A 72,089-nucleotide genomic window follows, 5' to 3' on the forward strand; every position below is an offset into this window, starting at 1 on the left:
TGGAAAATAAGAGAGGAACACATGGCAGATGGAAAAAAACTGGTTTTTTGTTTTGACTGGTTTCCATTTTGAGCAGATTCATCATTTCTTCCTAGTACCACGATCAGCACATCTGGAAAGTTACAAAGTAGAATCAGCTCACATGAGATTGAGATTAATTCCTTGAGAAGAGACTGAGTTTTGGAGATTCCTGCAGCAGTGTGTTACCTGACTTTAAAGGTCTCTCTGTCATCTTACACCTATACTGATGCTTCCTTCTATTTCATACCGTAATAAAACGGGGAGATAAAATCACTCAGCAGGAGGATAATACTGTGGGTAAAGTCATACCCTCATTGAGTGTTTATACCAGCTAGAGAAGGCTTACCTTATTTCATCCTTACATTCCTCTTTTTTAATTGTTCAAAGGCTGCTTTGACCAATTATTGTCATGATCTCATAAGAGTTGTTCCATACAGTGGACAAAGATCTACAGCATAGCTACCTTTTATCTCTGAAGGTTTTCTTTCTTCTTTCTATGACTTTTCTGTAGTTTTCATTCCAAAGTTTAATCCCGTTGTGTATGGATCACAATAAGGAGCGGTGGAAAGAATCCGTAGAAGGTAATCTTATACATGCATCATGCATCCACTGCTGCTTCCAAACTTTCACTTTAGAACTCATTTGCAGTATCTCTTGCAATTCCTATAGAAGTGGTAAATGATGTATGAAATGAAATATTTTTGTTGACTGATTGTACTGAGAATTCAGAGAATAATGTTATAGTCACTGCTGAGGAATATTTATCTTATTTGCAATAATACTTGATATTAAGACAAGATGTCAAGAGTTTACTTGACTAAAAAGTGTTAGAAAATGAGGGCAAGGCAGTTTTAAGGCAAGTAGACTGTTCTCAGGAAAATCAAAAGAAAAGAAAAGCAGTATTGTCACTGAATAACCCAATTGTTAGATTTCATCTTGGAAGTAGGTCACTTTTTCTGAGGGAAGATGAGATTGCCCTAGAGATGGAGTAATGTAAGGTTAAGGCAATGATTCAGGTATTAAAATCCTTATTAGTGAGAAAGTTTGCACCTATTATGAGAGGCAGAGATCAGGGACTATAATGCCATGTAATAATAATTATGATTACAAGAGAAACAGAAATTAACCCAATTAAGAATTTAATGTTTATTTCTTATATGTAAATCTGCATTCTTTAATGTATCTGTTTCTCTTGAATTAGATTCTTAAAAGCTTTTATTTTGAAGTACTGAGACATGAAGACTCAAAGCAGCCTAATAGCAATAGGCTAGCTTGACTTCATCAGCTTGTGTGAACTGGTAGGGCAAGAGTGCATGAAGAGTAGGTTTAAAATTATTATTTTGCAGTAGTCTGTCTTACTCTTTTAAATAGTAACAAGAATGACAAAGTATTTTCTATTAAGGTGAGTGAATACACACACATGCAGAAATGCTGACATCTGCAATTTTGTGATAAAATCTGCTCACTTGATCTATTCAGGTTTGCTCTCATTTTCACAGCTGCTGTGACCAACATCACTGCTGCTGAAGTTCTTAACTTACTGGTCTAACTTCTGTTCTCAGGTGCTGCTCTTTTGACCTCTGCACTTGAAACTGGCAGTACTGAGAACTGACAGGACTTTGCAGAACTAAAGTCAAACTCTTATTTTGGCTCTTTAGAGAGAAATTAGATTTCAATTTTAGAAATTTTAGAACTTAATAGTGTTAGATGTAAAATTTATAATTTTAGAAATTAGATTTAAATTTTAGAGAGAAATCCATCTTTAGAGAGCATACCTTGTTTCACCTGTGTTTTTAATCTCAAGAGATGAAAAAAATAAATAATTACATCACAAGCACTGATCCTGGGGTTTTTTTCCCTTTCCTGAAGATTTTCAGTAGAACTTTGGTAACTTCAGTATTATTTCCTTAAAGCAGTCAATACATCTTACCATGTTTTAATGATGCCTTGAACACTTACTGTGGTAATTGCTTATCAAATTCCTTGAGTTCATGAAAAAGATCTTATTGTAAGATAACAAACATTGTAAAATGTAGAAATTTGGGAATGTTCCCACATTTCTTCCAAATGGTAATTTTTTTATTTGATTTGCTTTCTGGAGAATACTCATTGACCATCCTACATATTTTCTGGAGTCTCGGAGACTAAACTGAAATCTACCATCAAAGACATGTTATATTATTCAGAAGATTGTTTCCAATTTAATTCTATTTGGTCACTTTTCACAAGAAAGTGAAAATATATGTATAGACACCAACCCTTAATAGTTCTTAGCCATAATAGTCAGAATTGAAAGCAAAAATGCTTTATGCATTCCTAATTTCTCTTGTGTAAACAAGCAAGCTTTTTAAAATACAGAACAAGTACTCACCATTCTAAGTAACCAAACCATGACACATAAACGTATATCTTTTTTATCTGTGATGAAGACATAATTATTTAACACCAGTAAAGAAATTATAAATAAAATGTTTTTAGTTTAATTCTCGATGTCCCACAGTTTCATCTCTCTTTTTTTCCTTATTTTTATTTTAAGGCCTATTTTCTCTCTTCTTCACATGGCAGTAGCTGATGCTGTACTTTGATAAACTTGGTCTCATTAAGTGTTAGTGTCTGGTACAGCCCCAGTAGCCCTCAACAAGACTCATCGGAGGCACAGAGCAGATCGAAAAGCAATTAGCATTCTGGCTTGTGATAATTACCCACAGTATGGGAGGCTTATCCAAGATGTAGTTTCCACTGTGTCTAATAATAGGATTCTTTAAACACTGATATATTTTCATGGACACACCAGTGTTCTCATTTCAATTCTGTCACTTATCTCTGATAGGGGAAATAAACATCCCTCACACACTTTTTTCCATCATAAAGAAAAGTACACTGCTGCTCTGACAACTTGTAGTGTCACCTAAAAGTCACCTTGAATCATGTTTTAATCAACTGGAACAAGGCAACATCTCATTTATTTCTGCAGTTTCTTTGCTCTGCAATGCCTTGATTGCCGAGACACAGAAATCCAAATTGAGCTCTGATTAAAATGGAATGAGGATGCAGATGCTGCTGTTGGTTCAGAGGGGCACTCTGCTCTGTGTTAGGAAAGGTCAAGGTGATTTGAGTTCCAATTAAAAGAGAAAGATTTGCTGCAGTTTGTTAATATGTTGCATTGAAGCAACGTTGTGCCGTGACAGGTTGAGTAATTTCTGAATCATTTGTCTTTGAGCTATTATTTTTTATTATCACAAGAGCTTGCATAAAAACAAAGTTGGTATTTTTTAAATTCTTCAGTAAGATCCAATCCTGTTCTCATGAAAGTATTGTTTCACAAGCTTGAAATCATCCATCACTTCCCATTTGTAGTCCATACTCTAAAGTGGTTTGACATTTTTGTCAATTTTAATTCACTGTTGATTTTACCATCTGTATAAGTAAATAATTAGTTCAAATGCTTTTATTTTTAACTTAATCAAAAGATACAATATATAAATGAATTGGTAGTTGTCTAGATGGGCTAGAGATGAGACAACCATGTTGTCTTTAACTCTTTGCTAAATATAGCTAAAAATGAAGTGATTACAATAATAATCCACATCACACAGAGATTTTAAAAATATACATTGATGGTTGAGTTAAAGTATACTGAAATTATAACTCATTTTTACACCTGGGCTGTGTCAGTTACAAGACAATCCATTTATTTGGTAACATTTTACAATGGATGAAATTTCCTATTAATTCAAGTGCACTCTGGTAAACCCCTGGCATAAACATAAAAGAAAAAACATGATATTATTCTTAGCTTCAGAAAGCATGTTTTGAATTTTGGGAGACCAATTTTGCCATATTATTGAGCTAGAAAATGTAATAATACTTTAATAACTTTAATCTTCCAGGAAACAGTAACAAGAAAAGACTGAAGAGCGAGCTAATTTAAACACTGATTCTACGTAGACATTAATCTGAACACTGAAAAAAAATGATAGTTCCTTCATTTTTTTTTTCTTTTTTTTCTGGGAGTATTGACAATACTGACAATATTGTGACAGGACATTTTCCTGAATTAGTAACTGATGTGAACAACAGCACAGTCTCAGTGCAACTCCTTACCCCTACATCCAAGGAAACTACATCTGATAGAGCTTCATAAACCGAGCATAAGATTGTAAATTTGATGACACAAGTAAAACATGAGAGCTACTCCATTTTTGGACTGAATCTATGCCAAAGTATTAAGCAGGAAATTGTTGGGACCAAAGGAATGGTCTTGTTGGAGACACCCAGGGGATTTGATTTCTGGATAGTAACACTTACTGTCAATGCCACAGTGACCCAGTTACAGCCAGTGACTTCTGAAGGAAAGGGAGTTTTCATGCAGGGCCAGAAAGAGCAACAGCATGTTCCCACAGAACAGTTCTGTTCTCCAGGCAGATGGGGAATCATGGCTTTCTGACCACCTAGCAGCGTATCCACAGAGCTGTCATATGCACCCTGCCCTTGAGAGGTGCAGGGAGACTACTTAGTGGAAGAATGAATCCAGGCCCTATTAACCTCACTTACTCTAAGGATAGATCATAAAATATTTTTTTTTCTCCCACTCTTTATGATCTTTTCGTGTTTTGTTTCTGAGAACGTAGTAGATCAAAGGTTTAGCCTTTCTGCATGACTTTGCCTATTACATAGCTTAGCTTTTATAGACTAGATATGGTGAGATAGCAGACTTTGGCTCACCTGTAGTTTCAGTCCTTGACCTAGATTGTTTTCAAGGAAACCAGTATTTGTGCTGTGTTAGAAAATCAAGCTTATCCATCAAACATTTGTTGAGTGGTCTGTCATTGACACAAACTGCAGTGCCCAAATAAAAAAAAATAAGCTCTGATCTCGGTAGGCATGGGAAGATAAATTAATAAAAGTGGTGGAGGTACATGGAGGTAACAAGTGTTCTAATGCCCATTATATGTCTGAAAATCGTTCCCCTTATACTACAACTGTTTTTTCCTTTATAACCCATTTAAAATGTCCTGTTGAAATATTTGAGGATGTTAAATTATATCTCATTTTTCCAGAGGATGATAGAGATAAAAATGGACTGTTTGAGTATACTGACATTAGGAGGGGGAACTCCACTCATTTTTTAAATAGATGTTTTCTTATGATTTACTTAAAATTTAAAATATTTCTCAAACCCGTTTTATAGTGTTAGTGGAAAATATTCACCATACAGGCATTAGTATTAAATATTTCTATTCATATTTGAGTATCATTAATGAAAAATGATAAATCTGTTGAATATATTGAGAGTGATGGATTCATATAATCCAAAAATTGACTAGCATGATACCTGACATTTTAATAGCTTTTTAGGGCTTAAATTTTGAGGCTGACTTCATACTCTTAACAATTCATTAGATATAGCTGTTTAGCCAGCTATTTCAATGGTTTTCCACTTTATTGAGGCTACAATTCTGTTAGTAAATGATGTTGTCTAGTATTTATTTTCTGCTCATGACATCAAGTGACATGCTACCATTTTGGTGTGCACCCTTTCTGTGCTGCATTACTTTGGGACCATATGTGCAGCCTCGTATCTTATTGCATGCAAACACCTTTCCATGTTATAAAGGATGCTGGGGGATGTGTTTACTTCCCATAGCCCCAGTGGCATCACCTCTTCACCTGTCCTATTCAGTGTAAATTCAGCTACCCTTTGGATGCTTTGAATTAGAGGAAGCTGTAGCTTTTTGGGACAGTAAAATATTCCAGAGTCTTTGACTCGATCTTCTCGAGTGTGGCCCGGCTAGCTCAGTGATGAGGTTTCTCTTCACTCGAGTTTCGAGCCAGCATATGTTTGTGGGGTTCACTGATTTTCTTCAAGAATCCAAGTCTATAGAGCGAGTAAAGAAATCAGGGGGGGACTCTCTCTCTGGTTTGCATTCCACAGTTTATTTCTGTGAAGGGGAATCCAAAGGATGAGAGACCCAAGATTTGGGGTTTGGGGGGTCTCTTTTAACAGGGTTTCTCGGAGGGAGGGAACATCAGAGAGGGAACCAATTATTTTTCTCAGTTAGTACATCTTACAAACTTTCTACAAATCAAGGTTACACACGCCAAGATAAAAAATAACAGACACTAACTTCTTCAAATGCCCACAAAGGTGTGGGAGTATTCTATACAGAGGGGCAGAGGGGGAGAGAGGGGGGGCTTGGTTTCCTGGCAACACAGGGGGGAAAGAAAGGGAAGGCAAGGTAAGCATGCCCTCTCAGCTTCCATAGTTTAGAGGCATTCTGGGACAGGAAAAAGTTACAAACTTCCGTGTAGGAAAGAAGAGTTCTCTTCTCCCAACCCCGTGCTTTCCTGGGCTAAAGAAACTTCAAGCAGCTGGAAATGCCAGCGGGGTCCTCTCTTTACTCTATCCGGCCTCTCGCCGTGGGGCTGAGGAGAGAAACTTCAGTAACCATGGTAACCTGACGCCAGGTAAACAGGAGAAAGAGAAGCTGGGGGGGAATCACAACTAAAAGATGGGAAAAGATACATTTCAGGCTATCAACTACAACAAGTCTTAATTTGTACATTTGGTGTGCCTTTAAGGAATATATTGGTACTAACCAGGCATCTTAAATCACACTTGGACTAACCTAACTCAAAATGTTGTTGACAGCATATGAAATCAGGTAGAAGATAAAAATGTCTGATACAGGTAGAGAAAAAGAAAGAAGAAACTATGCTTGCTCAATTTGCAGAAAGAAATATTTCTCTCCACCTCCTTCAGATCAATTTCTGTTTCCCTGTCTTAACTGAGACTGACCTTGCTGCGAGTGAGCCACTCTGAGTAGTGGTGGCTTTGAGGAGTCTTTCCAAACAACTTCTTTTTTAGGGAAATCATATTGCAGGTTTCAGAGTTTAACTCACTTCCCTTAAAAAATCAGGTAATCTCTTCCAGGCAGGCTGCTTCAAAAGCCCCTGGCCCATGCCATTCCCCAGTCTTTGTACAAGTGTTGTCTGGGTAAGAGCTAATTTGGTATGTTCCATGACAAGGCACACGCAAAGAATTAGACAATATATATGATCATATTTCAGCATTCAAAGTTAGGACCTGGACAGGTATACTTTACTAGCAAAAGCAAAGGCTCAGGGTACATAAAATATATATATTTTTTTATCACTCTGGAAAAGTAATACACTTGGAAACTCAAAAAGCTTTTGGTTGTTGGTGTTTTCCTTAAATGCCTTTGAAATGTTTACTTTATTAAAAGGATTTATTATATTCTGCCTTATAGCCTGGAACAAAATCCATTGTCCTTCAAACACTGTCATTATCATTGGCTGTAATCAAGCAGGAATTATATAGACCAATGGCACACTGAGTTTCTTTAATATGCTTTTGAACAGTCTGTTTAAAGAAGACTATTTCATTCTGTATTAAACATTTTGTGCTTTATTAGCTAGTGAGAAAAGGAGGACATGAAAAGTCTGTCTTCAATTTTACTTGTATTTATTAAAAGTATGGATAATCAACTTTAATGTTGGTTGTACTGACAATTAGTGTCAAGCTTATACACAGATGGTGCTGTGTTCCTCTGCTACAGAAAGGATCTGTATCTAAAGAATTAACAGCATCACTGATTACTTATATGCTGAATATTCAAAGTTCCAGTTACTTAAGAAATACGATATCAAACTAATTTTACATTAAAAAAATTGCCTCATCTACCACTCATACATCATACTGCACTTGTTGCTATTCTATTTGTAAAAGCTGAATTGCATCTTCCAAATTAGGAAGCATAGTTTTACTTCCTACCAAAAAAAAGTTGTGAAATAAAAGCTAGGTTAAAGTGTGTGTTCAATTACGAATCTTGAATATTTCAGATTTGTGGTTAGGAAGCCTTCAATCCAGATCCTCAGGTGATTTTTTGTGAATCTCCACTGGTTCAAGTTAAATTTCTTATGCACTTTTTATTACAGGTTTTAGCCTCATCAGATATTTTTAAGATATTGCTTGAAATGTGTGTGTTGAAACTAATACTAGTATAGGAGATTAAACCCTGGGATCTGCAGGAGTTTAATTTTTCTTTCCACCCTGCTGGCTATTAGTCTTGTTGTATTTGAGTTCAGAGTGTCTTTACTGCAGAGAAGCCCAGATGAGCTTCTGATGTTTGTTTCTGCTGGAGTATATTTTATGTGCCCTTAGCCACCGTGCCAGTTCCATGAAAGATGCAGTCTAACACACTGAGGATGATCATGCTTTTCTACAATGAAAAGGTCTGGCTCATGGTTTTCCAGTGCATATCCTTGTATGTAAATGGATGCTGAGTACTTGTAGTCTCTTAAAATTTCTGTAGTTTTATTTTGCCAAAGATTCAGGCCCAGGTTCTGCATCTCCCAGCACACTTTCATTTTGCTGAAGCAGAAATACTTTTACCTCTTTACATTACACATTAGGGTCTATCCTATCTGATGGGAAAATCTTTCCTTTTGTGAAAATTTGTGCTGTATAAATGCAGCATTTTTTTTTTCCTATATAAAAGAAAATAGTTTCATACTGTCTTGGAAACTGTGAACTGATGACTTAATACATATGATTGCTGCTGTAATTTTTTCTTTCTTCTCTGACACCAGATACCTGGTTCTTTTGTATTTCTTTTAGGCTGTCAGGAGCTTTCAGATAAAGCTTCAGTAATTTAGAAAGACTAGACTGATGGAAAGCAAATCTTAGCTTTACTTCAGCCTTTGCACACTGTCCACAATAACTGCATATTTCTGTCTTCACTTTGAACTTTGGTAAAGCACAAAGAATATAGAACAAGTTTCTACTTTCAGAGATGGCTGTTGGCTAATTGTGTAAATTACATGATGACTGAAATATTTCAGTGGGAGGTTTTGAGTAACCGAACAAATTGCTGTCAATAAAGACAAATATCTGCTCCTGTAAGACACAGACTTTTAGTTTATTCTTTTAAAGATTCAGAGAGAAGGAAGAAGTACTATTAATATGGGTAAAAATACAAAATAAGGCTATAGATCACCAGCTGATATAAAGTAATTTAAACCCATGTACCTTGAAATTTTAAAATGCATTTAAACCCAGGTGAGACTCTGACCCTGTAACTTTTTCTGCTTTCCAGTATCAAACAATATGCAGGTAATCTAATTGCTTAAATTTGTTCTCATGAACCTTCCTTGACTGAATGAAAAAAAAATTTGATTATGTGTTGAAAAGATTGAAAGATTGTTTTGAAGTGAGAGAAGTATAGAATATACTTCTTTACAGAAAATCTATGCCTCTTAAAAGTATCTCCTTCCTTCCTTCCTTCCTTCCTTCCTTCCTTCCTTCCTTCCTTCCTTCCTTCCTTCCTTCCTTCCTTCCTTCCTTCCTTCCTTCCTTCCTTCCTTCCTTCCTTCCTTCCTTCCTTCCTTCCTTCCTTCCTTCCTTCCTTCCTTCCTTCCTGCCTTCCTTCCTGCCTTCCTTCCTTCCTTCCTGCCTTCCTTCCTGCCTTCCTTCCTGCCTTCCTGCCTTCCTGCCTTCCTTCCTGCCTTCCTTCCTGCCTTCCTGCCTGCCTTCCTGCCTTCCTGCCTTTTTCTTTCTTCCTCCTTTCCCTTCTCTTCCCACACTTTCCCACTTTCCCCTTTGTTTTTTTTTTCCTTTCTTCTTTTGTGGAGGATTCAGTTATGGCATAATCTTACTCCTTTCCTATGGTCAGTGGCTTGAGTTGGAAAAAAATAGTTTAATATTGCACACTTTGAAAATTTTTGTAATGTATCTGTTTATGCTTTTATTATTGCAAAAGCTTTTCTGAAGTCTCTAAATTTTAATACCACTTTTATGTCACAGACTTTTTGCCTGGGAATATATCTGCATTTCTTGTACTTCTACAGAGAAAACAGAATTACCTAGGGTCATTTAAAAAAAACAAAATACTTATTTCTGTGCATGTTTTTCTTTCTTCCAGACACAATTAGTTGTTCAGTAATGTACCTAATTAGTCCCTCACATATAAGAAGTATCAGTTTGAAAATGTAACATGACACATAGAAATGGAACTGATACTTTAACTAACGCTTTAGATAAAGTTTAGGGTCACTAGATAGCAGAAATTTAAAAAATCAAGAACAACAAACAGACTTACAGTATTACTAAGTTTATAGTGATTTGCTTTGGCAAATCTTTTATATTTCCATGCAACAGAAAAGAACAAATGTTGAAACAAATGAACAGCCGGGGGATGCAGAGGAGGAAATGGACCTCTTTATATGTATATCAGCCTGTGATGGATAGACTTGATGTCTAACATCACAAATTTAATAAAGAAAAGTTCACGCTTCATATCACAAAATAATCACTTTCTAGGGCAAGAAAGCTTTTCCTCTTATGCAGCCTTGTAAAAACTGACTAGCTGAATACCTGTGAAGAATTAAAACACTAATTAACCTTCAAGTATAAAAACATGGAATTTCTCCTTATTATGCTGTTCTTAAAGAATGAATACTCTGAATTGTTTAAAAGCTCTAGAAGATGTACAGTGAATCATGTTCATGGGTCTAGGAGGACAAGAATATAAGTGGTGGACATAATCTCTACCTCTGATCTAAAAATTATCTTAACAAGTCATCTGAGTCTCATGGGACAGCTCAAAGTGTGATCTAACATTTGTGATGCAGTACTATTTATTAAATAATGTCTTAGGTCAGAGCTGGGTTGGTTTCTCTTCTTCTTTGAGGTTTTAACGATGCTATGGACAAAAATTTCTGTCTAGAAATCTTTGTTTATAAATGGCAGATGTCAAGATCCATTTTTGGCTGCAATGCTGCAGTATTTTCAGGTAACATACAAATGTGATTTAAAATATCTTCAAGCAGTGATACAGGAATTCAGAATGACATGCCAAAAATAGCTTTTCTGGGAAGAAAATTGGTTTTTAAACCAAAGCATTACATAAAAATAATTCTGGTCTCCAAAGCATTTGATACATTGTTGCTGCATATTTGGTGAGTCAGTCAATAAATACCATTGTTCAGAACAGTCATATATTCTATGTCTTGTCACTTTGCAGCTTATTTTTCCTATTTGATAGCTTTGTTTCTTGAAACTCATTGTAAACCTCTAAAACAGTCACCTCTTTATCAGCTGGATATTGGGAAATTGCCATATATTTTTCATAGCCTTTGCTATCAGCAGATAGAACTCCCATTAGAAACACTTCCAGTTGTTTATTCATATGTATGAAAACGAGAAAATGAACAGCACAAAAAATCAGTATTAGTTTTCATGTTCCCAATAGGTGTTCAGCTGAAATGTAAATTATTATGTATATCTAAAGTTGTATATCTAAAGACATACATATATGTAAATGTGTGTTTATGTGTTTATTTTTTTTCCCTTAGGAGAAATTATTTCCAAAGCTCTTGATAACTTGCGTTTTTTTTTCTTCAAAAATCTGCAGCATTGACTAATGTCATCCTCAGTCACACAAAACTATTTCTTTCTATATATAAGGCCTTAATTAGGGAAAGAATGCAAGATATTTTTTCTGATGATAAAAACCATTACAATTTTTTTGATCTTATAATTTTCAACTGTCATCTTAATATACACCAGAATTAGGGTAAGCTTATTTGAGTAACTGGTTAATTCAATTCACTCACATGGCAGTGCTTCATGTCAAACCATGCCACTGAAAACACCTTTGTAATTTAGAGATGCTTAAAGAAAGCAATATTTAACACCAGTTTGTGATAGGATATTCAAATGATAGTCTTTTAATTTTAAACTGAAATTTAATTTCTTTCCTCAGTGTCAGCATTTTTAACTCTGAAGTCCAAATTTAGTACATACAAAAGCAAGATAAACAAATGCTCATTAAATTGAATGGAGATATTCTTACTGAACTTAGTAGAAAGCACTGAGCCTAAAACTGGTAGGAAAGGCAATTTATATGAGAAAAGTATAAAACCCCTTGTTTAATGGAATATATCTAGTGAACTAGTGATCACTCCTGCAACATGGAAAGGTTATTTCACCATAGCTTCCCTTATTACCACCACCTCAACAATACACAAGTAAAAGAAAAATGTTTAAGAAGAACATTCCATCACCATCTAGCCTATAAATCCCAAGCCATTTCTCTGAGCATTGTCTAGTCAAAGCACAAGCTTTCTTGACAAGGCTGCTATAAATTTTTATATTTGTTCCTATTATCTGCCTCTGCATAGGTTCCTCTGAGTAAACTGCAGGTGAAAAGAGTTTTCCTGGTTCCAGCTGGAAAAGAGACTTTGTAAGAGGGCGACTGATGTAAAGAGCTGCTGGTTACTGAGGCTATTTGTCTTCTAGGCTGAATGTAACTGAGACCAGAAATCAATACAGATAACAAAGCCAAGTGAAAAGACTTTATTGGGGTCTATATGGGTCCAGAGGGAGATTCTGGTCCTTCCCTTAGCGATATATCAAGAGGTTTGATGTAAATAGTTTAAAAGAAGCATTTATAAATGCATCCCCTGCCAAATAAAAGTTGATTTAAATGCCAGCATAGCAAGTTTGCCTTCCTGGCGACAACCTTCTGGTTGCTGTTTGTCTCTTATGAAAATCATGACTAGAAAACAAGACAGTTTAGGTCAGGGCAGAAGCTGAGCAGACAATGAGGATCACCTGGAACAGTATTTTTAAATGGAAGACACTATAATATTCTATAAAGAATAAGAAAATATTAAAGTGTCATTGGGATAAACAGAAAAAAATTACTCAACCAAGTGACTTTCTTTTCAATACATGGAAGATTATGTCTGAAACATAAATGTTGCTAACACATAGAAGAATCCTACGAGTGTTTGCTACTTACTGTAGTAATTACTCTCTGCTTTCTCTAAGGTTTCTTTTAAAGTAATTGGAATCAGGATCTTAACACTTCTATATGTTAGTAAATGGAAATTCTTCCTTTGCCTTTGTTTTCCAGATCTTCAAAAGAATTTTTCACTTTCCCCTCTACTGAATTTCAAAAGCAACAGCTTAATTTTTGGCTATGGAGTAAAGTAGTACTAAAAATGGCTTGTCTTGATATATATGTATATCAGCACATTTAGCACATTTCTTTTCCCTACCAGACTGTTTTTATTGTTACTTTCAACTAGCCTGAATGGAAAGAAAATATTTGAGCATAAACAGTGTTGGCTAGTGAGAACTGCTTTCAGTGACAACATAATGTTAACAAGCTGAATGTCTTAGTACATTTACATTACATGACAGAAACTGGAGTAAATATTTTTAATACAAACTATTTTTAGTGCAGTGAGTGCTATATACTGAAGTAACTGAAGTCTGTGGCTATCCCACTCTTGGCAATGAGGCACTGATTCTTCATAGCTGTGGGCGTGCATGCATAATTACTTCAATCAAGATAGGGACTAAGTCTTAAATAATGATGAATATTCTGTCATTTTTATCTAGTCATACTTGGAGACATACCTTACCCTCAGAGTTTACAGCCTTAAAGAGACAGAGAATCCCATAGATGACAGAGAAAAAAAAGAGAATTACATAATTACACAGATTATATAGATAAAAGAAACAGAGTTTATTTGAAGTTAATCATAGACATAAAGTTACCATGTATTTTAAACCCAGCTGGCAAGGAAGCCTGACAAAGACACTTGCTTGTTCCCCCTCAGTTGAATGCAGAAAAACATCAAGAGGGTAAAAGTGAGAGAACTTGTGGGTTGTGATAATGACAGTTTAATAAGTAAAGCAAAAGCTACACCCACAAACAACACAAAGCAGGAAAAACAAAGAATTCCTTGACAACTGCCCATGGCACAGAGATGTTCAGCCACCTCCAGGAAAGCTTTCAGGGCTCCATCACATGTAACAACGACTAGGGAAGACAAAAGACATCACTTCAAATGTCGTCCCCCCCCCCCCCCCCATATTTATATGCTGAGCATGATACCATATAGTTTGGAATATTCCTTGGGTCAGTGAGGTCCAGGTGTCCAAGATTTGTCCCTTCCAACTTCCTACGCACCACTGGCCTCCTCACTGCCAGGGCAGTAGAAGAAGCAGAAAAGTTTCTGCGCAAGCATTGCTCAACAATATTGAAAATATGTGCATTATCAACCTTGTACCCAGCACAAACCCAAAGCATACACCCGTACTAGCTATGAAGAAAATTAACTCTACCTCTTCCAAAACCCTATGAAGAAAATTAACTCTATCTCTTCCAAACCAACACAACTGGATTTATATTTCAATTGTGAGTGGCGCAAAAGCATCATACATCCCTGTGGCATCCCTGTTATATCTGACAGCTCTCATTAAGTCTTTCCAGAGAGAAATGGATTGGATTTCCTGTGGGTCTGCCTTAGTAGACCTTTGCTATAGATTTTAATGCATCATTTTTGAATGAATAGTTAGAAAGGTCAGAGCTCAACTGAGACCTTAGGCAATGTTCAATATCTTGACAGTAGTGGACCAAAAATGTTCCTGTGAATGAAGAATGTGTATCTGAACTATTCTGAAGAAAGTAGGTCAAACAGTAAACTGTTACCTAAAGACACCTGAATTTAGAAAATTCAACTGAATTCTAACTCACTCCAAGTGCCAACTGAAAGAAAGGCTAATAATTGCATTAGAAAGGGTAGGATGCTTCCTGTGTGTTATGACCAGATTAGTAAGAGATGCCTTTGCCTGAATTAAGGTGCAAATGAGACTGTATGCCTAAACCAATAACACAGATTTTATTTAACAGCAAATGTGAGGTGGGTGGAGACAGAGACGTGCTTAACTTCCCGCTGTGGTGGTTTATCTTATAGCACCTTCCTTCTGGACTGACAGGACACACTGCAGACTCACACTGAGCTGCTGCTGACCAGCATCTCCAGATTTCTTTCTGCAGGGCTGCTCTCCAGGCACTCCTCTCCCACTCTGTAATTGTGTACCATGTTGCTCCATCCTAGCTCCAAATCCAGCACTTGGACTTGCCAGGTTTTTATCCCTTATTGATATTATCTCTTTCATAATTGGTGACTCCTTGATTTTTTGTCTGTTTTCTGATTGTTGGGTTGCTGTGTAGAAGTGGCTTACAGGTGCAGGGCAGGTAGAGGGGCTTGAGCTGGCTGGTAGGAACACCCAGAGGCAATAGGCAGCAGCATCTGGAGGCTGCTCTAGGCTATGTGGTAGTATAGGTGGTGATCCTCCAGAGGGCATCCTGTCTGGGGATGATACCTGGGCATATCAGATACCTGTGACCCAAAGAAGGGTCATGAGAAGATGGCTCTGGATTTGGAGCATCTAAGACTGCCTGTGGAACACAGTGGCCTCACCTGTGGGAAATGAGTGGTGGTAAAAGCCCTGCATTTCTGGGTGGAAATTTGTCTCCCATTTAGGTCATAACAACCCCAAGCAATGCTACAGACTTGGGAAAGAGCGTCTGGAAAGGTGCCCAGCAATAAAAGGACCAGGAGATGCTGGTCAACAGCCAGCTGAACATGAGCCAGAGTGCCCAGGTGGCCAAGAAGGCCAATGACATCCTGTCCTCTAAGAGCAATAGTGTGGCCAGCAGGAGCAGGGCAGTGATTTTTCCCCTGTAGAGTCAGCACTGGTGAGGCTGCACCTCAAATTCTTTGTTCAGTTCTGGGCCACTCACAGCAAGAAAGACTGTGAGGTGCTGAAGCCTGTCCAGAGAAGGGTAATGGAGCTGGTGAAGGTCTAGGGGGTAACTCTCTTCAGGGGCAGCATACAGAGCTGGAGTTGTTTACTCTAGAGCAAATGAGTCTCAGGGGAATCCTTATTACCCTCTACTACTACCTGAAAGAATGAGGTTGGGATGATTTTAGAAGTCTTTTCTGACCTAAATGATTCTATGATTCTGTGAAATATTACAGGGGGAAAAATAGCAGGCTGTATAATATTAGAAAGGTAAAAACCAGGGTTGACTGGGGCTTTATAGAAACTTTACAGAGAGAAGGGCCTAAGTTCTTCCCTCATTGGGAAGAACTTCTTTTCATAGAGAATGAAAGACATATTTGGAGTGGCTATGTTTGAGTGACTTATGGATGGACACCTGCAAGATGAGGCAGGGTCGAAGTTTTTGATTTTCTGGAGTAAGAGAAGAGCTTCTCTGATGTCAGATCTGATCTTATAGACATGGATATTGTGCCATAATAGCCATACAGCCATACATACATCATAAGGAGGATCTGTGGGAGAGTTGGACCTTAATAGACGGTTGGCACCAAGATGGAGTTCTTCTTTTGATGGTAACAGAAGCATCCAGCTGCTCAGCAGACACCGTCACAGAAAGTTTACTGCTTGCCATAGATTTAAAGCCCATATTCTTGATGTTGCAGAGAGACTGCAGAGGGCCTGAGACTGTTATTAATGAGAAAGTCACAGAGACAATGTGTGTCACTATGAGGCTGTTTACTATCATCTACAGCTTGTCATGGAATCCAGGAGAGGCCCTTGATGACTGGAAATAGACAGACAGATGTTGCACTTGTTTTAAAGGGTGAGTGGGAATGTCAGTGGAACTCCAGGTAGGGGCTGATCAACCACACTTCATCCCTTGTAAAATTATTGTGTTAATAAAACCCATGCTGGCCACGTGAAGGTGGTAGGTAATAGTCAGCATGAGTTTACCAATGGTAAATGGTAAATGGTAAATTGACTAGACTGACTACCCTTTATTACAAGTTTAACATTTGCAACTGGGTTTATGGATGTAGGAGCATTAGTGGTTTTTTTATTCCAGGACTGCAAAGGCTTTTAACCCTGCTTACCAGAGCATCAAAGCACCTCTGTTTTCAGAGAGGGACATTAGACGGGCGGATTAAAAGCTTGGTGGAGTGCTGGGTGGGTGATTGAATCTGAAGGCAAGGGGTTAAAAGTCTGTACTCTACCTGGAGGCCAGCTGCAAGTGGAGTTCTGTGTTTTAACTTGAGGGCTATCCTGTTTCATGTTTTCATCAATAGTCTGGACAAGGCAAGGAAATGCACTTTTATCAAAGTGCATGACATCCAACCCTGTTTCACAGGTGGTGTACTCCAGGGCTGGGCTCTGAATGACATCTCTGTATGGGTGAAAGATTAATACTTAAGGTGTAAGCAGGTTGACTTGGAATGGGAACCAATGCTGTTCTCTGTTATACACTGAAACTTCTTGTTCCATGGCAGTTAGTTCAAGGAAACTTGCATAAATTCTGGACTGAGCTTAAGGTAATTTCTGATGACAAGCTGTTATGATCATGGCTCTGAGTGTTGTTCATGGAACATTTATACTTTGATCTGTAGTTTAGCTGTATGCACACTTACACATACAGATACATATTCTGACATAAAATGATGTGTCAGTCTAAATGATAATGGTTTAGTGACATCTACTCTAGTTTTTCACTGCATCAGTCAGTATTTCCAGTTAACCAAGCTGTGCTGATCTACACTGTTTTGATAACCTGGGCTTGTTACATGAAGAATTGAATATGGCATAAAGCTGTCCAAACTAGTGTTCAGTGTGTTGCTTCTTCCAGTATAGTTCAGGACAACAGTGTGGATATAACATTAAATTCCAGAAATTGTGTGACCATGTTCGCATGACTAAGGATTCCTGCTCGCTAGTCTGGACTTTCAGTGTTGTCACGAAGTAATTCCATTGCTTTCTCTTCTAACATAGGCATTAATTGCCACTGTGTTGACACTATCAATTTCCCATTATATAGACATGATGAGCTAAGTGTGAAAGAGTAAGGAGCTAATTCTGTTCAGAGCTTTAAGTGGTGTAACTTACATCAGGACACTGCAAAATGTGGTTGGAGATCTGAAGCTGGTTTTCAATCTTATTAGTATTTTTCAAAATAGCTCTGTATAATTATCCCTGTAGAAAAGAAGCTTTCTACACAATTAAAAACCTAAGTTGATGACTGCTATAAGGGATTATTTTAAATTGCTTTCATCAAGCTGGGCAAATTTCACATTACATTTTTAAAGTCACTGTTTACAAAAATCTCATAATTAAAAGCACTTGGCAAAAATGTTAATACTCTTTGAACCAAGGAGTAAAGTGCATGCAATTTTTCTAATAAACAGTTGAAGCTACACTTCCAGTCTGGAAAATGCTGTTGCATTTGTAGGATAGGACTCATGCTGTTTTTCCTAAGCACTTATGCTAGTCATGTATTCAGTGATTCTTAAGAATCAAACACGTGAGCTGGATAAAGTGCTGTGCTGTAAACTGTAATGATTAAGCACCTGTAAATTACTTATTGCCTAGTTACAGATACCTGGCCTCTTTGGCATACTTTGGCATATGAGGTGCCAAAAGTATCCAGACAGGGTTCTGGAGACAATTCAAAAAGAACCTAGATCTACTTCAAGTCCTGAAAAATATTATGTAAAGTAACTTGGATAGATACTTTGCTGGTTTATGGCTGTGATAAGAGTAAATGTTTTTCATAGCAGCTTATATGGTGCTGTGTCTTGGATCTGTGACCAAAGCAGTTTCGGTAACACAGGGAAGTTTTAGGCATTTCTTTCCTTCCTCTCCATGCAGCCCACCAGCAAGCAGGCTGTGGGTGCACAAGGACTGAGAAGGGGACACAGCTGGGACAGCTGACCCCAACTGACAGAAGGGATATTCCATGCTGAATGGCATCATGGTCAGCACATGTAGCTGAGGGGACATTCTGAGTGATTGTGTTAGACTTCCCAAGTAACTGCTAAGCTTGATGAAGCCTAATGTTCCTTGGGATAGCCAAATGTCTACCTGCCAGTGGTAGCGGTGAAGTGCCGCTGCGGCGGAAAGGCCAGAGCACCACGACTTCTCTAGAGAAGCAGCCCTGAAAAGGGCTGGGCCGAAGCGCGTGTGAGCGACTTCGGGCAGGCGAGTGATTCCAGCTCGGCTCAGCGGCGGCGGGCATACGACACGGGAAGAAGGGACGAGAAAGCTGGTCCAGCGTTCCGCCGAGCGCAATCCTTTATTCAGGCAGAGCTTCGCCAGCAACAGCTAATCTGCCGAACAGGGGAAAACCCGGGATATTTATAGGGGAGGAGAGGGGCGGGGGGAGCCCGAGATACCTGTATCGGGGTGGGACAGCAGGTGGGAACACCAATGGGGCACAACAGTTTAACATATCTAACTCAAAGACCCCTGGGAGCGATACATTTTCTCTCTCTTACAGAAGTATCTTGTCTCCAGAGGAGAGCCAGGATCTCGGGCTCGGCGGGCTCCTCCGCACCCACAGTGAAGTGGTGAAGAGGTAATGGGAAGTGATGAATGAATGCTTCATTTTGCTTTGTTTGTGCATGGCTTTTGCTTTCCCTACTAAAGTGTCTGTCTCAATCCAGAAAATTTCTCACTGCTATCCTTCCCCTTCTCTCCAATTCCACTGTGGGAGAATGGGTGGCTGTGTGGGGCTGAGCTGCATGCTGAGCTTAATTCACGAATAATTATTATGGTTTAACACCCAAATTAAGTATGCATGTCCATTTACTGTGAATCAGATAGATGTGGTTGGTGATCTGATCCACAATCACAAGCAAAATTTCCTATCGTCATGAAAACCCTGGAAAATATTCAAAGTTCACAGGCCAACTTACATCCTTCTTGATAGATGATTCTTAAAATTAACAAGAGTACAAATTTAAAATCCAAAACACTTACCTTTAATTACAGCTATAAGGCACCTAATCAAATTTGATAAATAAGTATTAATTTTCCTTGTTGACTGCATACAAATTGTAATTATAAGTAGTAATTTATATCACTTTACTAGGATGTATTTGATTCATTCTGCCATATTTTTGTTGGGTTCCAGTTCAGTTGAGAATTATAAGGATCACTTACACATATGACAATGCGATGAATGTCATTGTGTATAGAAATTGTGTATAGGAGTGTTAAAAACATCAGTATGATTTAAAGTTTGTTAGTGTGTATGGTTTACTGAAAACCTGAGGAAAATGTAGAAATAACTTCTGCTTTTGTCTTGCTGTCAGAATGCAAGTCCAGCTGGGCAAGCATTGGTACAGAGAGGAGTCAGCAAAGGTGCTGACAGTGTTAAGACAAAGCAGAGCAAGGGAGAGAAGTGGCAGCCCTGAAGGAAACTGAGAAGTGGGAACCATGTAGAAGACCCAGGGTTGCTGCCATAACGTTTCAGTCTCTGGTCATAGTCTGCAGAGTTCAGAGATCTCTGCTTCCAGTTCTCTTTTGTGACCTTTCTGAGTCCAGGTGTTTGGTCTCATTGGCAGGTTTTTCTGTGAAAAGGCAGAAAGCCAGAAACCAGCTGTAGGGGAGACAAGGAATTAAAAAAAAAAAAGCAAGGGAGGATGTCTGTTCTGCTGCTAAATGGGATTTCAGGGCCAAGCTGAGTAAAGGGATTATACATCGGGAACGAAAACCCTGAGGCTGGGCTTTTGGCACAGAGAGTCCTGCAGTATGACTGTCCAGAGCTTCCACTCTGGGTTATATAAAGCAAGGAAGAGAGGAGTGTAATGTAGTAGAAAGGCTTCATTGTTACTAACAAGGGAAGGGTCAGGGCAAAGGGTTCAAAGGATCACCAAGCACCCTTGATACATTAAATGCTGCTGACTTCAACGAAACAGAATTAACTTTGCAAGTTAGGAGACAGGAAAAATTGTCATTGATTATTGACATCAGCCTGTGTAGTGGTTTTGGTTCACCAATTTGATTTTCCTGGCCAATGCAACAAATCATGTAGTGGGTTTAGCACTGACTAAAATCACCAGTGCACCTACTTATTTGCTCATTTCCTTCTGTGAGATATGAATTAGGAGGAGGGCAAAGCAGGCTCAAAATTTAAAAGGTAGAAAAAAAAAGTATTTACAGAACTAAGAGAATAATAAGAATCAGAATAAAACCTTCAGGAACACTTTTCCTCCCATCTCCACAACTTCTTTTCTTTCCCAACTGAAAACATAGAGACAAAACCTGGGATTTTCAATCAGTTACCACCTCTATAATAGTCTTTCATCAGTTCTTGCAGGGAGAAAAGTCTCTCTCACCATGCCATGGAGACTTCTCCGCAAGAAACTGCTCTTTCCTGGCTTTTTAATTTCCATGAATGGCAGTTGCCTCGAAAATCTGCAATTGTGAAGCTCCTCCCATCTTTCACAGCCTTCCCACAGCTAATTTCATGGGCCATGTCAACTTATAGGGTATTATTTTAAGGATGAGCTGTTCAAAAGCAAAGGTTCTCTTCATCTATCCTTGAGATCATCTTCATCTCTGGGAAGAGAGGTCTTCTTCTCTCCCTGGGGGAAAGGGTCTTCATCACTCTCATCTGTCTCTTCAAGCTTCTCATGGGATCACAGCTATTTCAACATCTGCTTTGCTCCATTGTGGATGCCTCATGTCTACAGTTTGAATACTCCATCCCCCCATACTTTCTCATGAATTAAAAGGGGTATTCTAATGTATCAATCCATCTCCATGGCCTTAATGAAAGAAATTTCAGCCCTAATACTAGGCATCTCCTCATTCTCCTTCCATCTGTGACTTGAATCCTTCTTTACTCACCTTGGTGTCTTCATGTTGTCCTCTACATGTCTTCACGTCCTTTTCTTTCACTCAAGAGAGGATCAATGTTTTGCAGGTTTCATCTGTGCAGTGAAAGAGTTAATATCTCACCGGGGCCTGTGGATGGCCATGATGGTTTCTGCCAGGCAGTGGCTGAAGCAGTCACGGTGATGGATTTCAGGCCATGCTGGGCCTGTGCCAAGATCTCAGGGGGCCAGAATGGTGGAAGCCGCCCTGGCCACATGGCTGCTCTCCATCCCGTTTCTTTCAATATCATCTGCAGGCTGATGGCTTCCCCTCCCCTGCCTGGCAGCCTCTGGGGCCCTGTGGGCTGCAGCAGAGGGGGCCTGGCCCGGCCCAAAGCAGCTCCCGGGGCCTGGCAGACCCCAGCTCAGACCTGGCCAGGGGATGGGGAGGGCTCAGTGTCAGACAAGATGTGACAGCCATGGCCGGGGCCCCATGGCCTCCCATCCCCCTCCCGGCCACTGCTGGGGTCCGGCCTGGCCCCACCAGGCCGCACGAGCTGCAGCAGAGGGGGACAGACCGACCAGCACCCGGTTACCTCTTCACGGCCAGAAGCAAGAGAGAGATTTCCCAGGCTTGTCTGTCTTAAAAATGTGGAATTCACAAAGGTAGACCCAGATTCTAAAGGCTTTAATAGGTTGTCAGTTCTCAGAGCTAGCCAGGTATTGGTTTCTACCAGGCACAGAGGAAGCTCTCATCAGCTTCTCTCAGAAAAATAATTTCTGTGGGAGGCTTCTTGCCTCCTCACTAAATGTCAATTAATGCAAAACCAGCACAACCTGTATTAAGGACTGTGAACTCTTAGGCTGTGACTGAATCAACCATACTAGCAGTGGGTTTTTGGAATCAGAGGAATCAGAGGTACACTTAGTCTACACAAGGACTCTATTTTTGGAAGCTAGGGAAGAATGAAAAATAATATTATCAGTGTATTCAGGACAGGAAATAATGATTTCATTCTGTAGTTCTCTACCAGCAACACAAATAAATTGTGCTGTTGGCATCCTGTTCTTCCAAATTGACCTTACTCCAAACTCTAATTGTTCTTGTAGACATCAGGTTTATTAGAGAGTAAGTTTTGCCATGTTTCCCTTCCAAGAAGGATGCAGGAACTTTAGTGAGGTGTAACATAGATTTTCACATCTGAAATGCCTGTATTCTGTTTATAGGACCTACATATACAAATAATTTTAGAATAATTAATCTGTTGGGTATTACAGTTGGCTCACTGTGATCTGGGACCAGTCCGACCGGGTGGCATGGAAATAATAGAGGGTCAGATTCCATGGATAGCCCCAGGAGAGATTTTAATGTTCATAGAGAGACCCCATGGTCCAAGGGGCTCCTTCCAAAGACGCAGAGGTGTGAAGAGCTTCAGAATGTAAAGGGATATCTGAGGGTAAAGGTCCAATCACAGCCATAGGACAGGGTTTTGATCTTTTAAGTCTAAGGTAGCATGACTTTACTAGCATCCCACTCACAACCTGCCTCCCAAGGTCTTCAGGTTTATTTCCTGTGTTCAGGAACCCGGATCAGGTATGATCTTTCCCATCTAATTAGTTTCCCACAGTTGGGGAGGTGTGTGGGAAGGGAATGTTTACTTGGTTATGTGGCTGAATACATCCATCAAAAGTAGTTTGGGCAACAATATCAGCTACACTCCTGATGTCTTTGGATTTTTTTCTGAGACTGCTAAATCAAAAATTCTCTTGTATTTTTTTTTTATGTCCTGTGTAAATTGGAGTAAGTAGGTTTAAGTCAGATACCCATCCCTTCTCTTACTGACACCTCATCAATAATTTTATTAAAAAAGAAATCAGTGTGAAAAGAGCATGGTTGTTTGGTTATTTTACAAAGATACTTCTAGAAATACTAGCAGAAAATTTTGCAATCATACGTGATCTGTCTTCAAAATTATGATCTTAAGGTTTATTTGACATGTAATATATTAGCGAAGATCAGCTTGCACAGAAGTCTCAATTTAAGTCCAGCTTTATAGCCTTATTCCATAATGTGCACATTCCTGAAATTACAGTGATTGCAATATTATATGAATTTCTAGATTTGCTTCAGTACAAATTTGCTCTGAGGCAGAGGAAAAACCCCTCTTGGTGGAGTTCAGTTTGAAGATCTTTCACTTTGGAGGCCTCTGAATAAACAAATTTGAGTGTATATGAAAGGGAAGGCTGAAGCATCTTATGGGTGGAGGGTTGTGTGATGTAGGGACAAGTTATCAGATGCTGAGTATATCAGGTGTGATGGGGCAGGGGTAAAAACAGATGGATGTTGGATAGTTTGTACCCATGGTTTCACCAAAGCAAGGGAAATCTTACTTAGGACCCAACTAATGTCATGAATTAGCAACTCACAGTAAGTAGTTTGATGTCAAAAATATGTGAGAAATGCTATTTCTTACTAAGATACTTTCAGTAGGTCTCAGGTAGCTTGGAGTTCTGTTCTCATGGAGCAGAGCCCAACTGAGATCCATGAGACAGACTTCAGTGGCAGCAAATTTCTCATGTACTTACTGAAATAATCTGCTCCCATCCTGATGCAAAAGAGGAGATTTTCCTACTGACCATCTGCTCCACATTTGGAGACAATGTATCTCCATCTATGTATCTTGTAAAAAAATAATCCCGCCGTGTCTTTGAATATGACCATAAGGGAACCTGAGAAAAACCAGGAGAAACATACATACCAAACAAAATGGGTGTTTCTTTACAAAATGTTTAATGAAACTGTGCAGCTTCTTTCCTGCAGAATATTCTGGTTTGCAAAAAATGAGGTCAGGGAAATGAACAAAATCATGGAAGCACAAAGCATTTAAGTTATAGAATGTAGAAGTTTTCTACATCTGACTTATTTCAGAGTTCTTCATGAAAACAGACAGAATTATAAACCCTTTTATCCAGGACAGCCCGAATCCTGAAGAAATGGGGTGACTTATTTAAATCTGTGAGCACTTGGAACTTAAAAATTAAACTAGTCCCAACGGTCTTGTGTACTAAACCTTTATCTTGTCTAAGTTATATTTTATACCATCTAAATCAGACATAATCTGAGTGGTCATTCACATTGTCTCTATATATATATTGTTCATATGTGTCCTGGGTTGATTATGATGTTAAATTGTATCCCCATTCGTCCACCTAACCCAGACACAGGTTTTGTATTAAAATTCCATCTCAGAGTAAAAGTGAGTGGAAAAGAAGCACCGAGTCTGTTATCAGAGACTGTACTTGCTCCCCCCGCATCGGGAGTTTTGACTACAGCACAGACAGACAACAAGACACAGATCGCCTTGGCTTTCCAACTAGCCGGAGCAGAGAGGTCTTCCTGGACTGTTTTCTTTCCCTTTTTTGAAACGAATCGAACCTGCTCTGGACTGGGGACTCGGGGGAGCACCGGGAGCTTGCACCCGTGGACTACCGGGAGCCCAGCCTGGGCAGCGGCATTTTCCAGTGCCAGAGGGACTGATAACAGAGCGAACACCTACAGGAAAGAGACCCTCTGAAGTTTGTCATCTCTTCTGAAGGGCGAGAGGTTTTGTAATTTGATATCGTTCATTTTTGTGCTGGGTAGTGCTGTGCCTGTGAAATAAACAGGTTTTTTCCACTTCTCTCAGAGAAATCTCTTCCCGAACTGGTTGGGGGGTGGGAAAAAAAGGGCCACGTGGGTTTGCTTCCCGGGGGGAGCCCCACTGGAGGTTTTCTCCCAAATTTGCCCTAAACCAGGACAAATACATTCATTGGCGCCCAGCGCATGGCACGAGAGAGTGGAAAAACCCTGTACTGATTGTACTGAAGTGGCAATTACTTTGTATTGGGATAAGATAAAGCAGTCCCTAGCCATCCAGCCATGCTGCTTGAATTAATAATGTCTTTTGGGGTGCAGGCCTTCATGTGTTTCTGGTCACTAGGCTTTTTTGAGGTTTTAATACCTTTATGGTCCCTTGGTTTATTTTCTTATCCACAACTAGCCCCGGTATTGTCCCTAACACATAGCTTTTACAGTAGAGGGGCACAGATTAGAATAGCTATTGGGCTGGGCCTAGTGATTATGATTTCCAAGAAGTTTATTCAGGTGCTGCAGTCTGTTCCAAATATAAAGGATTCATGGGTATGGTTATGCACCCAGTTTGTTAGAGGAGGAGCAGGAAATGAGGCTTTTCAACCTTTCCTTTCCTTCTTCTCCTCTGAATCGGTTACATCATTATTGGCGAGTGTTCAGTTTCCCCTGAATGTTAAAGAGACCATCTTTCTGGCATTTAATCTGGTAAGTTTCCTTTATACAGTCTTCAGCCTCTCTAGAATGAGGGCTGAGATTTCTAGAGGGACTGATGAGACCCCTGAACCAAGCATGGAAAGTCCTGAGTGGGGTGGAGAATGGGAGGATATGGGCCAAATCCTGAAGGGATTTTCTGACCCTGTAGTTTGGGACTTTCCACATGAACAAATTCTGAATCCAGCTGAGGTGGGGAAATATCTGAAAGAGAAGTGTCAGGATAATTCCAAAGAAAAAAAGATCATTGCAGTAAGCTGGGCCCTGGCATATGCGTACCGTACATTGCTAGATACTGTAGGGCAGCAAACAGGAGGAAGGGGACAGGGAGGTAAATCAACAGCTACCCCAATTACTCAGGCTGCAGCCAACCTCCCAGTTACAAAGCTGGTAGCTAAACCGGACAGCAAGCCTCAACCAATGGCTGTTGCTATTAGCACAAAAAGTGGAAAGTGCACAGATAAAACTGATTGACCAGTGGATGATGATGATGATGATGCAGGAGAAGGACCCTCAACGCCTCCTGACACAAAACCGAGAGTCAAAGCAACTGGCACAAGATCAGAGGCTAATATTGAGTCTTTTTCTCTGAAAGATCTTCGTGGCCTGAGGAAGGACTACACTCGACGACCTGATGAATCTATAATTAGTTGGTTAGTCCGTCTGTGAGATGCCGCAGGTAAAGCTACAGTTCTAGATGGCACTGAAGCGAAGCATCTGAGATCCCTGTCACATGATCCGGTTATTGACCAGGGGATGATGAGGGGGGCTAACCCTCGCAGTCTCTGGGCACGGGTCCTTGAAAGTGTAGCCCAAAGACATCTGTGTGTAGATGATCTCTACATGCAGCAAACGCAGTGGAAAACCATCGAACAAGGGATCCAACGCCTGAGAGAAATGGCAGTGGCAGAGAGTGTTTTTTCAGATGACATACCAACTAAGAATCCAGACTTGGTGCCATGTACATCCGTGATGTGGCGAAAATTGGTACGACTTGGGCCACAAGAATATGCATCTGCTTTAGCAATGATGAAGCGGAATGAAAGGGAGGAGACCGTGCTGGATATGGCGAAGAAGCTTCGAGCATATGTAGATGCCGTGCATGGCCCCACACATGCAAGAATTGCAGCTGTGGAAACACATCTGCAGAAATTAGAGGATAAAATAGAGGAGAATCACAAGAAACTTAGAGATGAGATTAAAGAGGACCTTCTCCAAATTTCAGCAGTACAGATCAGAGGTCCTGGCACTCAACGCAGACGTTCCCCTGATCGGGAGAGAAGGTATACCCCACGAGCTGAGCTGTGGTTCTTCCTGCGTGATTGCGGAGAGAACATGAGGAGATGGGATGGGAAATCTACTGCAGCTCTGGCACAACGGGTGCGTGAATTGAAGGAGGAGAAGAGTCACAAAGGAAGTTCCACCAAAAGGGAAGCAGCTCCAGTTGCACGTAGCCGAACTGCCAGGTATGATGATGATGACATGTCCGATCCCCTTGAAGGAACATCCAAGACATATACCAAAGGAAAGAAGGATAACCAGGCTTAGAGGGGCCCTGCCTCTAGCCAGGTAGAGGCTAGGGAAAATCGTGTTTTTTGGACTGTGTGGATTCGTTGGCCTGGCACATCAGAACCATAAAGATATGAGGCCTTGGTTGACACTGGTGCACAGTGCACGCTAATCCCGTCAAGACATGTAGGGGCAGAATCTGTTTCTATTGCTGGCGTGACAGGGGGATCACAGGATTTTACCTTGGTGGAAGCAGACGTGAGCCTGACGGGAAATGAGTGGAAGAAACACCCCATTGTGACAGGCCCAGAGGCCCCATGCATTTTGGGCATAGATTACCTCGGAAGTGGGTATTTCAAAGACCCAAAAGGATTCAGGTGGGCTTTTGGGATAGCAGCTGAGGAGACAGAGGGTGTCCAGCAACTGAACACCTTGCCTGGACTGTCCGAGAATCCATCTACAGTAGGACTTCTGAAGGTGAAAGAACAACAAGTACCAATTGCCACCTCGACGGTGTACCGCCGACAATATAGAACAACTCGAGATGCTGTGATCCCCATCCACAAGATGATCAGAGAGCTGGAGAGCCAAGGGGTGGTCAGCAAAACCCACTCACCCTTCAACAGCCCCATCTGGCCTGTGCGTAAATCTGAAGGAGAATGGAGATTGACTGTGGACTATCGTGCATTGAATGAAGTGACTCCACCGCTGAGCGCTGCCGTGCCGGACATGCTGGAGCTCCAGTACGAGCTGGAGTCCAAGGCAGCGAAGTGGTATGCCTTTATTGACATTGCTAACGCATTTTTCTCCATTCCCCTGGCAGCAGAATGCAGGCCTCAGTTTGCCTTCACCTGGAGGGGAGTGCAGTACACCTGGAACCGACTGCCCCAGGGGTGGAAGCACAGCCCCACCATTTGCCATGGACTGATCCAGGCTGCCCTGGAAAAGGGTGAGGCTCCAGAACATCTACAGTACATAGATGACATCATTGTGTGGGGGAACACAGCAGCAGAAGTGTTTGAGAAAGGAAAGGAAATCATCCAGATCCTCCTGGAAGCTGGTTTTGCCATCAAGAAGAGCAAAGTTAAGGGACCAGCTCGTGAGAGCTGTGGGTAAAGTGGCAAGATGGACGGTGTCAGATTCCTACTGATGTCATCAACAAAATCTCAGCAATGTCTCCACCAACTAATAAGAAGGAAACGCAAGCTTTCTTAGGTGCCATAGGGTTTTGGAGAATGCATATTCCTGAATACAGTCAGATTGTGAGCCCTCTTTACCTGGTCACTCGGAAGAAGAATAATTTCCACTGGGGCCCTGAACAGCAACAAGCCTTTGCTCAGATCAAACAGGAGATCGCCCATGCAGTAGCCCTTGGCCCAGTCAGAACAGGACCAGATGTGAAGAACGTGCTCTACTCTTCAGCCGGGAACAATGGCTTGTCCTGGAGCCTCTGGCAGAAAGTGCCTGGGGAGACTCGAGGCCGACCATTAGGATTTTGGAGTAGAAGCTACAGAGGGTCCGAAGCCCACTACACCCCAACAGAAAAAGAAATTTTAGCAGCCTATGAAGGAATCCAAGCTGCCTCTGAAGTGATTGGCACTGAAGCACAACTCCTCCTAGCACCCCGACTGCCAGTGCTAGGATGGATGTTCAAGGGAAAGGTTCCTTCCACCCATCATGCAACCAGTGCCACATGGAGCAAGTGGATTGCCCTCATCACGCAGCACGCCCATATTGGTAAACTGAATCGCCCTGGGATTTTGGAGATAATTACAAACTGGCCTGAAGGTGAAAATTTTGGTCTCACAGATGAAGAACAAGAGGAAGTGACAAGGGCTGAAGAAGCTCCACCATATAACCAGCTGCCAGCAGAAGAAACACGCTACGCTCTTTTCACTGATGGTTCCTGTCGCATCGTAGGGATGAACCGGAAGTGGAAAGCAGCCGTATGGAGCCCCACACGACAGGTCGCAGAGGCCACTGAAGGAGAAGGTGGATCAAGTCAACTTGCTGAACTCAAAGCTGTTCAGCTGGCCCTGGACATTGCTGAAAGAGAGAGGTGGCCAAAGCTCTATCTCTACACGGATTCATGGATGGTGGCCAATGCTCTGTGGGGATGGTTGGAGAGGTGGAAAGAGGCTAATTGGCAACGTAGAGGAAAACCAATTTGGGCTGCTAAAGAGTGGAAAGATATTGCTACCAGGGTAGGGAGACTACCAGTGAAAGTCTGCCACGTAGATGCCCATGTCCCCAAGAGTAGAGCTAATGAGGAACACCAAATTAATAAGCAGGTAGATCAGGCTGCAAAGATACAAGTGTCAAAAATAGATTTGGATTGGGAACATAAGGGAGAGTTGTTCCTAGCCTGATGGGCTCATGATGCCTCAGGTCATCAGGGTAGAGACGCCACCTATAAGTGGGCACGAGACCGAGGGGTGGATTTAACCATGGACAGCATTTCTCAGGTTATCCATGACTGTGAGACATGTGCTGTGATCAAACAGGCCAAGCGGTTGAAGCCCCTCTGGTACGGTGGGCGGTGGTCCAGATACAAGTATGGGGAGGCCTGTCAGATCGACTACATCACACTGCCCCAAACCCGCCAAGGCAAGCGCTACGTGCTCACAATGGTAGAAGCCACCACAGGATGGTTGGAAACCTACCCTGTGCCTCATGCCACTGCCTGGAACACCATCCTGGGACTTGAAAAGCAGGTCCTTTGGAGGCATGGCACCCCTGAGAGGATTGAGTCAGACAATGGGACTCATTTCAAGAACAGTCTTATAAACAGCTGGGCTAGGGAACATGGCATTGAGTGGGTGTGCCATATCCCTTACCATGCACCAGCAGCCGGGAAAGTGGAGAGGTACAATGGACTGTTAAAAAATACCTTAAAGGCACTGGGTGGAGGATCTTTTAAAAACTGGGAGCAACATCTAGCAAAGGCCACCTGGTTAGTCAACACCAGAGGTTCCACCAACCGAACAGGTCCTGCCCAGTCTGAGTCTTTACATGTAGTAGACGGAGACAAAGTCCCAGTGATACATGTCAGAGGTCTGCTAGGGAAGACAGTTTGGGTCAATTCTACCTCGAGCACAGACAAACCCATTCATGGGGTTGTCTTTGCTCAAGGACCAGCTTGTACATGGTGGATAATGCAGAGAGATGGAACAACACGATGTGTACCTCAGGGAGACCTGATCATTGGGTGAAAGGTTACTGCCATTGTCTGTACATTAAACCACGCAGACATGAAATAGAAGGAAATGTGTAAGTGTTGAAGGTATGAGCAAGTGAAAGATGGTGTTTTGAGTGAGTAAAATGAGAGAGTGGGGAATCCTGCAGCTCTCCAGCGTGGCGGTCTGGATTCAGTAGCTTAGTGTGGGGCATGACAGAGGCATGATAGATATATTGCTTGTATTTTTTGGGTGGAACGGAGGGGAAGTTTCTATGTATGTAAATGTGTGCAGAGTTGGAATGTTAGTTTTGGCAGTAAGTCGACGATATGGGGATAAGGGGTGGAATGTCCTGGGTTGATTATGATGTTAAATTGTATCCCCATTCGTCCACCTAACCCAGACACAGGTTTTGTATTCTTAAAATTCCATCTCAGAGTAAAAGTGAGTGGAAAAGAAGCACCGAGTCTGTTATCAGAGATTGTACTTGCTCCCCCCGCATCGGGAGTTTTGACTACAGCACAGACAGACAACAAGACACAGATCGCCTTGGCTTTCCAACTAGCCGGAGCAGAGAGGTCTTCCTGGACTGTTTTCTTTCCCTTTTTTGAAACGAATCGAACCTGCTCTGGACTGGGGACTCGGGGGAGCACCGGGAGCTTGCACCCGTGGACTACCGGGAGCCCAGCCTGGGCAGCGGCATTTTCCAGCGCCAGAGGGACTGATAACAGAGCGAACACCTACAGGAAAGAGACCCTCTGAAGTTTGTCATCTCTTCTGAAGGGCAAGAGGTTTTGTAATTTGATATCATTCATTTTTGTGCTGGGTAGTGCTGTGCCTGTGAAATAAACAGGTTTTTTCCACTTCTCTCAGAGAAATCTCTTCCCGAACTGGTTGGGGGGTGGGAAAAAAAGGGCCACGTGGGTTTGCTTCCCGGGGGGAGCCCCACTGGAGGTTTTCTCCCAAATTTTGCCCTAAACCAGGACAATATGGCACCTCATAATTATTCCCCCTTCCAATATTAGAACTGCTAAGGGTGTTGTTTTCAACATGTGTTTAATTGCTATGTATAACTCATAAGCAAGTATTCAGTTTACAATTCAAGAACATACATGGTGTGCAACAAAAAAAAGGAGTTTGTCCTGTTAAAACTCAGTCTTATTTCAGCTGAATTTCAGGACCCTGTTTTTCTGTTGTCCAATCCAGATTCTTCAATCAGATGGTTGTGGTTAAATTGGAACGATGAGAGGGAGCCAACAGTTGTCTTCTGTGTCCAAGTCTTAACATGATTGGAAGCTCGCTGCCAATATTTCCTGTCTTCATCACCATGTCTCTTAGTAATGAGAAGTCAATAAATCCATAAAGTGCTGAGGTTCCCATTTCATAAACTGCAGCTTTTGTCATGCACATGTAAAACTGCACTAAAAATGGCACATTAGGTTTTCAGCTGATGAAGGATATCTTCTTTAATTCTTTTCATAATTGTTTCTGTCCTTTGGAGTATTTATTTAGACATACAAACATAAGACACATCAAGTCAAAATCTGAATGGACAATCTTATAAAGGTAAATGAAATCAGAAAATTCCTTTTATTTCAATTCCTGTCTTTCTTAAGGAAGAATCTGAGCTCATTACAACTAAATTGTGTATGCATACTGACAGTCAAAGAAACCCCAGTCTTCCATTCATAATTACCTTAAAATCAAAGATTAATTTTTGAAATGCCAATAATTTTGTGGGTTAATAATTTTGATAAAGCATCCCCAAATTTAGGTAAATATTCCAATTAGATAAAATGACTAACCAGAATCTTCAACTGACTCTATGGGGCCAAGCTAAACCCTCATGCAACTTTATAATTGTGGCCTTGAACCGATGCCAAGAGAGGAGGAAAAGAGTGTGATGATTATTTTAAAGTTCTCTTAACTCAGGCAATAGGAGCATGTCAACCTTTACCATTGTGAACATAGCAATATTTTGTGTTAGTCATTAATTTTTAGATTTAATATTCAGGATAGAGACAGATACCACTTGGTTTATGCCTTTTATTCTTTTGTATGTTCTCTGTATTCTTAACACATATATTTGTAACTCTGTCACCTATTGTAATAGTGACTAGTTTTCCCAGTACTTTCCCTAGACAGAAAGAGAAAACAAATTCCAGAAATCCAAGCCCTGGGAGGTACAAGGCCCCTGTGCTATCTTGGTTCTTCCTGGGAACCAAGGTTGAGAACAACTCTTCAAGATACATTCTCATGGACAAGGTACAGCTAGTGTCAAGGTGGGGACTCCAGAGAAGGGGCTTGACCTGGGGAGGAATTGCATCACCACTTGTCCTCCTAATTGGTGCTCTTTATCAATTATGCTAATTTCCTAAAACCTATGAAAATGTACTCACCCCTGGGGGAAGTGGGCTTTTGTGGACATCTTTCCATAACTGCTCCTGAAAACCTTCAAATCATTAAAGATCCCCTTTCACATTAACTCCTTAGTAGGATTATCTTGAGTTTCTTTTCCAGGCTGGAAAAAGGCAACAAGATGCTAAAAGGAAAATTGTATAAAATTTGGATTTACTAACTGAAAGTTACATTTTTAAAGTACTCACAGAAATATGAATAGGGAAATAATGCTTAATTTGTCTTAAACTGTTTAAGCTTTCAAATACAATTTCACGATTTTCATTTTTTCCTTTATAGTCTAAATGACTGGTTTTGTGTCAGATGGGGAATTGTGTGAGTAGTTATTATTAGTGTAAAAACATTCTGATGCTGCTGCTTATACTGTTTGTTCTTAAAGGAACCCACTGAGAATGTTTGCACTACTCTGTGATAGCAACAAAGATGGTTCCTGCTCTTCAAATATCTTCTAGTCCAACAAGAACTGTTATAAACTGACATTAAAATGACAGCATAGGGTACGTGTACTATGACACTTGAAATGCTAGAAATAATATGATATAAAGTGTGTGAACATCTTAGTCCCCAGGTATCTTTTACAGCCTTTGTCAAGTGGATTGACTAGTTCATGTTTAAAGAAAGATATTTTTTATAAGTAAGACTCTGACCACAATTTTAGTGAACCAGTCAATAGATTTCGACTTTTTCAGCATAGTTGTGACCTGTTTTCTTAGAAGGTTTCATAAAACTATTGAATTGACTATATTAGAACAGTTTATTTCGCTGGCCCTCCATCCTACCACTTGTGCTGTTCAGACTCATGGAAAGCCTGAGGATGACAGAATTTTAATGTGAAATCCTCTCATATTCACACTCCACTGTTACTGTGAGTCATGTAAACTGAGGTATCCTCCTGGGATTAATGCTACACTTTCACATCTGTTTTTATTGTTCTTCTGATCCGTTGAATTTTGGCAATGATCTCCACTTAACTGCAGCAGATTCCTGATGTTAGCTTGTTTTTGGAACACATTTCCATATTGGCGCAGATTCTTAATAGAACCATAGTCTAGTCTGTGTGCAAACCCTAAACCTGAGTTCCCATTTGTTGCAGACAGCCTACTTGGAAGTCTCTGTTTTTTTCCCGCAGACTGTTTCTACCAGATATCCTGAGTAATAATGCTTGCAATTTGCCCTCTGTTAACTTTTCTGATTTCTAGGATTGGCTTAGCTTACTCTTGTTTAATGAAACATGTTAGTTCATGCTACCAGTCCCGCTGTGAGTTCTTTCAGAACTTCAAGAGAACATTTCCTTCTGAAGTTTAATCTTTTCTGTCTTACTGTAAGAGACAGCCTGATTATATTAAATTGTTTCTGTTAAGTGTCCAGATTCATCTTTGTTACCAAAGGAGCCAGTTGCTCAATTTACTGGGCTAACACTGAGCTTCCATCCTGAAAAGCCTTTCTTCTTTCCCACTGGTATATTACCTCACAGTGGGAAATGTGTTTTAAACTTGCATGCAGCCTTTCATTCTATATCAGTCTGGTAAGTTTACTTAGTTTATAAATGGGATAAATATGTGTACCTACCACTGGCTCTTGACAGAAAACAGGCATGGTTATAATTAGTCACTCTGGGGTGGCACTGGATTAAGGAATATTGATCCCTAATGTCCTTAGAAGGATGTTATACATGCATAGCATTGCCTTGTTGACTGTAAGTTTTATAATTAAAGGATTATAAAATAAGATTACAGTTAGAGTTAATAAGAAAAGGTTTGAATGACAATGTACTTATCTCCTAAGGAATAATACAGAATCCTTCTTGCTTGAGACATTTAAAAACAAACAAGGCAACTGACCTTTTCATCCCTGACTCCTCATTTGATTTCAAACAGCCTCATTAAGCATTTGTCTTTGATATTTTTATTTTGAGAAATGAATTTTTACTGTTTGGTAGAACTTACTTTGCAGATAATATGCAAAGAAATTTTTTTTAACAATCTAAATTTAATCATGATCCCTTTTCGTTCAGGGCATAATACATTTAATACTCATATCTTGAATTAGAAGGGGCAGTTAATTGAAAAGACTGGTAACTTAGCATCAATGTTTTTGTTTTTGTATTGTTGCCTATTCTCCAACCTGGAAAAGAAACTCAAGATAATCCTACTAAGGAGTTAATGTGAAAGGGGATCTTTAATGATTTGAAGGCTTTCAGGAGCAGTTATGGAAAGATGTCCACAAAAGCCCACTTCCCCCAGGGGTGAGTACATTTTCATAGGTTTTAGGAAATTAGCATAATTGATAAAAAGCACCAATTAGGAGGACAAGTGGTGATGCAATTCCTCCCCAGGTCAAGCCCCTTCTCTGGAGTCCCCACCTTGACACTAGCTGTACCTTGTCCATGAGAATGTGTTTCAAAGAGTTCCCAGGAAGAACCAAGATAGCACAGGGGCCTTGTACCTCCCAGGGCTTGGATTTCTGGAATTTGTTTTCTCTTTCTGTCTAGGGAAAGTACTGGGAAAACTAGTCACTATTACAATAGGTGACAGAGTTACAAATATATGTGTTAAGAATACAGAGAACATACAAAAGAATAAAAGGCAAAACCTAAATGGCATCAATACTACTCCTGTTTTTATTTATGGCACCTTAAAATTCAGTATATGATAGGAAATAGGTCTATAGCCTTTAATTGCTTTCAGCTTCTGGCTGCAAGCTTTATCATGAGAGAACTACCTTGTGGGGAAGTACAAAGCAAAGTATATGTTCAAGAATGGATTCTAAAAGAGAGGTGCTTCTGAGTAACATCTTGCACATAATGTGTGTTTCTTCTTTACTTGGGTTCAAGTAAAGAGGGAGGACTTAAAAATCCCCACATTTGCAACATCATGGTATATACTCTAAAGATGTAATTTTTTTGCAAACTGATATTAGTGGTTTAAGAAAAGCCCTTTTGAGTATGCTAGTAACAGAGGAAATTGTCACTTTCTAGGAGGCAAGAATTTCTGTAAAATACAGTGAATTACACTGTTAAGTAATAACTGTAGAAACTGTAGACATCTTAGGAAACACACATAATAAATGGGATTCTTAGTTATCTGTTGAAGAACAGAGAACAAAAGTGTCACCAAGAAGTGCAACACTTAGTTTTGCAATTGTAATCCCTCCTGTCTCCTGTGCATTTGAGATCTGCCCAATTAACTCCATGTTTCAATAATAACCCCAAGCCTATGAAACATCTCAAAGTTCCTATTAAACATGTGTGCAGATTAAGAGGGCTCATGAACTTGATGAGTGAGGATGAGTGTCTGTCAGCAGAATCTGCTGAGAATTAAGTATGAATAGCTGAATAGAGAGACATCTTAAGGAGATTACAAGTGGGATCGATGACTGTACAGTGTAAGGACAGATTGTTTAGGGACCCTTTCTTCCCTGAATAAATTAATCAAAAAGCAGCAGTATTCCAGCTTGCCAAATGAACTTAAATGATAAAGTTGGTTTTAGCCACAAAGTCAGCAATAATGCAGAATGAAGTCCTGGAAAGTGTTGCCATGTGTTTTTTGAAATAGGAGATCCCTAGACTGACTTTGCAGCTTCAAGGATCCAGAACATAGAATGAAAGGTTGCCTCTGCAGCCTGGTCTTTTGCCTACACCCTGCCTTGCAAATTCAAGGTAGAGGATCATTTAAGTCTACTAAGGCTTGAATGCTCTAGAGTGTGGGCTGTCTAAACACTGTTACACAGTAACAACTGAATGAATATTCCAGTTATGCTATTACAGGATGAAAACCCTAGATGTCCCCTTGTTGTCACTCACTTAAGAGCAGAGTCTACCCATGAGAAGCTCCTTATTTGGGCAGTCATCTCCCAGGCCCCAAAGTAGAAACGATCCAAATCTGGCAACTCACAGAGCTATTGAAGGAAAAGATAGCATCTGCTCTTAGATGCACTCAAATGAGGGCCTGGGTGAAGTTTATCCTCTTGTAGCAAAACTGTGGACAAGAAAAGGGAATAGAAACTCTAAGTGCTCAAAGCCTGAATAGAAGTCTGCAGGCTAACATAAGCTTTTACAGAGACAGAATGACCAGCAGCAAAAAAGGGATAAAACTTGAAAGATGTTGAAAGAAAATCAGTTTCAATGTGCTGAAAATGTAATTGATCCATTTCCAGGGTCCTAGTACTCCAAAGGAAGAACCTGAGAAGTGTGACACTTGGTGAACATTTAGGATATCTCTGTCACTTTTATTGAGTTACTCTGAATTGTTCATATGTGTCATAATTAAGAAGTCAAGCAAATGACAACTACTGTGGGGTTGGAGAACATACAGTAAATTATGAGATTATTAAAAGATTGAAGATAGAGAGTCATCAAAAATATTTCAGCTTCAGTTTCAAAAGTATTGTTAAGCTTAAATTTTAAGAGACCACATATAACTATTTCCTTCCTTCCTTCCTTCCTTCCTTCCTTCCTTCCTGCCTGCCTTCCTGCCTTCCTGCCTGCCTTCCTGCCTTCCTGCCTCCTCCTTCCTCCCTCCCTCCCTCAAGTGGTGTGGTGCTTTTTTGCTGTTGAGAGCATGAGCAGTGAAGAATAAATCTGCATTTATCTTGCATAAAAATTGAGAGCTTATATGCTCGTTACATGCTTAAGACAATATGAATGAGGGAAATTATCAAAAGTATTTCTTTTATACCTTTTAACAACTTTCAAGCCTCAGCAGAAAACACTGGGTTTAGTTTAATTTTTGTGATTATGTTTGTTCACGACTACAGTTATATTTAAAAGTGTTGCATGCCAGCTCTGACTCATTCCTTCTGTTAAACACTCACAGAAGAAATTTGTTACTGTAACATTAATGGCTGGCAAAATAGGTATTTTCCACTTTCTTTCAACTGAAGGTAGCAGAAAACGTAGAGAAATAAGTGAAGAGAGAGATGAAGTCTCTGAGTAACGTGAACCAGAAAAGTTCTGCTGAATTTGATGTAATAGTTTGCAGGGTGGGATTTGGGACCTGTGAGATGCAGTCAAACTTCTGCTATGTCTGAGCAAGCAGCCTGTAAAGTAGCTTTACTGCACTGTATTTCCTGCTTAATAATTTTTCATTAGGAAAAAAAAGGTCCAATTTACCATAATTCTTGCCATCTAGGTTAAGTGTGAAATTATTGTACATCTTATATGAAAAAATCCTGACGTTATTTCCTAGGTAAATCGTAAAAAAGAATTAAAAATTAATTTACATTAGAGATATGAGTGATTGTCAAGGAGAGAGATGAATTTATTCTGCTGTAACATGAAGCCAAAAGAGTCATTTAAGAGATGAAATTCATCCACTATGTTTCCATTTTTTTCCCTATTGCAGGCTGTGGCTTGTCATGCAGCTAAAGAGCATCTTTTAATCACAGTCTTTGGATATTGTTATGCTTTTTTTTTTTTTTTGGGTGGGAGTGTACCCTTCATGTTTATTCTTCTGGCATTGTTAGTCTTAACCTATACACAACCTTGTTCTTTAAATGGATAAAATAATTTCTTGTCTTTACTTATGAAAATAAACCTTTCATTATGCCCAAGGGTATCAGTTCTACTTGGTTAGGTTTTTTGAGTCAAAATAAAAACATCTTCAAACACAAAAAAAGCCTATGTGAATTAGCTTGAATTTGTGGAGAGGGAGAGGAAAGAGGAAAAGGAATGGCCATGATTTCCTATTCCCAATGAGACATGGAAATAAACAAAAAAACCCCAACTTTTTAAGTGCAGCATCCCTGCAAGATGAAGGAGAGAAAAATAAAGGCAAAAAAAGCAAAGCAATCACCACTGTCCCACAGGAGACATATAATCTTGAGTGTCACTTTGGACTTGATCCTCAAAAGAAATGTGTCCCTGTGGCAATTCTGAAGCTTGCAAAGATTTGTTCTCAGCTGGAGTGACAGACTTGGCTTTATTATGGATGTTCAAATACTTCTTTGCAACTTGAGAGAATAATTCCTTAATGTTCATGGGGGTTTGCTCCTCCTGAGAGAGGGATAAAAAATGGCAGCCACACAAAAGTCTTAGTCAAGTTATTTTGTCATTTAAAATTTGAGAACTGTATAATTAAGAAACTCCCTGAGAAACAATAAATTTGCCTTAAGTCTGTGGCAGATTAAGTAAGCTGCTTATACTTTCCAGGTACAAAGATGAGTTAAACAAACCCAACAGCTCCCTTACTGCAGTATTTTCATTGTACGTTGTCATGGTTTTAAACCAATAACTAAAAAAATTACTTATTTCTTGCTGTGAGATATGGATTAGAACAAGAGCAAAACAAGCTTAAAACTTAAAAGGAATAGAGAAAGTTTATTAACAAACTACAAGAATAAGAACACTAGAATAAACTTCCAGAAAACCCTTTTATCTCCCACTACTTGACCATTTCTTTGTACACATGACAACATAGAGACAAACAAACTTTAGAACTTTGATGGTTAAAAACAGTCTCAATTCTTGCTAGAGTCTTTTCATCAGTCTTTGTAGAGAAACAGAAGTCTCTTTCTGCTAACTTATGGGTTTTTTACAAGGAAACTATTTCTGTTATAGTTTCTATTGCTCTGATGTCAGCTGCCCGGAAATCTGTCATCAGTTCTTCTCCTCCCATTTCACATCACTCTGAGGTGTGTATGGGCCATGAGTTTAGGGATGTCATTTTAAGGATGAGTTATTCAAAGGCAAAAGTCTTCTTCATCTGTCTCTGTGAGCTTTCCTGGAAAGCAGTTTTCTCTTTGCCTCCAAGGCTTCAAAATCTTCACTCTACCCAGTTCCAGCAACTCACTGTATCACAAGTACTCTCTCTTTTTCTCAAAAGTCCACACTTTGAACACTCTATTCCTCCCAATACTCTGTCATGAATTAAAGGAGTCTTTTTAAACTACTATTGTCCATCTCCATAGCTTTAACAGAAAGATATTTCAGCTGTAAAGCATCTCCTTATTCTCTCTCTCCTATTTAAAACTTAACTCTTTTCCTCACTGGTTTTGGTGGTTTTATGATGTCTTCTTCATGATGATTGTCTCTCTCTTTATCTTTCTGGGAAAAAGGAGTAATCTGTACGTTTATCCAGGTAGTAAAAGAATTAAAAGCTTTAGAAAAGCTGCAAGAGTTCATGGTGTCAGGTTTCAGTCCAGCAGCAGAAACTGAAAACCAAACCAGGCTGCCAGCTCTGCTTTCCTTTCCTCCCCCTCACCCTCCCTTTCTTCCTCTCCGGCCGAGGGAGGGGGGGGGGGATGGAGGAGGCTACCACAGAGCCTTGTTACCTTCTCAAAAGCCAGAAACAAAAGAGAACAAGAGACCTCTGACTGTACTTCTTAAGGGGGTGTTCACAGGTTGAATTCACTTTTTAATGGTCAAAACTGCTGTCAATTTTAGAAATGACTGATAATTGGTCAGGAGAAAAAACTCCCATCAGCCACCAGCAGTTTCAACTTCCTTAGCTCTCAAAACCACCTTAAAGGTAAAGCTACCCCATGACATACGTTTAATTTGAATTACAGTCTCAAAATAATGGATGCTGTATTTTGAAAATGTAAACAAAGCCTGTGTCTATATAATTGTTGAAATTCTTGAGATGTAATTGCAGAATTTCAAACATAAGCAAGTTGCAGTGTTTTTTTCATTTAAGATCTGAGAGGAAAACAATATATTTTACTATGCTTTTACAGTAAGACAAGTACTAGCTTTCTTAATCTCTCACAGTAACATATATTTGTTAAGCACCTAAAAATCATGCCACGTAAATAAGTGGCTGAACAACAGGAGAGTTGGGAGAAAGCCCAACATTGTTCACAGCTCTTTTGAGTTTTGAAAGAGTGAGTCCTTATGTTTCCTTACTCTTTTTCTATCTGGAAGGTTGCAAAGAACAAATATTTACTTTGATGAAGGATCATGATCCTTATCATGGTTCAAAGTTTAAACATCACATTCTAACAGTACTGTGTGCTTTAATTTCTACAGAACTCCCTGAAATTTTATCTGTTAATACGTTTAAAAGTAATAAAGCTTATTAGGTTTTAAATTTCTCTTAAATTTTGCAATCTCTCCCTTGAGAACTGGCTTGATTGGAAAAAATGTGTTTCTATGATCTGACCACTACATATGAATTACTTGTACCCAAGTATTTGAAAATAATCCATTGTACCAAAAGCAGTAGAAGTTGACATGTTGCCCAGAAAAGTGACCCATCCCTGAAATTTCAAGACTGGGTCAGATGGGGCTCAGAGTAACCTGGTCTTGTGAAAGGTCCTGTCCATGGAAGGGGAATTTGAATTAGATGATCTTTAAAGTCCTTTTGGAGCCAAACCATTCTCTGATTTTATGACTTCAAAAGATAAGCAGGCAATGCTAACATTACACATTACATTGTTGTGCTGGTTTTGGCTGGGATGGAGTTAGTTTTCTTCACAGTAGCAACTAAGGGGACATGTTTTGAATTTTTGCTGGAAACAGAAAAATAATTTTATTATATTATTATATTATTTATTGATAATAAAGATATAATAAAGATTTGATTTTGTTATTGCTGAGCAGGGATTACACTGAATCATGGCCTTTTCTGTTTCTTGTACTATCCTGCCAGAGAGGAAGTTTGGCATGAACTGGGAGGGGACATGGGCAGGACAGCTGGCCCCAAGTGACCCAAGGGTTATTGCAGACCCGTCATGTTCAGTATACAAAGCTGGGGGAGAGGAAGGAAGTGGGGGATGCATGGAGTGATGATATTTGCCTTCCCCTGTGTGTGAGTGGGCCCTGCTCTCCTGGAGATGGCTGAACACCCACCTGCCCATGGGAAGGGATGAATATATTCACCCAATCTCTTTGCTACGTTTGTGTGTGTGGCTTTTGCGTTACTTTTTAAATGGTCTTTATCTCAATTAATGAGTTTTCTCATCTTTATCCCTCTGATTCTTTCCCCCACACAGTTGGTGGGGAATGAGAAAACAGCTCCATGGGATTTGTTTTCTGGTTGAGGTTAAGCCATGAAAATTGTATAGATGACATTGTCTTGTTCCAGTAAAATGGGGTTCCATCTATATCTTTATTCTTCAGTCATAAATGACACTTAGCGAGACTAATAAAAAGTTCTTGTGGTTTTCTTAATAAATTTTCTAAAAGAAGGTTTCGTGTTAAGCAATTGTACATTTTATTCTGTGCTATTTTATGTAGTCTGTTTTCACACAGATTTTGGTCTTTTCTGTCATATCTTGTTCCTTTGTAACAGACTCAAGAAGCAGAGTGAAAGAGGAAAGAATTCTTTCCTTAGGCTGTTACCAGACTTGTGAATATACCTACTTTTATTTTTTTTAGTAAAAAAGCAAAATAATCTAAAGTCTCTAGTGTTAGAAGTTCATGGGGCATATTAATTTAGGGGAATAATTTCCGGGAATAATTTCAAGTAGAATTCTTAACTGATGCGTGTTCTTTTCTCTAATTCAACTTGTATGTTTCCTTTGCAAATTTAAATTATACTTTCATTCAACTTAAGATAATTATGATGAAAATTATACACATATAAAATGAGAGTAACACTTTCAGTTGTGTCCAAAGGGTTATTTTCAGCTATTTTAGGAGGTAAATAGCAACATGATAATTTTGAATTAGGGTAGCTTAGTATAGGCATAGGTATTTTTTTAGCTGTTCATGTTTATCTTAGAGAGTGCACTTGAGGCTCTCATTCATCTAATTGATAAAGATACTGAATAGGACTGGCCCCAGTACTTAGCCCTAGGTAACACCTCTTGTGACTGGCCACGTATGAGTTTAACTCCATTTCACGATCATTTCACTGGGCCTGTCCATCCAGCAAGTTTTTTACCCATTGAAGAACATGAACCTCCAATCTATGAGCAGGCAGATTCATCGGAAGAATGCTGTAGGAGTGATATGGGATCATTTAACTAAACGGCTTTCAAGTAACATTTTAAGGGTAGTTAAAAAAAAAAATAAAAAAATCTTATTTCACAATCATAGGAAATGGCATTTCCAGTATAGGAAATAGCAATAAAATTCTGGTACCATGAATGGCACCTTAATAAATTAGATGAAGTTTAAACCTTTCTTCTCTATGGCAGGTAAAACTCAACAAATGGAGCATACTTTTGAAAATTTGTTAGCCAGACTTCTATAGCACATCAGTTTTCTAAAGCAAGGAATAGTTCTGTCAGTATATCTGAGTGCTGTAGAGGATCTGAATACTGCTACAGGCCATTCAGCCTCAACATCTCTGCAGCTGTAGAAGTTGTCATTAAGATTCTGCTAGAATGAAGTAGAATTGATGTTGTAGCGTGCGTTTGCTAGCAGCAATGAATATTGGACAATCAGTGCTTTCTCAGCATAGGTTGGCACACTTTTTACTTAAGTCAGGATATTTAAATAGAGGTTCTTCAAACTAAATTTAAAGGAACAAAACCAAAATACATTTCAGATGTTTATCTTCAATTACAAAGAATGAAAGCTGAACTTTTCTAAATGGTTTGTAACTTTTCTCAAACTAGTACTTTAGAAATCAATATTATTGCTTCAAATATTTGTTATATATAAATAGTTTCTAAGAAGAATGAAGATACTCTCTCCACATTTCCATGTGTGCTTGTTCATAAAACATGGAGAGGCACACGGACATGAATTAATCAGTCTAAAAGTGTTCAAGTACATGATGAGCTACCAGAGTTTGTAGAATGGCAAAGTACTAACTCATCCAGGGTGACTACATATTTTGAATCTAAGGTTAGACACTGTTTTCACAATAATGATTTGTACTATACTGGGCTCGTGTGGCAAGGTTTTGGTAGTGCATGGCTACAGGGGTGGCTTCTACGAGAACACGCTGAAAGCTTCCTCAGTCCCATGAAGCCAAATGCCAGCTGGCTCCAAGACAGAGATGGCACAATGTTGCTGCTGGAGATGAATAGATCACACGGACACAGCTTGAGGTGTGTTGAAAGGAAGAGAGAGTTTATTTCTTCTCCCAGGATTTATAGGTTTCTGACCACGGCCAGGGATTGGATGGTCAGGATAACACTTCCTCACTGCACTGGCCATGAGAAATGTCCATCACAAGATGTGTAACAGAAAGAATGTACACATCTCTATGTTTATAGTTACTGTCCTGGGAAAGTTCTTTAGAAACTATATCAACAAGCTCCGAAGCTGAGTTTTTCAGGGCAACAGCACAACAATGATGCTAGTGGCCCTTCTGTGATTTAAGAAGAAAAAAATATTCTGCACAACAGCAACTGGAAGAGTGAGAATATGTGGGAGAACTAGCTCTGCAGACAGACAGATCAGTAGAGAAGGAAGGGAGAAGGTGCTCCAGCCACCAGAGATGAGACTCCCTTGCAGCCTGTGATGCAGACCCTGGTGAGGTAACTGTGCCCCTGCAGCCTGTGGAGGTCCATGCAGGAGCAGAGATCCACCTGAAACCAGTGGAGGACTCCACACAGAACCAGATGGATGTGCCAGAAGGACACTGTGACCCTGTGGAAAGCCTGTGCAGCATCAGGCTCATGTCAGCACCTGTGACCCAGTGGAGAAGAGCCCAGGCTGTTAACAGGCTTTCTGGCAGGGCCTGTGACCCTGTGGGGGACCCTCACTGGAGCATTCTGTTCCTGAAGGGCTGCACCCTGTGGAAGGGATCCACACTGAAGCAGTTTGTGGAAGACTGTCTCCCATCGGAGGGAAGTGGACAAAACAATATGTCCCCCATTCCCTCCCCCCCAGCACTACATGGGAAATGGAGGTAGAGAGAATGAAGCTGAGCCTGAGAAGAAAAGAGAGGTGGGGAGAATGTGTTTTAAGATCTATTTATATTTCTAGTATCCTGCTCTGATTTGATTGCTGATATATTCAATTAATTTCCCCAAGTAGAGTCAGTTTTGCCCATGGCAGTTATTGGTGAGTGTTCACTATCTCAATCCACAAGCCTTTAGTTATATCTTCCCTTTTCAGCTGAGAAGGAGTTTTTGAGTGTTTTGGTGTGCACCTGGCTTCCAGCCAAGGTTAGCCCACCTCACATACCCACACTTCTTTCCTGCATGGGAAACATCCTGTCTCATTCTCACAGAAACAAAAACTGGAACATAAATCCCAGGCTGAGTACACAGTTCAAAGATTTTCTCTTATAGAAAGTTAGTTATTCTCTTGCTTTTATGCATTAAAAAAACAACAAAAATATTGCACCAAATTGACAAAGACTTCAATTCAGCATTTTCTGTGGATAGAGAAGACCTGAAGAAGGTCTGAGGGAACCTCAATAGTTTTCTCTGTCCAATAAAGTATAAAAAACATCTGTGACTTATGCTATAGAGATTGGAGATAGCAGCATTTCAAAATGAAAAGGGGGCAATAATTTTTACAGACTTGTGAGTACTACAGCATTAAAGTCTCTCTTTCTTAATCATCTTAATCATCTTTCTGCAAGAAGAAGCAACTGGGATAATCCATGTCTGAAGAATGTGGCATGAGAATTTTCCTAAACAAACTGTACAGTAGCCAGTGATCTGGGCTTTGCTATATCTTCAAGATTGAAGGAACAAAGGACTTCTTTTTTTTCCTTTATCTCTTTTCACTTGCTCCTTGCATTTGCAAAAGCTTTTATCATCTTCTTGATTCTTTTTTCTTAAAACAATTTTACTATAGGTTTCTCCACTCTGATGAAGAAAAGAGTATGATCTGTTTTTAAGTACTCGAAAAAGCATGTTACAAAAGGTTCACATGGAATAAATAGTTTTCTGCTTTCCTGTAGTGTTATGTTTATTCTTCAACAACCCATGTCACCAAGGAAGAAATAGAATAAGTACAAAAAAAAATTATAATGTTTAGAGATAAAGATTATTTTATATTTATATAAAATTTTATTTTTTTCTTTTATAAAGAAGGCAAGCCTAGTGGGAGAAATTCAGCTTTACCTAGGTCCACCTGTCCACACTCATGTTTGCAGTGTCTCTATCTCTTTTGTTGTTCATTGATAGCCATGAGGTGGGAAAAATCTCATGATTAATGGCAACAGAATCATCTTTTCAAATGAGCATGAACAGTAATTCTTTTTTTTTTCCAGAAACTATATATTGATCTATTTATTTATTTCTCAAGATTGTTCATAACATTTAATTCTATTGGTAATGACTTAGCAGTATTTCTTTTGAAAACTGATGTTCATGTATAAATTGTACATTAGCCTTGGAGTACAGTAAGGACTATAGTAATAATGTCATCCTCTGAACTTACTATTATTCCTCACAAATATTAAAACATATTTGTGCATTCACTATAGAGCCTGGCTGAAGGCCTTCACTCATTTTAAGACAACTGTAATTCTCCTGCTCAGTATGACTCTAAAACTTTATTGTACTATTTCCTGACTTTTGTTTAACCACTTTGTTTTGAAACTTACCTTGCTGTACTGTGCCTACCTCCTTTCCCAAATTCATGGCGAGGGACTAGGCAGCAAAAACAGAGCTCACAGACAGTCAGCAGATTTGCTCCAACACCCCTACTATACAGCTACCCAGATGTGTGCAATGACATGCTGTATAGAAAGAAGTTCACAGCTGTCTACTCTCCACAGCCATGAAGAATGTACCACCTCTTAGGATATTCACAGGCCTGTCTGGAGCAATAGCTAAACATAAAAGCTCGTGATAATGCTGTTATGAGCAAGCATAATGGGAATATGTTTCACTATTAAGGCAGTACAGCTGAGCAACCTTTAAGTTTTTTCCTTTAAGAAATAAGTGCCTAACTGCTTTCAATTCATGGCCTTCTCATTGGACCTTACGGAGTTCCCATATATTATATCAGTTTCGGTGTGTTCTAGATCAGTCCTTTAATTTGAAATTCAAACCTTGTTTTCTCATGTAGATTTACCAGAAATAATAGTATAATTGAATATATTTTTCATATGAAATATACATGAGATATTTTACTATTCAGGTGTTGGAGGTACTTGTAATTATCCAGTTGACTTTTGCTATAATAAGGCCTTTTTTTTCAGCTGATAAATAGTTGAGTTCTGTGAAGAAAAGCATTGACAGTCCTTGCCTTTCCAGCACTGCACTGTAATTAGGGATACTGAAATAATTCTGCAGTTCCCTGATTTTGTGTATTGTCTTGCAAATCTCTTTCATGGCCTGCTTGTCAAAACCAGCAAAGCAGGAAAACTAGCTTTGAATATTGTTTGGTGGTGCAGAAAGAATAGTTGCTCTACCTGCTACAAATATTATAAAGGCTCTTAGTGTAGAGTCATTTGTGCAGTAGTTTGGAAGCCATTGAAATTATTTTTAGAACTATATTCACTGTAGGCAAGAACAAGGAGACTTTTACTTGTATTTACTCCTTTTTATAAGCATTCGTATTCAATGAAAGACTTTGTATTGGCTATTTCGCTTCAGGGATGATTCATTATGAAAGTATATTCAATGCAAAATTATCAATTAATGGATTATGCTCTTAACTTTTTATCTATTGAAGCATAAATGCACAAATTTATTAAAATATATAGTTTTTGCAGAACAATACAGATGCATTTGTGTTACATATATGTATGTATGTGCATGCTGCTTTCTGAACTGAAGTAGCTTTTGTTGATGTTTGTGTAAGGGATAAGCTGGAATGCATGGGGCTCTGCCTGAGAACTGGTGACGAGACAGACAGACAAAAACTTCTAGGTCAGGATTAAAAGGTAGACTAATGTGTAAGGCTGTAAAATCACCAGATTAGGAAGTAAAATATGGGATCTTCTTCAGAAAAATGGAAGCAACCTTGTGTTTGTAAGCCTTTGGGCCTTACGAGCATTTTCCTGGCACAGGCGATAAAGGAGTTCATGGGGCAGGTGCTCTGTTATATCTGACACCTTCTGAACAGAGAATGGATTGAGAGCAGCCCTGTGCAGAAGGACTTGGGCAATTTCATGGATGAAAAGCTGTACATGAGCAGGCAATATTTGCTTGCAGCCAGAGAGCCAACTGTATCCTAGGCTGCATTAAAAGAAGTTTAGCCAGCAGGTCAATGGAGGTGATTTTGTCCCTGTACTCTGCTCTCGTGAGATCTAGAGTTCTGCATCCAGCTCTGGGGGCCAAAATACACCACCATGGACCCAGATGAGGGTCACAAGGATGATCAAAGGGTTGAAGCGCCTCTCCTATGAGCACAGGCTAAGACATCTGGGGTTTACAGCCTGGAGAAAAGAAGGCTCTGGGGAGGCCTTATAGAACTTCCAGCACCTAAAAGGAGCCTTCAAGAAAGGTAGAGAAGGATATTTTTCAAGAGAATATAGTGATAGGTCGGGGGAATGATTTTTATCTGGAAGAGGGTGGGTTTATGTTTGGTATTAATTCTTTCTTGTGAGAGTGGTGACACTAGAATATGTTGCCCACAGAGATTGTGGATGCCCCATTCATGGAAATGTTCAAAGTCAGGCTGAGGGGGTCTTTGAGCTACCTGGTCTAGTGAAAGTGTCCCTGCCCTAGGCAAGAGTCATTAAGGTCCCTTCCAATTAAAATCTTTGTATGATTCTATGATTTTGGGTAGTCCCACACTTAGAGACTTTTGTGCATATAGTTTCTCAGAAGTTCTACACTGGTCTGGAACCTCAGTGTGTACAGGGTTTATCTCTTTATTTTTCATTCTTCTCTGGAAACTGTGTGTTCCATTTTATAGGTACTTTGAGGCCAAAAATTCCTTGTCTACAGACTTTTTCAAAGTTGGCTAGCACTGTGTACAGCATTTGACATTTCAAGAGTTTAAATTTTGTCCTTTAAACTACTCATTCTTTTAAAGTCGACACACAGAAAATTTTACCAAAAAAAAAAAACCAAAAACCAGTGGAGGAGTGTTAGTTTTCAGAAGACTGCAATTCAGGGGAGACACAGTCTGCTGGAGGCTTACAGGATGCCATGGCATAGAAACCAGGTTGTTTCAAGGAGGAAGGTTTGAAGAGACATTGCATTTAAGTGACAGTATTAAATAGTCCATTGCAGAAAATCAGGCATTGCACTGAATTGTATTTCAAGTATACTGAATGTAAATCATTATATCTGTAACTTTTAAAAGAAGGTCTGTTTTTAAGACTTCACAGACTTTTACTTTGGGATTTTTTTGATGTTCTATTCTTTCAGAAAAGATATGTAAACACTGGTGTGGAGGAGTGAGCAGTCTGACTTTTATTGTTATTACTGTTCTTATTTTGACAACCTATTAGTAGATTCTAAGTAGTCAGTGAAATGTGGCTTTCAGTGATTTGGAGGTTGCAGAAGATAATGAAATGTGAAGGAAGTTGTCCATGACATGCAGGTAAGTTATGTGTCCCTGTGATGTAAACTAATACAAAGAAAGGCTTCTGGTCATCCGGGACACACTAGTTAGGTTTGGCACATATAGCAGCATACTCCATTGCATGGATCAAAAAACAGACGCAGACACAGATTACAGAGCACAGACTGTATATTCCTTACACAAGTTGGTATAACTCTTGAAACTTCTCTAGTACTTTGTATTGTTGCCATGTTAATCTACTGGTTCAAAGGAGTTCTTCTGGGAAAAGATACAAGACAATATCTGTCAAATGAGGAAGCTGTCAAAATAATGACTCCATGGACTCTCTGATAAGGGCTAAGTCTAAATTTCAAAGCAGGTGCCCCCTGTGATGTGCTCTGCATATCTTGTGTGAGTAGGATGTAGACATGCTCTTTTGCATTTCTCAATTCACTGATTATTTAAAACTTCTGTTGTTACATTTCCAAGCCTTAAACTGTATTTTATGTGAACAAGTTAAATCTGTCTTTATTTAGTATGGGGCCACATGTCAACCCATACCCATTGAAGTTCTTCTTCATCAATGCCAATATGTAATACCATTGACACATTTTTTTTTTATAAAAAAGAGTAAATGTTTATTGTCACACTTACTGGAAGGAACACACCAGTATGCTCTTCTGCCTCATTTTGAATGCCTGAAAAGTACTTTTCTTTTTCTGTCTTACTATTTTATTTTCTTTTCCAGTTTGGATCACTATTTTGCTGCCCACTGTGTGAGAATGATCTGGCTTCTTTCTGCAATCTTGCAACCAGATTTCTTCCCAGAAAAGGGAAGCATCAGCTATAAAAACGTAAGTATATCAAGCAGCTAGGTAGCCTTACCATTTTGGTGTGCTACTAAAGGATTTATAGGTTGCATTTTTTAAATGCATCAGGTCCTTGAAGAGTTTGCATAAGCCTCAGAAGAGAAGTAGGTCTTGCTGCAGTTTACCTCAAGATGTCTTGTAGCAGAGACCTATTTGCATTCACAAATCTGCCGTATTCTCTGTAAGCAAACCAATATCATGCTAAAAGTTGTTATGTAACAGAGAAATCTAGAAAAGTAATAAACTGGCAAAAATAGCACTTGTTAATAACCATCACATAGTGGCCTGATCACATTGAAATAAAGGGGAAAGTAAATGTGCTGTATAGCATGTGACTGATATATCAAATAAGATTCTATGTACTGGATTTGTAGTATTCCTTTTATGTCTGACAATATTAATATCAGAAGGGACAGTTGTGATAAAAAAAAATATAAATAAGCCCTGCTGCTTTGCCATGTGTATTTCCCATTTAAACCGATTTAATTTCAACTCAAATTCTGATATCATGGGAACATCTATTTGCCCGAGGACAATAGTGTGTGCAAGTGAGTTAGAGATGGATGAATAGGACTTCAAATGGGGAATTTCTAAGACTAGCTGAATACAGAGAATAAGTGGAAGACCTAATGGAAACAGGAAAGGTAATGCTTGAATTATGAAATCAAATATAGTATTAGTGATTCTTTGCAATGTTGGAAAAAAGTAAGGAATTAGAGGAATCAGAAAATAAATGGAAGGCTTAACCAAAGTAAAAATGAGTAAAAAAGAGGTGTGTAGGTAAGGTAAAAATGTTGAGTGAAGAGAAGGTGTGGAAATGCACGAACTAAATTACACCAAATTATACTTTGAAAAGGTTAAGTCACAGTGAAATATTTTCTCAGCAATAGTTTGTTTGGTGTGGCCTATCTTAGGTTTCAAAAAAGGGGAACTGAATCACTGTCTTACTGTCCTACTGTAAGAATCCAGTCCCTTTTCTGGGTAATGTTAGTTTATTGATTTGTTTTATTCTTAAAAACTGTTTAAAAGAATAAAATTTTGAGGTTTTGATAGAGTACGTCAGAAAAGCAGCAGAGTTGTTTTTTTTTTCCTTCACATATAATATGCCAAAGTGCTCACAGATATTTGAAGCTCTTTTCTGTAGCTACTCCTTTTTCAAGATATTACTGAGGTCATAAAAACTTTAGAAATTCTTTGGAAAAGAACCAAGACCACCTGAATGGGAATGAAGTTTTCTTAATAAGGTTTTATATTTATTCATTCATTCCATTAAAATGACACCTCACAGTATATTAATTTTCAGTGTGTGTGTTTCATTATACCTCAAAGGCTTAATTTGATATGTAGCAATGGGACATGACTAACACTATTGGTTCCTGTTACCGTGAAAATGAGACTACTTCAGATGAGAGAGCTTTGTTTAAACAGCTTAGAGATAGTTCCAGCTTATGTTGCCTTTTTATTTGCCTTTGGCAGATAGCAGATTTCAGATATTAATCTTTGCAAATGAATGCAAAACAAAAGTAATATATTTTAAATGTAGCATAAGTCATGATTAGCAACTTTAAAATTTATAAATGAGAACGTTGACAAATTGCAAGTGTTTCTGAGGCCAGTAGATTTAGGTCAAATGCAACTATCATAAGAATTATCTTATTAATTACCCGTGCCTACCTTCATATCTACTAAGGCTGATGTTTGAGTAACAAAGAAGAGTTAAAACTATGTACTTCAAATGAAATAACAATTTTACATAATCAATCTTCTTTAATTATCAGGTGTTTTACTCTAGTAAAATTAATTATCAGGTGTTAGTGTCTTTAACAGTGTTTTACAAAAGGTGATGTAGTGATTTTGTTTGCAAAAAATAATAATTTGCCTATATCTGGTAATGCTAAATGGTACTTGAAAGTTATCTAATCTGAAAATAAACTGAACTTCTGAATTTTCTATTGTTATATATTCAAAATTTATTTTTCTGCTTATTCTGTGATGATGGTGTATTTGCTTAGAAAAACTAGAAACATTTACAGAATATTTTTCATCAACAGTCAAATAAACCAGTGACTTAGTGAGCATTGTAAAGTGACTTATTCAACTACTGGAAAGCAGACTTCATGCAATAACACTAACAACCTACATATTTCTTGGGTATAGTTTGGCATCATTGAAAATTACAAGGGACTGAAACAAAAAAAACCCCAAGGTCTATTAAAAATTTTTAAGATTGCAGATATCATATACCTCTGTATGAGTGTTTAAGTAATTTTGATTGAAATTCCTTCTTTTGATAAGTATGGTGGGGATTTTCATTCCTACTCTCAGTGCATTTTTCTGATCAGAGAGAAAAAGTTGACTTCCCAGAGGTCAGCTTCACCTAATACACCACTTTGGCTTTGAAAGGAATTAAAGGGGCAAATAGCTCCTGGTAATCTTTCCCAGTTTGTATTTCGGTGCTTATATATTCAAACAGTGCTCCTTTAGATTTTTATGTTCACTAGACCTCTGGGTATCCTGGGGAAGGATGCATCTTCACATTGCAATGCAGTCTTGATCTTTAGGGCAATCTATAGACTGAACATTGAATTAAAAAGTGAGTATCTAGAGGTTCTATTTTCTGTATTGCTTTCATTTATGGAATATCACATACATCGTGACACATAGCTAAATTCAGTTATCTCAGCAGAGATGGATGACTTCCTCAGTGTTATAAGAAATGTGAAAAGCTGAAAAACACATTTTCTCCCTTTGTCATTTAAGTGGTTTTATGACCAAACCTCTCTCTGTTAGAATTAGAGAACATTTAGTGCAATTTTGTGGTGAAACAAAGCTGTAGGGGAACTTTTCATCTCTCTTAGCACCTTACTGTGACTAAATTACAGTCTGTTACCTCAGATGGAACAGAACAAATCCATTGAATGGAGGGCAGTATTCCTCCTGTGGAAATATACAACCTAAATAAATGTGATATAATCTTTTTCAGGGTTTTCTGTATGAGAATGATGGAACACTGAAATAACTGAAGGCCTATTCTGAAATATTTGAAGTAGGTCAATGTTTGTAATATACATGCCTTTTAAATTTTTGTCTAACAGAAAGTTTATGCTATAGTTATGGTCATGTTTCTATCATTCAAAAGTAGCCCTTTAGGAGCTCAATATTTCATTTTTGGTTATTAAAAATTTACATGATAATATTTTTTCCTATTAAACATGTTAAAAATTACTTCCAGTAAACAGAAAAAACAACCTTTTTCAGTTTGAAAATGTTAGCATTTTTAAAATGTGTGAGATTTTAAATAAGCTTTTAGCTATGGTTTTGAAAGTTTGTTTTTTCTTGTTTTTTAAGAGATTATACAATTTTCTATTGTGAAAATGTGTCATGGTTTCAACCCAGCCATTAACTATGTATTACACAGCCTCTTATTCTCCTTACCCTCACCCTGGTAGGGAGGAAAATAGCAAGAAAAAAGTAAATCCAATGGACTGAGATAAAACCAGTCTAATAATTGAAACTTCATAAAATATAATAGCAGCAATGAGAAAAATATTCATAACAATAACAACAACAATAACAATAAAAGTAACAAAAATTTTAATGAAATGGGGGAGGGGGAGAGAGAGAGAGAGAGAGAGAGAGAGAAATTAACTGCAAAGAAATAAGAAATTCACTGTACAGTTGCTCACTGCTCCACTGATGAACTCCCAGCCCATCCCTAAGCAGAAATCAGCAGGCTCTGGCCAGCTCTTCCAGTTTATGTACTGGGCATGATGTTCTATGGTATGGAATATCTGTTTTACCAGTTCAGGTCAACTGTCCTGGCCACACTCCCTCCTGGCTTCTTGTGCACCTGCTCATTGGCAGAGCCTGAGACACTGAGAAGTCCTTGACTTAACGTAAGGAATGCTCAGCAACAATTGAAACATCAGTGTGTTATTAACACTGCTTTCATACTAAATCCAAAACACAGCACTGCATTAGCTACTAAGAAGAAAATTAACTCTATCTCAGTGGAAACCAAGATTTTTTTTAAAAAATCTTTTCAAAACAATTGCAGACGTTTATTGAAGCTTGCTGGCTTGTTCATGTCTCTTCTACATGTTTTGAGTTCATTAAAACAAGAATATTGTTGGTCGCAGAACCTCAATCATCACATTTGTAGCTCAAGTCTATGTCAACCAGGTTTTTCCCCCAAAACAAGCTTAATGTACGTGATTTAGGCTTTCTAGATGACTCCATAACTTCTGTTGTGCAACTTTTTCTCCTGATTCAAAAGAAAAAAAAAAAATTCCAAAAAAAAATAAAGGAAGGAAATTGTCTTGGGAGGGAGAACCTACAAATCTGTTCATGAAGTTTAAACTAGGAGTACAATGCAAAGAGTTTGAAAATATGCTCTTTTATAATCACTCCATTTTGTTTTGTCCAAAGAGAACCTCTGTGAACTGGCTGGTGAAATATATAATCTTCATATAATTTGCAATTTATGCAGTACTAAGGAGAAGCTAATGCTTCTTGCTGTGAGACAAACTATAGTAGTTAGAAATGTAGAGCTTGGAAGGGCTTGTTTATACACCTAGGCAGAAATATTTGTTGAAACTATTTCAGAATTTAGCATTTTTCTGTCTGCAATTTTGTGAAATACTCAGGAAAGGTCATGAACTGAGCTATATTACATTTCTTGAATCCCTTGTTTGGGATTTTGTTGATCTTAACCATGCTTTGAATTAAATTACGAAAGAATGAAAATGGTAAAGGAAATAACCAATATACTTAGTTACAAGTGGAGGTTATCAACAGTAATATAGTCAAAAGTTAACAAGAGTGTAATGGATGTTTTAAAATTATTTTAAAATAAATTGCTTAGAATGCACCTCTAGCAGGCAGTGTTAATGGATTGCATTTACACAGTGGTCTATTCAGAGCAATTTGTATACCATAATATATGTGTTTCTGTAGTTCATACAGAATACAGAATGAGTCCTAGACAAGCTACATTCCGACAATACTGTATTCAATAGCTCTGTTCATTATTCCACTTTGACATTTGCTCTAATGCACTACCTACCTGAGCTGTAGTTGCTTTAACATTCATCCTGCAATCTTTAGGGAGGAATCAAGTATCTTGAAATGTGTGCAGTAACATGTATTACAGAAAGAGATTTACAACTTTCTGTTTCATTAGAAGCCATTCAAGCAGCAGAACCCTTTAGAGTACTGGAGATGAGTGCTCATGCCACTAACAAAAGCAAAGGTTAGTCTAATCATTTAATACTTCAAAATGCTTCCCTTTTGAATTCACTAAAATAATTATTTAAAAGAAAAATTCTCAGCAACCTTGTCCTGCTGGTTTATAGAGCTAATTCCATAATGCATGAGGACACTAAAGACTGCATTTGTTCCAAGTATAAGGATTGGCTCTGAACAGAATTATAGGACTTGTCATTTTGAGTCACTTGCACTTGCGGGCTCCTTTTGTGGTCATATAATCACAGTATGTCTGCACAGATCTCTCTGACAACTTCAAAAAACTTAAAGCAAATACACGTTTGTTTTCACTTGTTTCTTAAAAGATAGGCTACATCACTTCTTACGTTCATGTCAGTAATGCTATCGGCTCATGGCAGTAAAATTCATGTGATTATTTCTGTTGGGATGTTATTTTTCCCCTCAGTTTTATGAGTTCAAAATTATATATGTAGCAGAATGCATCCAAGAAGGTTTTAGAAACTATTTGCACCATGGTTAGCTTCAGTACACTCCTTGTTTCATAATGTACACTTAGATTTTTTGGGCATAGGTGCAGTCACTTATTCTCATAAATTCTGTGTAGTGGCATAACCATCAAATACTCTTTTGAGCTCAAATGATCACAGAGTTTGTTTAATTTATATGTCAGTCTATATAATCTGACTGGCACTCTTTCGATCATGTATTTTTATCGTTCCATTATGAACTACATGACAGTCTACATTATTTAATCCTTTAATGACAGTGCTTAGGACTATGCCTATCAGAAGCATGAGTTTTTTATAGTTGTGGCTATTCTAAATAGACCATAAAATAAAATAATATTTAGAAATTATTAGTGATTCTGAAATAACAGGTCAGGCCATCAGCTGTACAGAGCACAAAATTCTGGGAACATCTTATGTTCTTAAGTGAGATTGAGCAACTGTCAGAATAATGTGGATTTCATGCATGGTATTTGGGACCCTTTTAAGCACACCATAATTCTAAATAAAATATCAGGCATCAATGTTATAAGTAGAGATTTGTAACAGAAGAGAAAGAGAAATTTGTTAAATTGATATGAATGGAGAAAGGAGGAGTATGTCTAGTTGTGCAATCATCAGATGGACAAAATTTTAAGTATGTTTGGATTTTGATGGTACCTGGATAAGCAGAACTGGATAACTCTTGTCACTTGCTATTACAGTAATTTTTAATCTTTACTAGACCACAGGATATATGTCTTGATGCTGTAGGCCAGACTACTTGGACTCAATTTTTTTGGTGGTTGATGGTGATGTGAGAGCATAAGTGAATAAAAGTGTTTCATGTTAAAACAAACTCACCTTTGTCTCTTGTAGGATCTTACATAGAGTTTTACTACATCTGTTAGTTTCACAGTATTTATATAAAATCACTTGTATAAAATTATCTATGCCTCTTAGATTTTTTGCATGTACATTTTTTTTTTCAAATGAGAAGTTCTCCATATCTTCAGAAGGCTCTTACGAACAATTCAAAAAAGTGTGTGAATGTATTGAATTGCTCTCTTCCTTAGGAACTGTTAAAAACCTATAGTTCTAAATTATTAGAATTGTTGGGAATTAAACTAACTTTAGTCTGTAATAATTCTAAACATGTTGAGGTTGTAATTTATCACAAGGCTGCATTTGATGTAGCTGGATACAGACTCCACACGAAATACTTCACCTTGACATGGCTGCTGAGTTTTTGGCTTGTTTTTGTACACATCCATCTGCTAGACTGTCTGTGTGCTTGGTCGACAGGTGATAAAGAAATTAAAGTATTGCTATGTGTTCATGAGGATCCCCTTGGTGGCAAGCAGTCCTAAATGAGGAGCACATTTGTGACTAATGTAGGAATTCTGCTGCCAAAATCTTGTTCCTCCCGGCTCATACTCTCTCACTGATGTATCATTCCTGAGAAAAGACCACAGAGGAGAAATATATTTTAAATATTCCCTTTGAGAGAACTATTTGATTTCTAAACTCTTCTGAGGCTTTGCACTTTCCTACAACTTCCCTAACAGATTTTTAGGATTCAGTTTTGCTTACGTCACAGAGACTTGACACATTGATCTGATTTAGAGTTTAAAATGTTCATTTCTGTTAACTGTGTATTTATGTTGCAAAGTTAATGTGTAGGTGAAGAGATGACAGTTCATGTTATTAAGTGTAGCAGTGTGGGAAATGGAAAACAGAAACTTCCACAGATGATGAAGGGTTTTAAGCTGTAGTAGTGTGATTTCATAGAGTAAGTTAAGAATCTTGAAGTTATAATAGAGATATATGTGTGTACATGACCTAACAGTTTATTGGATAAAGATCAGAAAACTTAGCAAAAGTGATAGGTAGTTAATTAGAAACAAACTCCCTATCAACTGTCTATTGGACCAAAATGTTATATATTTCTGTGTAAAAAAGAAACTCGTGGCTACCTTTGAGCAATGACTGACTTGTTGCTTCTCTCCAAATCTCACACCTTTGAGACTGATGCTTTATCTGATTACAGAAATTTATTGCTAATAATAAAGATAAAATAATGAATAAAAACATTCTAAAAATAAAATAATAAAATAAGAATATTATTGCTATTAATAAAGGCTAAAAATTAGCCTTTACTGCTAATGGTGGTACCATTGTTATTTACAGTCCGACATAGCAGAAAATTAATTTTATCTTTATTTTGACCAAGCTTGTGCTCGTAACAGTCATTGAGGAGTGTATTATTTTACAAACTCTTTTCATGAAATGAATGTCAGTTTCCTATGAAGATAACATAGGAAGACAACATGAAAAGAAGGAGAAATGGGACTATTTTATGGAATTTTTGTATTAGAAATAATTGCCTCTGGATGAGATGCAACTGAATCATACAGTAGTACATCATTAATGACTAAATAATAGACTTTTTAATTTAATTTATTTGTCCTTGTCCCTTTGTTTCTGTTTTGATAGAGATGTTATATGGCAGTTCTTCACTGATAGGAGACTTCATATTTGTGACATTTGACTGGAAAGAAAGAAACTTATTCATTTAAATGAATGAGTCAAGGTTTTATTGGACCAATATTATTCAAGGTTGAGAGCAGGTATAAGATAGCAAGAGAAAGACTCCCAGCTGATCACAGAACTCTGGTAATGGTGTAAGTTTGCCAGATGTATGCTCTCATTTCCCCCTTTCTTTCTTAAATACATTCTTAAGGTACTACACTTAAAAATTCCCTTCCCACATGAAGTGTACCTTCATGTACTTGAGTATAGAAGGCTCCGTGTTTTCCCCAGTGTTTGGACAGAATTACAAAGCTGAGGGAGGTAACTAGCTAATAGTCCAAGAAAAGTTGGCCTTCATTTAGGCAAGTAAGAATGCAGAGACTACATGCTTAATATCAAACCATCTCTTTAAAATAAGTACTATCCAGATGCCTCACTTTTACACATACCTAGAAATGATGACACAGGATGGCTTGGAAGCTGTGTAGAGACAAAGATACACAGCTACTTGATCTTTACCTCTTGATATATATAGTAATTTGAAGAGCTGGTAATCAAAATAATTTCTACACTCTTTCCATTGTAATTTTTTTATTCGGATAAATATCAGAAAAAGAATATAAATGAGAAGCTCTAAAAATAAAACAACAGTCACAACAATTAAATAAATACCACTTGTAGATATTTTCAAAATATTAAGTTTTAAAACTATGTCAAATTATTTTTGCTATACAAAAGTATTGCTTGTGTTTTTTTCTAGCGGAAAGGAGGGTAGAGAGACTGGGAGGGGGGGAAACAACAAAACATAACAAAACAAACAAGAAAACCCAAATGCAAAACTCTTATAATGGCTTTCTAGACTACATGCAAAGTCCCAATTGAAACAAAACTTTTAAGATGAATGTATTTAAACAAATGAAAAGCTAAGACTACAAAAAAGCAGTCAGATTGGTTGTTGAGTAACTTGAATAAAATTTTGGATATTTCTTTGAGGAGTCTAAAGAAATTAAATAAAAGAGAAACTGTAATCACAAGATGAAACAGGAGATTTCTAGTGGAGGAAAGAAAATGTTCAAGTTGCAAAGACAGTTGAAATGATATTACAAATGCTCAGCTTGATAATGGCATAAATTAATGTCATTATATTCTATTTGTTGGCTAAGAACTTCAATAGCAGAGAATGTTTTAGAAGACTACATGAAAATTTCCAGTTCAGAAAACTTCAGTGAATGAGACCAAGAGAAACTTTTGTATTTTCATGTCTATATTTTATTACTTTTTGCATTTATATTTTCAAAATCTGGTTCTTACATCCAAGATTTATTATGTTTAAACTTTTCTTTAATGCAAATCTTAACTGAACAGAGAATAGGAGAATATTTAGGTCACAATACCAAAATAGATACAGAAATTTGAAAAAGTCTCTTAGTTAAATGTCAGGACCCGGAGTGCACCATATCACATTAACTGTCCTGAGCAGCTTCCCTTGGATTCTGAGTGTGGGTCCACATTTCAAGGCAGGCCAGGTGCCCCCTCCTTGTCAGAACTATGCTGGAAGTGTGCTTTCTCAAATTCTCTGGATGAGTAGTTTCCAATCATATTTCCAATCATGTTTCCGGCCCCATCACCTGACTAGATTCACTAGGCAGGCTCTGAAGCCGGTCAAGTGTTCCAATTTGTCTGGGACAGACAGTGCAGCCTGTCACCTTGCTCTGCATACGGCTTTCAGGTGTTGTGCTGTTGTCTCCTGGCTGATGTGCTGGGATCACCCATGGCTTCCACCTCATCCTCTCTTGCACGTGAATGGGTCTCACTCACTGACATTGAAATTCTAATTATTTTTGTCAGCATTTTAGCATTGAAACATGTGCAATATTTTGAGTATGTAGTTTAGTTATGGAAGATTTTAATATAATGAACAATACAGAAGTTTTTGGGGGGGTTTAATATTTAACCTACTAGAAGTTCTATTTGAAAAATAAAATAGCTGAAATGCAAAAATTTTTCTTTTTAATTATGGGCTGAGGACTTCAATATCAGAGAAGGCCTATAATCCACAGTGATATTAAGACCAGATATTTGAAAAAGAATTAGGAATGAGATCATCAGATGCAAACATGGGTTTAAAAAGAGAAAATCTTGTCAAAGTCTCTGGAAGTGTTTTTGGAAAAGTTTTCAAAAGTAAATCTTAGGGAGAGAGAAGAATGTAGTCTATATTTTAAAGAAGAGTCTTTAAAGTATCACTTGGCCTAATCTAAACCTTCAAAAGAATGAGTATTAATTTTAGCATAGAGTCCTTGGTCAAAGGCTTATTAGAAGAAAGAATCTAGATTGTTATAATTAGCCATATCAAGCTGTCTTCTGCAAGTGTGAGCACTGGCAGTAGCTTTACTGAACACATTTGTTCAAATAATGATTTTTGAACCTGGTGTAAGCTGTCATAAACACTCAAAGAAAGTATTAAAAAAATGAACAGACTGCAAAGTAACGTATGTCAAAGTTCTGTAAAGGAGAAAATATGCAATAAAACTGTTTCAAAATCTAAAGCCATTCATGTTGGCAGCATCCAAGAGCAAGTGAAAAGAGTGGAATAAAAGGAAGTAAAAAGATTTTCTGAGAAATTATATACATATTGAACATAATGTGTTATGAGGATAGTTTGTGTCAAGTGTGGAATATACTGCTAGAGGAATTAAACTTAGTCTACAGCAATCTTCAAGATAGTTATTTATAGATTTTATTGCTTATCTAGGTGAATCGCCTATGGGAGAGCAGAATAAGTAAATATGTACAAGAAGTATTCTGTTAAGCAGAATATGTGAAAAATGTGTAGGTTTAGAGAAGATAGAGTTATAGGAACTTAATTTGGAGGGGAAAAAATTGAGAGAAATTTCTGTAACATTAAGTGGCTGTACATTGTCAGGTCTATAAAATTATTTTCACGGTGAGGTCTATAAAATTATATTCAGAGAATTATTTAGCTTGTACTGAGTATTAGGGATAGCAGACTGAAAGCTAACCTGCACCCTAACTCTGTCCAGATTGCAAAGGAGAGTAGATAGATGCCAAAAGACAATTCTTCTTCCTTATGTTCTGTTTCAGGACTAATTTGAAGCTGCAAGTGATGTGGATTTTTTCCCAGAGAAAAATGATGGAAGTGTTTTGAGCATGCTAAGTCTGTTTAAACTCTCAGTAAGTAAAATGTGCAGTTTATTGGAGATTAGCATTTTGTCTACTTGGAGATTTCAGTTTACATACAGCTCAAGCTTACCCACATACAACTTCATCATTTTTCTTGCATTTGTTTGGGACTGTAAAACTGCTCTTGAAGGAAAGAGTAAACTCTAATGGTAAGAATCAAGAATTTTTTTCAGAGAGTTAATACATAAAAACTAGGTAAAAATAGCACTGGCAATGATTAAGTGCATCAATATCAGTTTTGTTTGTTGATGCATTAAACTGAAATGCATTACATAAAAGGTTAAATTCTGAATATTCAATATCTCTTCACTGCCTCCTGAAGTGAAAATAAGAAAATGAATCTTATGCATTTTGCTGGCATAGATTAATTCTGGCAATAATGATAACATGGAAAGTAATTGAACTGCGTTACCTGCAGAAATTTTTTCAGTCAGTGAAGTGACTCACTTTTATGCTTCCATTGGTCAATTACACAACACTAAGAAGATACTAAAAGGGACAAAGCACTAAAGGATAAAGAAACTCATACAGAAGACTATTTTAAAAGCTTGGATCAACTAAAATGGGAAATATTTATTTCTTTATCCATTAGACAGGGGGATTAATGCTTTAAGGTGTTTTTTAATCTTGTGTTTAGTGTAAGATAAAGGATGCATTTATATTGAAGTAAGCTAGGGCATTATGGATTTTATACCAAAATTCTGTACTGTTAGGGTGTTACTGGAGTGGCCGAAGCATACAAATTCAACCTCAAATCTTAAAGGATTTGGAAGGAAATAGTACAATTTGAATATACCAGAGACATCATGTCAGATTCCTCTGTTCTACTGTTTCTTTTGGTTTTGACCAAGCTACATTAAACAGATGCAATCCCATAATTTATAAAACATCTGGTATAGTGTCAAATGAAATGTACTGGATTAAAGTGAGGAATTAATACTCGATTGCTGTGTGAGACCCAGTTTGAAGAACTGGCTATATGAGAAAAACAGAGTTTGCATCTAAATGGAAAATAGTGGGGAAAGGCCTTACTAAATGTGTTTTTAAAACTTACTCTTTGGGAAATGTATTTTCTGTTTAAAAATGTCACAGTAGGAAAAGTAGAAGAGGGCTAAAGATACCTGCAGGCACAAAGGTAAGAAGTTTTAAGGAAGCAGGGAGACAATACTATTCGCTAGGAAGAACTAAGGAGCCTGAGTGTTTATGACAGCACAAGCGGCATAACCCTGAGCATTTAAACGCTTAGAGAGGAACAGCAATAGTATTTACTGGAGACTGGGACTCGGAGTTTATTAAGGAAGAAAATATCTGGGTTTATGTGTACCACATCATTGATCTATGTCATTAATATGATTATATTATGGAGAGTGTAAGATTCATCAAATCATATCCTGATTTGGAAGGACCCACAATGATAATTGAGTCCTACTCATGGCCTTGAATCTCCCCAAGAATCACACCATATGTGTGAGAGCATTGTCCAAACACTGGAACTCTGTCAGGTTTGGTGCTGTGAACACTTCCCTAGGGAACCTGTTTCACTCAAAATGACCACCTTTTGAGTGAGGAACTTTTTCCTAGTATTCCACCTAGACCTTCCCTGATACCTTCATGCCATTCCTATCATAGGTCATCAGAGAGTACAGCACTCCCCTCTGCTTCCCCACACAAGGAAGGTGGGACAACAATGAGATCTCCCCTTAGTGTCCTCTGCAAGAATGAAGCCTTGCTGTGTAAAACATTTACATAGAACACAAGGAGGTATTGATACAAGGAGGCACTAGAATATCTTGGTGTGAAATAGCATGAAGGATTTTTGTGACATGAACTCTTAAAATAAGAGGTTCATGGAATGTAAGCACGTGTGTGTATATATATATATACATACATGTATGTATGAATGAAAATTCTACTGGGTAATACCAGTGATCTTGTTGCCCCATGTTCTGACTTGTATCAGGAGAATGAGATTAAAAATGCATGTTTAGTTAACACACCAGACTGTGACACATCATACCAGTAATGCATCAGACTATGAGAACACCTCCATCATTAAATTGTAATGGTGAAGGGTAAGGGAGTGGAATGTCAGAGACAAAAACTGTTTTACCAGAGGAAAAGAGTAGCATGCAAATATGTAGGATTAGCACAGACACTCCAGAGAAAGTTAGAATGTATTTGACTAACAGTTTGCTTTCCTTTTAATGGAATTTTCTGCTAGGAACTTGCAGGTACATGGTGCATGCATCAGGACTAAGCAATGGATGAATTTGGTAGATCGATTCAGTGTGTCTTCTTTTGCCATGGTGTCAATGCATATATACAAATGTCTAGGAAAAAGCAGACAGAATTTAAATAAAGGCTTGGATCTAAAATTCTCGTTCATACAGCCATCTAGCCCCCCCCCTAGACAAAATGCATGAGCAGGGAGAGTCTGTTGAAAGGGGGTTTTTTTTGCCTTGTGTCTGGACAAATTTAAATATGGCAATGTAATAAAACCTAAACAAAAGAAAATCCAAAGACAGATTGTCTGAGATGGAATATGAATGTTTTGAAAACAGTAGTACAATTGATATGCAAGTGAAGAAAAGAGGACATATACAAGCATAGATTGTGCTAGAAGAAAGAATCAGACAACATAAATACCTGTACTGTACATTTCTATGTGAGCAACTTGTAGCTTCAACTGTGCTTTTAATCTAAGAATGTAAAACAAAACAGTGTCTTTATTCAGCATGTGAACCTCACTTAAAGCATTTTGTATAAATAATGTGTATAAATTTGTATAAAAAGAACATGATGGTTACACCATAAGAGAAAAGAGTGTTGATTTTTTTGAAGGAAAAGTTTTAAACCTACTTCTGCATGAAAGTCTTGTGTTTTACATTTATAATCACTCCATCCGTCTGAGAACTAAAATTCTGCCTCCTTTCCTTATTATATTCTAAAACTCAAAATTACACAGAAGTGCAATTTGTATGCAAAGAAATTGAGATAGTTGCTTCAGGCCTTTGTTTTTCATTAGCTGAAAGATCATAAATTATCAGTGTGACAACTGCCTCTGCCTGCCTTGCCATGCTTAACTCCTTGTCCCTCCCAGAAGCAGCCTGCCCTTGTTGTTGCCTGATATTTTATGCCTGATGATATATGGCTCCTTATATTTCTAGCTGAGGGAAAGTACATATGAGCTTATTCTGAATGATTCCTTTATGATCCAGAGAAGGAAATGAGCCTTCCTTAACAGCTGGGTAGTCTTAATAGGACTAAGAAAGTTACTGGTAAATACAAAACCTCTTAATTTTGTTGAAGACTGGAATTCTTCAGGCTCAAGAAGCTCTGAGCTTACATAATACAACAGTGTAAGGAGATTCAGTTTCAGGAAACAAGATCTTATCAGAGTTGAGTTACCACCATAAAATCATTCATGCAATTTATAATTCAAGGTAGTAAGGTCTACATGTCGAACTGCTGGGATCACAGAGCCAGCCCTAGGCAGGACTTGGCTTTCTGGTACATCAACAGAGAGGATTTCAAAGTGATGTGTAGGATACTCTGATATTTCTTCTTTAAAAGAAACAAACAAAAACTCCTTAGGTTTTTACTTCTTAAGTAGTTGTTTTGCAGCTTTATATGAAATGTAGGAAAAGATCAGGCAAATTAATGTAGTTCTCCAATGCGGCATGTACAGATGTTGGAATAGAAACAAAAGAGCAGAGTGACATCTAAAAGGCTTAAGGGAGTTAGTAAGATACAGTGGCCTGACTGATAAAAGTGGCATCAAACTGGTGATATTTAAGAAGAAAAAAAAAGGAAAAAAAGACTGTCTTCTGTTAACAATATTTCAATTTCTGTTGACAGTTGACATCATTGATTTTAATGACAGAACCATTTGATGAAACCTGGAAAATTATTTTTAGAACCTTGCAGGAATAAAATAAATCCCACATAACTATATGAATACAGAAGACTTTATGAAGATGGAAAAAAATTTAGTATACCCATATAATCTAAAATAAAGATATCAAGAAAAAAATTGAAGTATTTAGGTTATGCATATGGAGAACTTCTATGACCAGGGAAGTATATACAGTTTCTTAATACTTTACTTCCTTGTTCTTAATATCCAATTTCTTGAAGTAACCTAAATTGTGCAAAATGAAGTTGAAATAGATGCATAATTGAAATAAATTAATCATTCAGTTTCTGCAATCATTCTTCCATAAAGGAATTGTAAACATATTTGTTTTCAATTAAAAAAGTTTGTTATTTTCATTCAAATATATTCTTTATATATAGCAGGAACAGGAAATATTTTCCACAGCCACCTTTTTTGACAAAATACTGGGAGAGCTATTCAGTTTGGGACTACCAAATACTTAATTTAATATTTTGGAGATTCAGTAGTAATAACAAACATTATGTTAATGGAATTCAGAGAAATTTAATTTTTTCAAACTAAATTTATGATGCTGCATAATTACAGTAAATAGTATTAAAAATGAAAAAAAAAAAAATCTAAACCATAGTTTTTAAAAGGCTGTGGTAATATGGACATAAGACTGAACATGAGATGCAATGAAATAAAGCCAATACTGTGACCAGTATCATTGACTCTGCTTTACTACTCAGCTGAAGCAATATTTATGGTCCCATTTAGCATAGGAATTGTAGCATGTGATTAGTATTTATTGAATAGTCCATTAGATACTATGTAAAATAACATAATTCCATTAAGGTATTTGATATGCTAAGTTGTTGTAATCATTAATAAACACTATAAAAATGAAATATTATTACCTACTCCAAATTTCTTGAAAACTATGCTTGCCCTTTCAGTTTTTGCATATGCTGCAGTTGTCTGAGTTACAATCAGAACCCGCATGAGCTAGATTAGATTACAAATGTCAAGAAATGTAGTTTATAATACTCCAGGGGTTAAACACTGCAATAATCATAGGAATAGTTTTGATTGGAAAGTTTAAAAGTTGCAGCAATGCCATTTAATAAAATTTAATAAAATGGTTGCATCTCACCTACAGAAACATCCACAATGATGTTCTGGAAACTTTTATTTATTTATTTTATTTTTTTTTTTTAATAGAGGTTTCTGTATCTGATATCAACAGTGTTACCTTCTTTTACAGAAATCATACTTCCGGTAGAAATATTGTTTATTCTGAATGATTGGTGGTACAGTGTTAGATGGCTAACTGATTCTATCAGAAGGAACACTTCTCAGCAAATGTAATGACTCTCTTTACACAGAACTTTCCATAATTAAATTAACACAGGCTTTCTTCTAGTTTAAGCAACACCCAGAAATGTGCTTGTGTGTCAAGAATTTGAATAAGGGCATATATCCCAGAATAACTCTTCATACTATGCGAGATCCAGAACATTTTAGAGATCTTGAAATCAAGATTACATGGAATCCATGTAATCCTCACTTCTAAGCTCTTTTGTAGGTTTTCCAGATAACCACTTTCATATTGTAAGAAACATCATTTCAGTAACTTTTCTCCCATTTTTAGAATCCTTCTGTTTGCACTTCAGGAAACAGTTAGAGGTTAAGTGAGAGAGTATCTTTTTGTCAGCCAGGGAAGAAAATTGCATTGGATCTGACTGAGATAATCTTCACCACAGCAGCTCTCACAGTGCTGTGCTCTGCCTTGGTGTCTGGAAAAGTGTTGATAACACACCAGAGTTTTGGGTACAGCTGGCAGAGTATCAGTTCTGTCTCTCCAACATTCCCCCCACCATTAGTAGGCTGGAGGTGGGCAAGATCCTGGCAGTGGATAGAACCAGGCCAGCTGACCCAAATTAATGAAATGGACATTCCATACCATATGACATCAAGTCAGATATAAAAAGCTAAGGAAAAGAGGGCATTTGCTATTTACAGTGTTTACCTTCCAGTGCAAACACTATGTGTGCAGAGCCCTGTTTCCCAGGAAGTGTCTGAGCATCACTTCCTGGTGGGAGGTGGAAAACAAAATCTTTGGATTTTTTCTTTGCTTGTGTTTTGGTAAACTGCCTTATAAGAAACTAGGATATTTTTTCATTGCATTTTCTCTCCCCTGTCCCAGTGAGAAGGGGGAGTGATTGAGCTGCTTTGTTGTCACCTGGCCTCCAGCTAAGGTCAACCTACCACAAGTGTGCAGTTAGTTACTCAGGATAAGAATTGCAGTCATAAAGTTAGATTTTATGCTCTTCCATTACTAAGTACATGTTTCTAAAATTAATCTGTCCATGTAGATTAGCTAAAAGCATTGGAGGTCAAAGTAATTTCACAGAGATTACATCTTCCAAGGTTTTTTTTTCACCCAGTTCAATATGAATGTGTTGTTAGCTCCTTGTATTAATAGTGTCATATGATAGTTCACTTTATAAATCAGCATTAATTTTCCACATATTTTTCCAGATGCACGCTTACTGTAAAAGCTTTACTGTCTTTTTTTGGTTTTGGTTTTGGGTTTTTTTGGTTTTTTTTTTGTTTTGTTTTGTTTTTTTAGTTTTATGAAAGAGCATTTCCATTTTTGGGGAACAGTATTTAAACAAATATTTTTTTTTTCATAAATTTTAATTATAACATTTGAAATATCCCATTCCATATAATTTGACATAATAATTATATAAAAATTATTTTCCTACTGGAATTGTCTTCTATTGTACAGTAAATTGTTTAAATTGAAGTTTTCCATTCCTAAGGTAAAGTTTTCATATGGCAGCTCTTAGGTTATTTCTCACAGTATTTTGAATTTTGAAATAATACTGTACTTCATGTCTATTGACCCCTAAAGGACTATTATTTATATTGTTTTGTAATTTTCTAGATATTGTGTTACTGTAACTAAAATCATAATATCTATAATATAGTTAAAACATTGTCTAATACAATAATTATTAACTAAAGCCTCTTCATCTTCATGATATATGCAAATAATGTGAGTGACAACTTTTTTTTTATTCTCTGTTCTGTGTAAATTACTGACACATTCCTGTTGAGGTTCTGGGTCCCCATCTTATATTCTTCTAGTTTATCAGGTTTCACAAATTGGAAGGGTAAATTTCATCTAGTTACTGTATATTGGTCTTTTGTAGTATTTTGATATGCAATCAGCTGAACTGGAACTTTCTTATCTCAGAAAATCTAAATGTCTTGCCTGTAATTTATCATGAGTCCGGCAATACTAGAATCCACACAGAAGTCACAAAGCAGTTATCTGCTCTTCATTTCTTCTGCAAAACAACTTCAGAGTTTCTTATCTAAATTGTCATCCCCTTTGCTGTTCATGAGAGGATCATATACATTTTCTTTAAAGTGTTCTACCTCAGTTGGGAGTGCACTTCTTGGAAGTGCAGGATATCAAAAGAAGAATCAGCAAACACTAATTGCAGTAAGGGAAATGCCTATTATATGTCTAGAGAATATTCTTCCAATGAAAGTAACCAAATGTATCAAATAGGTTGTTAGGAAAGACTGGACTGTCTGTCCATGGAGATGGGCCTGACTGAGCAAGGCCATGAACAACCAAGCCAGGAATCATATTAGATGGCTTCCAGTGGTCCCTTCCAATTTAAATTATTCTGTACTTCCACTGAATGTTAAAAGTTGCTTAAATCCAGATTTAATATAGGGACAAAATATTGACCTCCCTTGTCTTGGTCTCAACCCTGTATCATTTAAGCAGACTCCTTGACCAAGAAGACACTGAAAACCTTCCTTCACATAAATACCTGGGATTAATTAGCATAGATAATGGAGTAGTCACAGCTTCCACCTGTGAATGATCAGTACTTCTAAAAAATCTATACTTTTTCAATTGGAATTCAATCTTTATGACATTTAGATAAAGTATTTTCAACTAAATGCAACAAGAACCCATATATGAAGTGTGACTATTGATCCTTTCTTGCTTAATGGCTGCATTGTGAATATTAAGGTCCTTTAAATTATTGTCTAGATAGAACAATATGCAGTAATATAGAAAAGACCAACAGGAAATTTTAAATTCTATTCTTGATCTTGCACTAGTATGCAAAACTGTAAGATCTGGTGGTGCACATTGAATGATATAAATACAAAGTAAAATTGAACACCTGCTGGTTCCCTAAGCAGTTTTTGTCCTGTAGATGGAATCAAGGAGAAGGCAGGAGAGGAAAAAATGTTACTTGAAATACTGTGTAACTTGTTACCTAGTATGCAAAATCTAAATCTGAATTCCTCCCTAGATTTTCTTAAACATAATGCGAGCACAGAAATTTTCAAGAGCAAAAGGTATTTCTAAAAGATAAAATTAAGATGCTATTACATAATAGTATGTGGGTTTTTTGGGCTGGCCAGATTGCCATTATTTTTTATAATAAAAGTGAGCATAAAACATTTGTTTTACACACTTTTCCAGATGTTTAAATAATTTACTAGATTTAAACAGAAGGGAATGAAATTGGGGCTCCAAGAAGCAGAAAATTGTTCTGGTTTTAACTGAGTTCATGGGCAGTATAGGCAGTCGTAGGCACAGACAAAGTCACTTTTATCTTCTATTAATCTGCTATTGAGAATAAATGTGCTGGAGTGAAAATAAATTCTTCAGAAATGGAAACACAAACAAGATGGAAAACTTTACACCTTTTGAGAAAAAAAAAAACATTTTTCTAATAGCAGTATTAGAACGGGGTCTATTTTGAAACCTGTCTTCATAAATTCGGTTAATATGCTTTGGTGGATAAAGCCACTAAAAATACATAATATTTGTTGCAGTTTCAAGGTGTGTATATGTACAGTTTCATGGGCAAAGACAAATTAATAATGTACACAGATGTTAATAATTTATTTTTCAAACGATAATCCTTAAAACACCTACCTGTCCAGTTTTACTATTACCTAATGTGAAGTGTTTGGATTATTTTAACAGATGACACAGATTAATGAGACGGCTCTTTGTAACAGTTTTGGTTTCAGTTTATATTTGGTTTTAAGCTTGCATGTAAATTTTTGACACAACAGATAAAGGCTTTTTTTGTGATTTCAAATTCAGATCAAAACTTCTATATCTGTGGTTATCAATATTTAGCTGAATATGCAGTTCTGCATCTTCCTTCTGCCCTTTGCATGTTCTTATCTAATCTTGCATGAATTGATTCAAAGTATTTTGAACTTTACAACAAATATTCTAGATTACTTGATATATGTAGATTTGTCTTAACTGTTAATGTGACCACTCAGAAGGTCAAAATTATATATTCCTATCTTCAAAGGTACTAATGCAATTAAACAGATGTGCTTGACATTTTAAAATGTTAACTGATGTATATTATTGTCCAGTGTAATGGATTATCTTGCCAAGAAATATAAGTAGATTTTATTTTTGCTTGTTTAACTGTGAATAGGACTGCATTACTTTAGAATCATAGAATACCAGGCTTGAAGGGGACTTCAGGGATCATGTGGTCCAACCTTTCTTGGCAAGAACATGATCCAGACAAGAAGGTCCAGCACCCTGTCCAGATGAATCTTGGAAATGTTCTACATTGGGGAATCCACCACTTCTCTGGGAAGATTATTCCAATGGATCATTGGCTCATTGTGAAAATTTCTCCTTTTTTTTGTCTAATAGGAATCACCCCAGGAGTAACTTGTACCTGTGACCCCTTGTCAATAGAGTCTCCATCTCTTTTGTAGCCACCCTTAAACACTGGAACACGGCAATGAAGGCTCTTCTAAACCTTTTTCCATATTGTACAAATCAGGTTCTTGCAGCATTTCATCACATGGCATACTTCCCAAACCTTAGATCACCTCTATTGCCCTACTCTGGACCCTCTCCAGACTGCATACATCTCTTTTGAATGTTAGGCACCAAAACTGAATGCAATATTCCAGGTGTGGTCTTCTGACAGGGGAACTAATAGAGTTATAGGCAAATTTATTCGCACATACTCCCTTGTTCTAAGGTCATTACTAGTTCAGTGTAAGTATCACTACTTATGATGATGTTATGTTCTCAAAATTTGCATATTTTACATAAGTGTATAAGGCTGTATCATTCCCAGAATTCTCCCACTGATTATATATCACATTTTAATATTTTTCCTTTTCTCCACTGCAGAACCAGCTCTTGCATTATTCTCTCTAAGATGAATTTCAGTATTTGCCCCATTCTCAACTTTCCATCATTTCTAATTTTTCTAATGTTAAAATAATTTATTGGAACCTGTTTTGTAATACCTTGGTATTTTAGTTTTCCATTTAAAAAGATGGTTCCAAAGCCTACCACTACTGCATCTCAGTTATGCCTGTATTTTCTTCTGTTTCCTCAGTGCTTGTTCTTTTTTATATATGGATGAGAACACAGCTTTTTTTTCTCAATGTTTATTAATTTTACCAGTGATTACTTTTTCCCTCGCCTCTTTAATTATTTACATCTATCTTCATGCCCCTTTATTATTTTCCTGGTTTTGTTTTTCCTAAGTTTTAGATTACCTTTTAAATTTTCATATCATGTAAGTATCACTTGCTCCAAATTCCTCCAAAGCTGAGATTTTTTGTGGCTGTGTTTTTAATTTTGTTTTTTC

At 37.8% G+C, this 72,089-nt stretch overlaps 1 protein-coding gene across 1 annotated transcript; it reads left to right on the forward strand.

Annotated features, from left to right (window-relative positions):
• Window positions 1-25,417: 25,417 nt before the first annotated feature.
• On the forward strand, window positions 25,418-37,146 carry LOC148185135 (uncharacterized). The gene is given in 2 exon segments (XM_088053218.1): window positions 25,418-27,220; window positions 37,099-37,146. Coding segments are annotated over 2 exon segments (1,851 nt in total).
• Window positions 37,147-72,089: the final 34,943 nt, after the last annotated feature.

This window comes from Pseudopodoces humilis, chromosome 1 (assembly GCF_049639895.1).
Source record: "Pseudopodoces humilis isolate 2021_Gansu_Grassland_sample_001 chromosome 1, ASM4963989v1, whole genome shotgun sequence".
NCBI classification, from domain to species: Eukaryota; Metazoa; Chordata; class Aves; order Passeriformes; family Paridae; genus Pseudopodoces; species Pseudopodoces humilis.